The sequence below is a fragment of the Primulina eburnea genome, chromosome 12 (assembly GCF_022965805.1).
Source record: "Primulina eburnea isolate SZY01 chromosome 12, ASM2296580v1, whole genome shotgun sequence".
NCBI lineage: Eukaryota > Viridiplantae > Streptophyta > Magnoliopsida > Lamiales > Gesneriaceae > Primulina > Primulina eburnea.
Window position 1 is genome coordinate 10,043,661 of NC_133112.1, and position 66,399 is coordinate 10,110,059.

At 35.6% G+C, this 66,399-nt stretch overlaps 2 protein-coding genes and 2 long non-coding RNA genes across 7 annotated transcripts; 2 read left to right on the forward strand and 2 right to left on the reverse strand.

Moving 5' to 3' along the window:
- Positions 1-2,099: 2,099 nt before the first annotated feature.
- LOC140808174 (ranBP2-type zinc finger protein At1g67325-like) lies at positions 2,100-6,472 on the forward strand. Of its 4 annotated transcripts, XM_073165226.1 has the most exons (10): positions 2,105-2,270; positions 2,425-2,560; positions 3,707-3,822; positions 4,257-4,527; positions 4,663-4,730; positions 5,011-5,062; positions 5,148-5,254; positions 5,439-5,463; positions 5,580-5,731; positions 5,978-6,472. In XM_073165226.1, exons 1-10 carry the CDS (start codon positions 2,238-2,240, stop codon positions 5,978-5,980), a joined length of 963 nt encoding a protein of 320 aa, XP_073021327.1. In that variant the 5' UTR covers positions 2,105-2,237; the 3' UTR covers positions 5,981-6,472. The 4 variants fall into 4 exon arrangements, with proteins under 4 accessions (XP_073021325.1, XP_073021324.1, XP_073021327.1 ...); XM_073165224.1 differs by lacking the exon at positions 5,978-6,472 and having other exon boundaries at positions 2,100-2,246; positions 2,515-2,560; positions 5,580-5,965; XM_073165223.1 differs by lacking the exon at positions 5,978-6,472 and having other exon boundaries at positions 2,104-2,270; positions 5,580-5,968.
- Positions 6,473-7,564: 1,092 nt separating this feature from the next.
- LOC140807798 (squamosa promoter-binding-like protein 12) lies at positions 7,565-9,297 on the reverse strand. The gene is given in 5 exon segments (XM_073164761.1): positions 7,565-7,970; positions 8,040-8,258; positions 8,393-8,499; positions 8,617-9,095; positions 9,097-9,297. Coding segments are annotated over 5 exon segments (1,218 nt in total). The 5' UTR covers positions 9,277-9,297; the 3' UTR covers positions 7,565-7,737.
- Positions 9,298-38,177: 28,880 nt separating this feature from the next.
- On the forward strand, positions 38,178-38,975 carry LOC140808145 (uncharacterized). The gene is made up of 2 exons (XR_012112823.1): positions 38,178-38,293; positions 38,409-38,975. It is a non-coding gene; the product is annotated as an uncharacterized lncRNA (long non-coding RNA).
- Positions 38,976-42,597: 3,622 nt separating this feature from the next.
- Positions 42,598-45,414, reverse strand: LOC140807887 (uncharacterized). Its single transcript, XR_012112774.1, has 3 exons — positions 45,190-45,414; positions 43,632-44,858; positions 42,598-43,156 (listed from the first exon to the last, which is right to left on the reverse strand). It is a non-coding gene; the product is annotated as an uncharacterized lncRNA (long non-coding RNA).
- Between the last annotated feature and the right edge of the window lie 20,985 nt (positions 45,415-66,399).

The following is a 66,399-nucleotide window of genomic DNA, read 5'->3' on the forward strand; positions in this document are numbered from 1 at the left end:
TTCTTCGATTGTTGAAAAAACATAAAACTAAATATGTTAATTTTTAACTTAATGCGTAATAAACCGAAACCCAAAAAAAAAAAAAACTATATCATCGTACAACCAACTATCAGGTGTCTCCAAGTTAAGGAACATTTTCTTATTGTAAGATGAGATCAACCTAGATTTCGTCGTTATTTATGTCGCATGATCAATCTGAGCCTCACATCGTGCCCATGATCTACTAATGAATTGTCTTATTCTTTTCTCCAAGGACAATAAACACATATCTCTGAAAACGTTTTCATGCGCCTAATGAAGTCTCTCAACGGATCTTCCCCCTATTCTTCGTGTATAGTAAATAATGTCTCATCTCCACCAGCTGCTTCTGCACCTCTATCTCTCACTATAGTGTCCACCTCATCCTCTACATTCCCAGCCCTCTCAAACGGCCTCTCCATCTCAAACGGCTCTTCCCCCTCTTCTTCGTGAATTGTGAATAATGTCTTATCTTCACTAGCTACTTCTGCACATCTATCTCTCACTATCGTATCCGCCTCTTCCTTTACTCTATCAGCCCTCTCAAACAACCGCTCCCTCTCAAACTGGCTCTCTTCATGTACTCTAAACGATGTCTCGCCACCATCTAATAAACCAGATTTTTACAAAATTAAACATATACAATATAGACTTCAACAACATTGGTAAAATATTTTAAGCTAAACATATAGTTAATGATATCTATATTGGTAAAACTTACAACTCCGGGTCCACCGATTCATGTTTTCTTTTACGTTGAGGACCCAATACAGCTGCCACAAGATAAAGGCCGGCTTGTTTCATTTCTCAACATTCACTTGTTCACCTCCACCATTTCTGTCTTCATCTATATTATCCTTCAAATCACCCAAACATAGGCTCGATCTCCCACTAAAATGCCTAAGAGTATATCCATCTTCCTTAGGTATTGAGGGATAAACTTAGAGCAATTGAAGCCCGTGATCAAACAATATTCCAACAACGAAAAGCATAGAGGCCTCTGACGATACACCATCCAAAATACATCACTCCCACTATCATAGGCCTGTCGACTCATCAAAAATCACAAAATCTTATTCGAATTTATATAATCTTTTTCATATCTAATTAAATTATCGAATTGGGTTTTGCTAAACAAACTTCTCCAACTCGTTTTCATTAAAAAAATGAACGTATTTTATCACATATTTCAGTGTAATGAGACCCTAATGTCAGTTTGCACTCATAAAACTGATTTCTTTCAAGTTTGGTGGGTAAATAAATCTACTCAAAACTACAAGAAATTATTATTTCGCATGGAAAAAAATGAAAATTGTGGGTTGAGTTTTTCAATCTGGACAAACCCAGACACATAAACTCGACCCAACTAAAACTGCTGGGTCGAACCCCAACTAGACACATAAACTCGACCCAACTGAAATTGATATTAAAAACTGGGTTGTCTGTTCGTTCTAGGTTGAGCATGACGTAGACGACCCAATTTTTAGTATATTTGGGTCTAGCTCGACCCAGATTCATCAAAACACAACCAAAAATCACAAAATGCTAGGGCTTGCTCAATTTTTGATAATCTGGAAGTCGAGTTTTAGAACACGACCCAATTTCAAAATATAAATTTACTATAATAAGATCAAAAAATTAAAAGATTGGATGTTGTACTAATACATGATCTCTCACCGTCTTCTCTTCCAACTCAATCTCGAAAAATTTTCGCTTCATTTTGCTCGTTGTAAACCGTTCAAATTGGGGGTTCCTTTACATTCGACTCGAAAAGGAAGCTTCGTGGTAGTGAAGAATAACCACAAATAGCATTTTTTTTTTTCTGAAATGCAATGGATTTCAAGAATGGAAACAAACCGGGAGGACTCGAGAACAACTCAAGAAACTTATCGGTAGATTCGTGTATTTTTTTAAATGTTATTAAATGTTATAAAGAAATTAAATTTTAATTTTTTAATGAAATTCTATTTTAATTATTTTACAATTATTCTGTTATCATTAAACTGAATTTTAATATTTATGAACAAAATATTAAATACACACGCTATCGACTTTTGAATTAATATCTAAGGACTCGATTTCCTCATTTTCCCTATAAGCGTTGTTAATTTGCTTACCTCTCTCCCTTAACCTAACGTCCAGCACGCTCCCGGCTAAACCCTCAATACAAAGCAATAAGTTTTTCTCATTTTCTCTAATTCTTCAGATTTTATCTTGCAATGTCTCAGGTGATGCAATTTTTTCTCACTTTGGTTCTTTTTTTTTTTTTTTGAAATCGACTGGTTTAGTAAAATTTTGTTTAGTATAAACTGTTCGTTTACATCTATTTGTTTGTGGTAGTTTTTGCCACTGGTTCTGATTAGTTATTTTTGCGTTTCGAATTTGTTTTGATAAAATGGCAACAAGATTTGTGTTACGAAATTTGCCAATGGTCTCGTTTTAAGTATCGTTAATGTAATATCTAATAAAAATCCTTGTGTTTTTCTATGTTTACAGGTTGATAACAGAAATCCTTCTGCACCTAAGCGAGCCCGAACTGATGGTATAAGTAGAGCTTCTCCAATAGTGTCTCGTTTTCTCCTCGTACCCAGCTTTATTTTTGGCGCTATGTTGGAGTAGAATTTGGTGCAACAGTGTAGTAATAGCGTCAACTTTTTTTTTTTTTTGCTTTATTTTTTGTTTTTCTTTCATTTAGATTTAAAATATTGTGTTGATATTTTAAAATAATAAATTTTAATGTGTTGTTATTTTAATTAAAGTTTTAAAAATAATAATTTTAACATTTAGATTAGATTTAAAATAATGTGTTGATACTTTAATTTAATATAGAATTAATAAAGATAACATTATTATGTTAATAAATATGTTGTGATAAATAAGTTGTAGTAAATGAAATAAAAGGGAATATATCTAAATATTATTTTATGGTAGAGTTTAGTGTTGATGGGTTGGAGATGAATTATGCATTTGGCTTAGAGATTACACCATCTTGAAGTTAGTGTTGCACTAAAATAGTGTAACAGGTTGAAGATGGCCAAGCCCTTGACGTGTCATGATTTTTTAAAAGGTTATAGAGGCGGACCAAAAGTTGCCTGTGGAATTCCAATTAATGCATTTCCAATCTGTGATAGAGCACCTGAAGAAATTTGAACTGCCTTTATCATCTGTTTTGCATGTCATGCACGCACATAATATATTTATGCTCATAGCATTGAGTGATTGTCGTATGATGTCCGGAAATTTGGTTCTCTTGTTATTAGTTGGTGTTGTTGTGAAAGAGGAGAAGTCATTATTGGGATGATTTGTCTTGTAATGAAGTTTCACATGTTACGAATCTCCAAATGACTCCAATTGTATGTGGCATATTTGTTTTGAAAGTCGCAAACATTTGTGAGTTATCTTTTGAACAATTGTAGATTCTAATGGATTGATATATATGTATAAGCCAGCATAATTCACTTTCTGAATCTGTACTTTGGTGGTTAACATCTGCACTTTCCAAAATTTACTTTGGTTTTTTAAATGGTATTGATTTAAACCTATGTAAGATCACTGCCTTTAGGATATCGATGTATCGATTACAACTAAATTTTCTCAAATTTTACTCGTGTATATTTGCTAGTTGTATAGCTTGACAAAAATTCCTGGTATCATTGATTCTGTTTTCATTAGTCTGTTGCATTTTTAGGCAGCCGGAGGGAAGATGACTGGACCTGCCCTAGCTGTGGCAATGTGAATTTCTCGTTTAGAACAACTTGTAATATGCGGAACTGCACTCAGCCTCGGCCAGCTGATCACCATGCTGTAAGAATTGCATATCTAAAAGGAATCTGTGATCACAAGTTTGCATGATGAAGAGCTGGTTGTTTTAGTACCATAAATTTTAGACAAGGTTTTTCTTTTTGTCTGATGCAGTACTTCGTTCTTTGGCCATGGAATTTTGTTTTTTGATTATAAAAACGTCAACATCTTCATCTAAACCCCCTCTTTTTACCGAGAAAAGAAATGCTCATCAAGATTCACTACTCACCTCCTACCCCATGAAACAAGGGTATAAGTGAAATAACATGGACTGGTTTAGATATTGTATTCACGGCCACATAGTATCATAAACATAATAGCTGTTTAACTATGGCTTCAGTCTATGTATCTGTTGTTGCAGGGTCAAGTTTTACTCTTTTGAATTTAATTGCTTTCACTGTTTTTGTTTTCTTAACTAATGGAAGCATCTGCTTCAGAAATCTGCAGTCAATCCAATGCAAGCACCTCAGGTTTACTCATCTGCTCCACCCTATGTTGGCTCTGGCACGCCGTCAATGTATATGGGTCTATCACCTTATGGTTCTTCTATGTTCAATGGGCCATCTCTGCCTCCTTATGATGTTCCATTTTCTGGGGGCTCGGCTTATCATTACAATTATGGCAGTCATCTGTCTGGTGGCAGCCCATATCGGCCCTTGCATTTATCTGGTCCCCCTCCATACTCTAGTGGATCGTTGATGGGAAATGGTACTCTCTCTCTTCTTTTTAATCAGGATTCTTTTACCATATATGATAGTATCCTAATGTGATGCTTTGTTGCCGTTGTCCTTTATTTCCTTGTAAAGTAATGCGTTTAATGATTTGGTCCTAATTGTTCTCCAGGTGGTATGTATGGTGTGCCACCGGTGATGGACCGATATGGTTTGGCTTTGCCTATGAGCCCTGCCATGGTAATGTGTTTTTGAACCTTCTTTTTTTCATCTATCTATAAAAGTTATCAAGGGTTTTATTATGTGACACGCGTCTGATACCTTCGGGCATTGGTAGAAGTCTTCTATTAGTAGCTACATTATATCATTATCTCACATGATGGTCGATAAGAGGCATGCCCGATGGTTATTTGTTCTGGTTACATGTTTCCTCCCCGGGTAAAAAAATCCTGTAATAATATTTATACTTTTGTTTTGGAAACTAACCTGTCTTTTAACATGGCATAATAATCTGTTGTAGGGGCCTAGACCTGGGTTTTTCCATGAAGATAGATCTCAGAGGAAAGCTAGTGGTATGGGATGCTTCTTGTGAATCTTGAATCTTGTTTCTGAACCTATTTTGTTTTTATTGAATCACACGTGTTTTTATCATCTTAGATGGAACTCGTGATAGTGACTGGTCTTGCCCAAAATGTGGGAATGTCAATTTTTCATTTAGATTGGTTTGCAACATGAGGAAGTGCAACACACCTAAACCTGGACAGGTTGAGTTCCTACGTTCTGTCGTAATACTGCCCATGAACTATGTTTGTTGTATCACTCATTTACTTTTGAATTGCATATGCTGATGCTAGAATTAGTTGTCTTTTGCCAGGGTTGGATTTATATGATTTTTTTTTATTTGTGTTTCTATGCTTTCGAAAGTAATTTGGAAATTCCGTTATGCAGGGTGCCAAATATAACAAAAAATCAAGTATGTACAGCTAAACCTTCCCTTTGTTCAGTGAATCCAGAAATATGATTATAATAGTAATGGTAATAAATCATTTTCTATTGCCCTTATGATGTATTGGTTATATTGCGATTTAGAACCAGATATGCCTGAGGGAAGTTGGAAATGCGAAAAATGCGACAACATAAACTATCATTTCAGAAGCAAGTGTAACAGACAGAATTGTGGAGCTGATAAACCCTCCGATACAGTGAACTCCCCTCCGGAGGCAGCTGGCGCAGATGATCAGGTCTGTTGTGCGCTACGTCTAATTTGTAGGACTTCTCATTTAAAATTGCTTTTTTCATTTGGTACTCTCCAGACGTGTATGAAATTCAAAAACCTCTCGGTGGCAATTTACACGCAAGCACTACTTCTGTTGAAGCTGTTACTGAATTTTTCATCTCCTGTTTATTTCGATTGTTAAAGTGTTTACTTGTTTATTTTAGTTTGTTTGTGTCTTTTCGTCAATTAACTACAGTTGTCTACTTTCCAGTGAGTACTAGGCATGTTGAGAAGGTCCAGAGTTGTCGTCCAGCGTTACTCAGTATGGGTGTCTGAAAGTCAGTCATGTCATCTTCCTGTTGCAGCGGTCGTCAAGTTACTCCGCCTTTTCGTGTCAATTTATGTATTAACTAAGGTCTATATCCTTCAGAAGTCGCATCATGTGTCTGCAAGATTATCTTTGCTAGATTTACAATTGGTCGCCATTCTCTAGGAATGTGTACTTTGGTATTTCGTATTTAGCATACGAAGACATGCATTCAGCTATATTCTGTTGTCGATTCGGGTTATAATAGTCTCTGTGCTGTTGAGGAGTTCTTTGTTCTAGAAACAGGTCCTCAAGGTCTTCATAATTTTAACCAGGTCTTTCTTGTTGTGTGAAAGTTTTCTGGTCATTGTATCAATAGCTGGCACTTGTTTTCAACCCTCCACTCCATGATGTCTGCGACAAATGTTTTTTAGTTCTAAACTTTTGATCTTCGTGGTAGCTTTCTGGGCGTGTTTCCCCGGTCTTCATTCTGATGAGTGAGTCTATACATTTTGTGGATTGAGGTGACTGCACCTTATCACTTGTTTGATTCAAGAGTATAGTGAGAGTACCTCTGTTTCCATAAATAATTTTGTTGTCCAAGTATGAACTTACTTTGAGCAGCGTTGTCTTTTATGTCGTGGTAAAAAGATCAATACATACATGTGATTCAGTAAACTTGCTGGGTCAATGTATTTGTTGCTTTCATGCTGGTGTCCTAATGCAACGTGGGCTTCTTGCCTCCCTTCCCACTTTTTCATACGTAAATTTATTACTGGATGCATTTATCGCTTTGACCGGTAATACCTGCTCTGTTGCTTGTGGAAAAATCGAATTCTTGTGGTTTCTTCCTCTCCTTTGCTTTATTATTCAACTAATGTGCTAATACCGTCCATATGATTTCTCTTTGCCTTCTAAACCGTATTTATTTTTCCCAAAAGTAGATAACATGGTCTCTATTATTGTCCGATAAACAAAAATACCATTTTCCGATATGAACTAATTAAAGTTCACTGTTGGTGGCTGTCGCAATGCTCTGCATGTGAATTCAATTCGTCTTGGCTGTATTATATTAAAGCCTGATGGAACCAAACCACCAAAGTACTTGAAAGAGGAGGCCCCATTCGCTTGAAATTTACCCTACCGACATAAAATTTAATGTATATTTTGTCATTGTTTTTAAATTTATGGTATGGAACAAGAACTAGTGATTGAAACTGAAGACTGACTAGCGGGAATTTACCTGTTAATTTATTTTGCTCAAAAGGTTGTAAGATAGTGTGTTTTGAAAAGATGGAGCTTCGATGATATCTGGTGAAAAATAATTTGACGAGGTATTAATTTATTTCTTGAAGAAATGCGAGCTTTATTCAAAGTAAATAAAATATTATAATGTATTATCCATCATATCTCAAATTATTTATAAATTTATCTTTATTTATTGTTCTCGTCCTCTCGTCTAACTATCGGCCGAGGATTGGCAATCGAAGACCTTCTAGAAAGGAGCGGTGACTCGCACCTTTCTCTGCTTGTGATGGTAATGCAACACTATGAAAACTACAATTAAGAGACGTATGTTGGAATCAAACCTGCCAAAGAATATGAGTCACGCATTCGAGATAATGAAATAAGGAAAAATATCCCTAAAGTCCCAATTTGTTCACGACCAACACGGAAACAGTAATGTAAATTCTACCGAAAAGATAGATAGAAAGGATGATCCATCAGTTCAAAACATTCGAGTAGAAGTCGGCTTCATATGGAGATTTGAAATGGGGGATTTCCTGAAAGTAATTGTCGGCCGGCACACGGGGATGATGCAGTCCGGTCATCCAGAATTCTGAAGAAGAGAGAGTTATGGCTTCTGGTTCGCCAGAACCCCACGAATTGCTTGACAGAAGAGAGAGAGCATGGAGATATTCCGGTGCAGCATCTGTGTGGGAAGTGATCTTGGAACCTGAACCAGCTAAACTGCATAAATTATCTGAAACATCATTTTAGGATAGCCCTGATTTGGGAAACCAACCTGAGTTCAAAAACCCTGAAGTGGAATTCTTGGATGCCAAGAATCCATTGGTGGCATTACCGTGTGGCTCATCAGTGCCTCCGTCTCCAAGAGACTTCGAACCATATCCTTTAGTTATGTGCAACTCCGAGCTATTCCCCATGGAATTTGCAGGGATTCTAGGCTGAATAAATGGAGCATTGTTCAGTAGAAAACTTACCTGTTGCCTTCTTTCTGTGCCTGGAAATTGAAATCAAACAGAACCCTATAAATTGAGCAAATTTTGACAGAATCCATTCGCAGACCACAAAGTTTTCAACTTCTCTTACAATACAAGTTGATTAAACTTCAAAACATAAATTGAAGTACAATACCATATCGAACGGTTTCCTGATGTGGCTTGCGGCGCCTGGCGTTATGATCAGAGAGCCTTCTTCGACAACTGCGTTTCTTTTCATCAAATTCAGACAAACCATGGAACCTTCAAACAGAAACAAGAATTCTACACTCATTTAAAATATACTCACATTTGGTACAAGACGTGCAAGTAATGGACGAGAGTCAGGGATGTGAAAAACATATTGAAGTTATTGTACACCTGCTACACTGCTGGCAAAATCGACGCTCATGGCCTCCAACAAAAACCTTTGGGCATTTGGAATGGATTTCACAAACTCTGTGCTTTTGGTGATAATCTTTAGCCATCGAAAGATCGAGATTGCAGTCCTCAACTTGGCAACGTGGTATTGGAGAATTCTGACCAGAAGATCTAGTTTTCTTGGGTGTGGGTGTATTCCAGGATGGAGTAGGCATCGAAGATAAGGATGTCCTACAATTTCCTCCACCTCCACTGTTCTCAAAATAAGTCCGTTTACCGAGTTTCAGACCAATCAATGGTTCCACGGAATCAACAGAAACTCCCATAGGTGGAGAAATCCCACAAGCCTCCACTCCTTTCATTTCCATTTTCTGGCCCAAATTTCCATTAGAACACTCAAATTTCATGAACCTGAAGCTATCCTTAGTAGAAGAGTCGGTAGAAGCCGATGCGGAGCTCTTTGCTGAAGAACCATGACCTACCATCAGAGCCAGATGCACCACTATTCCCACCTCCCCATGAGAGATTGAATGATCCAGCATCGATTTCTCCATCATCAACAATCATCCAATCCGCTAACTGGAGCTTCTTGGGACTGTCAATTGGTTTCCAACAAAAAGCAGCCAAGTTTTCGCGGTCCCACTTTGTATTCCAATCCATCTCAGAACAGTAGCTCGTCAATCAGTTTAAACAATTATTCTTTCACATGGAGGCCATTTATATAAACTGACTCATGATTAGAGAATGAAAAACAGAGCACAATTAGAAGAAGTATAAATCCCTTTGGCTTTCAATGAGAAAGAAAGACATCAGTTATCACGACAACATATGTATGTTAAGCCCCCCATCCACTAAATCTAAAGAACAGTAACACAAAATAAAACAAATAAATCGCTAAAAAACAAGCTGTTTGTCTATAACATTAACATACTTAACAAAAAAGATATACCAATAAAATAAGAAATATATATATATAAATATATGGTCCCCACCTAGGGTTTGTTAGTTGAATCAGTAACCTAAAAATAGAAGGAAAAACTTTTTAGTTCCACCCAGAGTGTCTTTTCCGAACGATAATCAAAAGGAAACACCATTAAAGCACACTGCTGCCACAAAACCCAAAAGCTCAACTACGTGGAAACACCTCAGACACCACCTCCACCAAAAAGAGAAAACAAAAAATAAAATAATAACAAACAACCTAAAGAACGAATTTTTTTTCCTCTCTACAGAAAACCCTTCATTAATAACTGGTTTTATTCCCATCCCTCGAAAAAAAACAAAGTCATTTCCGTTCTCCATTATCATCACGGCAACAGGGGTTTATTTAATCGGCTGTACATGAATATATAAAGCCAGCAAACAGATTAAACGAAAAGGATAAGCGAAGTTTTACCCGATAAGGAATGGTATTGGATTGAAAAGAAAAAGAGAAGCGAAAATCAAAATTTGTTAAGACAAGGGGAAAGGAGAATGTTCAAATTGATTTGCTTCACCAAATGAAGAAAGTGAGAGTGAGTGAGTGAGTGAGTGAGTGAAAAATAATGCAAGTACGAGGATTTGTTTATATCGTGGGGACGGGAAATTTAGGATATAGACTTCGTCTTGGTTTTATTTTAAAGAGTAGGTCAAAAGACCATTTTGCTCTTCGGTAAAAACATTAAGTTCGAAAAAATATAATGAGATTTGATGAAAATTAATTAACTGTCGTCGACATAAGTGACCCTTTGAATGATCTAATAAGGTTATGATACGTTCCCCTGCTTTTTCTTCAAACTCGTTCCGAACGGAACTGACGTTTTTGTTGAAATAGATAACTAACGAGTCAATTTCTGGGTTGATTTTTATTGACTCCTACATTAAAAAAAAATTTAAAAAAATATTTTACGATTTTGTTCAATTATGACATTTACTTTATCTGTATACTCATGTAAGATGTATAGATAAAGTTTTTGAATATACTATATGTAAGGTCCAAAATAAGATAACGCAACTCAACTCCATGCAAATCTAGGAAAAATGAAAAATACTTATTTAAATTATTTTAATTGCATTAATTGAATGTGGTATGTATGTTTATATGTTTAAAATAGAGTTTTATATTAGAATGCATAAAACTGTGTTTTCAAGGTTATTCGCGACGCGATCGAGGAACGGAGACCATAAAAAGAAAAATATTTTTAATAAATGAATAATTTTAATTATTTAATATATGACATATTTTAAATGGTATTTTCGAAAATGGTGATTTTTGAGATGTTTTTACGCGTCGAGTCTTTTTTAAACCGGTATTCGATTTTTGACGAAAATATGGGCATTTTGAGAACTCTGTTAGTATTTTCGAAAACTTTCCTAACCAAAATATTTTAATTACTATCTAATGGGCCTATTATATCCATGTTATTGGTCTAAAACATATATTTTATTATTTATATCAAAACAAGCCCAAAAAAGCCTAACCTACAGACTCAAAACACACGCACACAAGCCTCAAAAGTACTAGGACTCTCTCCCCCACACACAGCCACACACACACAGAGCACCTTTTCAAGGGAAATCACGTGGACTTTGAAAAAAATTCAGCAAGCTTCCTCCCCCATCTCGCCGCCAACGTTCTTTGCATCTTAAATTATTTTTCGAGCGTAAAATAAGCAAAGGCGCGCCTTAATCTTCCTTCACTCATCGTTCATATCATATTATATGTATTGATACATGTTTGCATGAAAAATATGATGCACCATTTATTTTTTCGTTTTTATGGCATAAGATGAAAAAAAAACTAGAGTTTCATCTTTTAAAACTCTTGCTTACGATGCACAAAATGGCTGCAATGATAGGGCTATGGGAAAGGACGGTTTTCAACATGTTAAGTGTCCATAGATGCATGTTTAAGTGCTGGATAGTAGAGATGCAAGAGCTGAACGAAAATGAGATTTTTAAGAACTAGGGTTTGCGCTTTTGGTCCTAGGAAGAAGCATGATGTTAGCTGCTGTAAGGACGTGGTCATGGGTCCTAATAGGGTATAGTCATGGTCCTGGAGGGCTCGAGGGAAGGCTAGGGCTGAAACATGAATATGGGGGAGTCGCGCAAGGTTAGGTCATGGGGTTGAGGGATGTCCTCAAGCTCTGTCTAGTAAGGTCTCTAGGGGTCGCTCATGGTATTAGTATGGTCAGATAGGGTCTGGTTGGGTCAGCCAAGGGCAAAGGCCGAATGAAATTAGGGTTTTGGCAAGTTAGGGTTTTGGGAATTAGGGAAGAATTTTACAGTAGAGTTCTAGGCATGTTCAAGGGTTATAAATGTTTGATTTAGGTTTTATAGGGTATGATTAGGTGTTAATAAGCTATGGTTCAATTTTGGTAAGGTTTGGTTAAGTTTCGAGTCGATTCGGGTTAAAATCGAAACTTATGATTAAGCTATTAAAACAAATTGAGAAATTAGTCGAGGAGCGTAATTTTACGTCTAAGAAATGTTTATGGGTGTATGTTAATGTGTTATGTTAAGTTTGGATGGATTTGGGTCATCGTTTTAATGTCCAAGGATAAATTGAGAAAGTTAGGGTTTCAGGGACAAAACTATCATTTTACACCTGAAAAATGTTATACGTCATGGCATAGCTCTGAATGCTGTAATGAATTTTAAAATGTTTATTTTAAATTTTTATGGAATTTTATGATGAAACGTTAATTTTAAAAGACGTGTTGCATGTTTGGATACATAGAAAATATTTAAGGCCAAGGATCAGTTGATGGATGAGAGTGTCAATGATGTCCCCGTCGACTGGTATCATGGTTATACGTAGATAGATCTATCGAATTACAGCTAATAAGAAAGTCACAATTAACGATTTGAATTCAATAAAAAGATAAAATGTATATGTATATGATGAAAGGAAATGTTTATGATAAAATGTTTAAAGTTATGCATGTTCATGAAAAGCTATGTTATTAAAAGTATCTTTCACTGTTGTTTGTGAACGTATATATAATACTTGTTATCATGATTAAGGTTTGCCTAGTCCGTAGACTCACTAGATGCGATCGATGCAGGTGAGCATATTGTTGTTGATGATGGAGGACTTGATGGTTGAACTAGCTAGAGTGATGGTGCACATAACCCGAGGATCTTTGTTAGTTTTTACGCAGTTATATGATTAAGATTAATTTAAAGATTTTACGACGTTATACTTTGAGTGGTTTTTTGGGAGATTTAAGATTTGAAAGGATTGGTTACAAAGGTGATAAGTGTTTAGAAGGGGGTTGAATAAACACTCACTGATTATGTACTCTTTTCGAATAATGTGTTCAGTTTAGTTACAAACTGACACTCGGCATCTCGTCAGTCGATAACAATCAGTTTAACTGGAAAATAGTTGCGAAAGTAAACTGACTGAAAGATAGAATAACTGAAAGTAACTGAAATGAAAAACACAGGATATGTTTCTGGATGTTCGGAGAATAGAATAACTCCTACGTCATCCCTTCTATCACGAAGATAGGATTATCACTAAAAGACTTTGATCAAATACACACGTTGTATTGACTCACTTCAGTTTGGACTTAACACTGCCAAACTGAAACTCTTAGTACACAAAAGCGTTTACAGTGCGACTGAATACAACAAAACTCGAGTATAAATCTAACAAAGATTTCAAGGTGTTAACAAGCTCGTAAAGGTAGCCTTGATTGCTAGGTAGAATAGAATAGTAGTTCGCGTGTTGTTGTTCTCAGCTGATCTCTTCACCTATTTATAGGCTTCCCTCTCAACGGTAATATTAAATATCATTTGAATCTTTATATTCGTTGATAGCCACGTCGATATTCTCTGACAATCGTACACTGCAATCTCTAAAATGCGGCGTTCCACTACTAGTTCAGTCGGTTGTCGTTCTCAGCTGATGATGTGTACAGCTGAGAGATCAACTGAAAGATACTTAGCTGGAAAAATCACAACTGATTTGTTTCAACTGATCAGTTACCAACTGATCAGTCAGTTACATTTTTGCTTCAACTGATTACGTGTATAATATTTAGCTGGTACGCATTAATCTTCAGCTAGTGGCAATTAAGAGTTGTAATTATGTGATCAGTTAAGCTCAATGTATTTGATCAATTATTCAAATACGTTTCGAAGCCTAGTTTGTCAAATCACTGAAATTAAGTTTCCAACAATCTTATACTTTATTTTGAAAAATGTTAGTTTTATATTTGGTTGAGATTTACAATTTTATGTTTGGAATTGAGTTTTTTGGATTTTCAAATAAGTAGTTGGTGAGTTTATTTTAAATGGGTCAAGTTATATTCATATATACACATATATATAGCCGAAAGTTTACAAAAACAAAAAAAAATCTAGTACATTTTAAAGAAAAATGAGTAGTGGACGTTTCAGTTGGTAACAAAGCAATGTTCTTGTAAAGGGTTGTGCCGCTTCCAGTTCCCAAAAGCTCAGTCGTCAAACATCAAGTCTGTAAGTTTAATTGCTTTAAATGATTTTTATGATGGTAACTGCATGTTTACATGGTTTATATGCTTAAGTTACATGTTTAAAAGCTTTTTCAAGTTAATTGATCTTTATGCTTAAAGTTGATCAATAAAGGATTTTTATATGCTGCATGGTTAGAAACTTAGATTTAAATGCATGTTGGTTACGTTTAGAATTTGAAAAACATTCAGATATAATGCCTCCTAGACGCGCACCTAGTACTGATAGATAGGCCAATACTCATGAGAATCATAGAAATTGGGCATATAATATAAGCTTTGAGGATGTAAAGTAATGAATTGAATCAATTTAAGAATTATGGGATGTATATTGCATAAATTGATAATTAGGAGGGCTAAAGTGCAAAAATCGAGAGCTTGAGTGTGTAAATGCACAAGACCAATAATTCAAGGGCTAATCGGTGATTTTAAGAAGTTCAGGGACTTAATTGAGATAACCGAAAGTTTCGAGTGAAATTCTAGAATTTACAAAAATTCAGGGACTAAATTGCAAAGTTTGAGAATTTAAGGGGTTGTTTTGTGAATTCTAGAAAGTAAGGGCTGTTTCCGAAATTTCTAGAATTTGAGGGATCTAAACAATGAAGAGAAGTAAGGGCCTAAATTAATAAAATTTGAAATTTATTGGGCAAGATGCAATTTTCGAAATATTTAGGACTAAAATGCAAAGAATTCGAAACTTTAAGAGAGATGGGTAAAATTTTGCACTTTCGAGAATTACTACGGCAAAGAGTGATAATTTTCGAGAAGTTTGGGTAAATAATGTAAAAACAATTCTTTAAGTTTCGACATGATTGGATTTGAAGGTATATTTGTCGTAGAAGGATATTTATTTTAGGTGTAGCTACCTATGCAGTGCTAGATTCAGGGGCTACACACACTCATTTATATCTGATACAATCGTCAAGCGACTAAAGATTATACCCGAGGATTTGGAATTGGGCTTTAAAGTTTCCATTCCTTATGGTGATCAAATGGTCACTTCGAGCATTGTGAAGAATGTGGAGCTTCGTTTGCAAAAGATATGGTTCGGGCAGATCTTATCGTACTCCCGATGCCTGAATTCGACATCATTCTTGGCATGGATTGGCTATCTATGAATGGAGCTTTGATAGATTTTTGGCAGAATCAGTATCTATTCGACGGTCCAGCGGGAAATCTTTTGTCTTCGAGGCAGTAAGGAACAAGCAAATGTCGCACATCATCTCCTGTATCTGTGCGAGGAAGCTTATGAGACGTGACTGTCAAGCTTTTCTAGCATGTGTTATTTCAGAACCTATTCTTGTCAGTCAGAAGCTAGAGGATGTTGAGGCTGTTAGAGACTTTCCTAGTGTATTTCCTGAGGATGTTTCCAGGATTCCACCGAACTGAGAGGTGGAATTTTCTATTGAGTTGATGCCACGCACTGTGCAAATTTCTAATGCACAATATCGTCTATCACCCACTGATATGAAAGAGCTGAAGGACTAAATTCAAGAGTTGCTGGACAAAGGTTTTATTCGCCCGAGTTGTTCTCCATGGGGCGTACTGATATTATTTGTCCAGAAAAAAGATGAAAGTATGAGTCTCTGCATTGATTATAGAGAGATGAACATAGTCATCATCAAGAACAAGTATCCCTTGCCTAGAATCGAGGATTTATTTGATCAATTGCAAGGAGCATCAATTTTCTCAAAGATAGATATTCGTTCGGGATACCACCAGCTGAAGGTGAAGTAGTCCGATTTTCATAATACGACTTTTAGAATTCGATATGGGCACTACGAGTTTATGGTCATGCCATTTGGGTTTACCAATGTACCAGCGATTTTCATGGATCTCATTAATCGCATATTTCAGTCGTATCTGGAACAATTTATCATAGTTTTCATAGATGATATACTAATCTACTCGAGGAGCAAAGAAGCGAACAGTCAGTACTTGAGAACGACACTATAATTGTTGCAAGATAGAAAGTTATTCTCTAAGTTCAGAAAGTGAGAGTTTTGGCTCAAGAGAGTGGCATTCTTGGGCTACATTATTTCTAGAGATGGGGTCGAGGTCGATCCAAGCAAAGTTGAGGCAGTTAGAGAGTGGCAGTACCAAAGAGAGTAATCGAGATCCGTAGCTTCTTGGATCTAGCTGGATACTACCGGAATTTTATTCAAGGATTCTCTTCTATTTCGGCACCCTTGACCGCCTTGACAAAGAAGAATGCAAAGTTTATTTGAGGATCGGAATGCCAAGGGAGTTTTGACAAGATGAAGCAAGCTTTGACTTCAGCGCCAGTTTTATCGATGCCATCAGGGCAAGGAGACTATGTTCTCTATACGGACGCTTCGAAACTCGTTTTAGGCGCAATCCTGATGCAAACTAACCGAGTGATAGCTTATGCGTATAGACAATTGAAAGTTAATGAGAAAAATTACCTGACTCATGACCTCGAGCTCGCAGAAGTAGTATTTGCTCTCAAGATTTGGAGACATTATTTATATGGGGAGAAGTACAAGATTTTTAGTGATCATAAAAGTTTGAAGTACTTATTCACCCAAAAAGAGTTGAACATGAGCCAACGAAGATGGCTAGAGTTGGTGAAAGACTACGACTCTGATATTAGCTATCATCCGAGAAAAGTAATGTAATTGTGGATGCTTTGAGTAGAAAGACAATATTCATCGCGCAATTGACAGTTCAAAGACCATTTCAAGCGGAGATTCAGGTATTCGAACTCGCAGTGTATACTAAGAGCGAGGCTCATAATCTTTCTACTATGACAGTTCATTCGAATATGAGGGATAGAATCTGTGAAGGTCAGTCTTCTGATGAGCAGTTGTAAAAATGGAGACTGAGAGACGAGCCTAATGGTCAAAAGCTATATTCTGAGGAAGATGGCATAGTTCGGTACCAAGATCGACTATGGGTTCCTAGTGGCGATTCACTAAGAGAAGTTATTATGAAATAAGCTCACAATACCACATAATCCATTCATCCTAGAAGTACGAAGATGTATAAGGACCTGCAATCATTGTATTGGTGGCCTGGCATGAAGTGAGATATCTTAAGTTTTGTGTCCAAGTGTTTGATATGCTAGTAAGTTGAGGCAGAGCATCAGAGGCTAGCAGGGAAGCTTAAGCCACTTTCTATTCCCGAGTAGAAATGAGAAAACATTACTATGAATTTTTTAGTGGGATTGTCGAGGACTATCAAAGGATTCAATGTCATTTGGGTGATAGTTGATCATCTTATGAAATCAGCATACTTTCTACCTATTAAGACGACATTCACGATGACGCAATATGCAGAGCTATATATTCGAGAGATAGTCCGACTGTATGGGATTCCAGTGTCTATTGTTTCTGACCGAGGTTTTAGTTCACATCGTCTTTTTGGAAGAGTCTGCATGCAGCGATGGAACGAAGTTGTTGTTCAGTACAACGTTTCATCCTCAAACCGATGGTCAGTCTGAAAAGGTAATCCAAATTTTGGAGGATCTACTCCGATGTTGTGTGATCGACTTCAAAGGAAGTGGAGAACCGAAGTTACCTCTAATGGAGTTCACCTATAACAATAGCTACCAATCATCTATAGGAATGGCTCCTTACAAGGCACTTTATAGAAGGAAGTGTAGATCACCTATACATTGGGACGACGTTGGTGAAAGAGAATAATTTGGTCCGGATTTGTTCAAGAAAACAACGAAGCTAGTAGTCAAAATCCGAGATAGGATGAAGACAGCACAAAGCCGACCAAAGAGCTACGCCGATAAGCGACAAAGAGAACTAGAATTTGCAGTAGGCGACCACATATTTGTGAAAGTAGCACCTATGAAGGGTGTTATGAGATTTGGAAATAAAGGCAAACTCAATCCGAGGTTCATAGGACTGTTTGAATTTTTAGAAATGATTGGAACATTAGCTTATAGAGTGGCGTTGCCACCGACGCTAGCCGGAATGCATAATATTTTCCATATCTCGATGATGCGAAAGTACATGTCGAATCTTTCACATGTATTGAATTATGAGCCCTTATAGTTGAATCCAAATATGGCTTTTGAGGAAAGACCTATACAAATTCTGGATAGGCAAGAAAAAAAGGCTCCGAAACAAAGTTAATCAAATGGTCAAAGTCAATTGGCTAAATCATTCCGAGGAGAAAGCTACGTGAGAAACTGAGAGGGACATGAAGACTCGCTACCCGGAGTTATTTGGTAAGTTTAATTTCAAGGAAGAAATTTCATTTAATGGATGGAGGAATTGTAAGGTCCAAAATGCGTTAACATAATTCAACTACATGTAAATCTAGGAAAATAAAAAATGTTTATCAAATTTTTTTAATTGAATTAATTGAATGTGGTAGGCATGTTTACATGTTTAAAATAGAGTTTTATATTAGAATGCATAAAACTGTGTTTTAAAGGTTATTCGAGACACGATCGAGGAACGGAAACCGGAGACCATAAAAGGGAAAATATTTTTATTATATGATTATTTTTTATTATTTAATATATGACATATTTTAAATGGTATTTTTGAAAATGATGGTTTTTGAGATGCTTTTACATGCAGATTCATATTTTAAATCAGTATTCGATTTTTGACGAAAATAGAGATTTTTTGGGAACTCGGCTAATATTTTCGAAAACTTCCATAAACAAAATATTTTAATTATTATCTAATGAGCCTATTATACCCATGTTATTGGGTCTAAAACTTGTATCTTATTATTTATATCAAAACTAGCCAAAAACCATAACCTATACACTCAAAACACACACACAAAAGCATCAAAAGAACTAGGACTATCCCTCCCGCACACACAACACATTTTCAATGGCAATCACGTGGACTTCAAAGGAAATTCAGCAAGCTTCCTCCCTCGTCTCGCATCCAACATTCATCGCACCTCAAATTGTGTTTTGAGCGTAAAATATGCAAAGACACGTCTTAATCTTACTTCACTCATCGTTAATACCACATTTTATGTATTGATACATGTTTGCATGAAAAATGGGGCGACTTGGTTCATGATGGCTCGATGATAGTAGGAGAGAACTCGCGTGGCTAGGGAGTTGATCGCGCATGGGCTCTTGTGTGGGCTGGGGTTGGGAGTGCTGGTCTAGGAGGGTTCGACGCGGTTCCAGGAGGGCTAGGACCAGTCTGGTCAAGGGTGGCTCGTGGTTTGGGTGAGGCCAAGAACCTAGAGAGTATTGGGGTTCGGTTTTAGGCTAGGAAGGAAAAGTGGTTGAACCATGGTCCACGGGGGGGTCGGTTCATTGTTCAAGAGGGTAGTTTAGGTATAAACGTTTGATGTTTAAAGTTTGGGAATAAAATATTAAAATTAAGATTAGTTCGGGATTTAAACGCTTCACGATTTAGAAATTAAGGAATTAAATCTAAAAGCTCGAGTTTACATTAAATAAATATATTAGGAATCAAATTTAAGCTTAAATGATTATTTTGGATAATCTCGAGTCAAAAAAAGTGAGAAAAAGTCAAAATCGATAATTTTAGAGTCTAAGGGTAAAATGGTCATTTTACGTCTCGGGTAGTACGAAAGATCTGGTAGTTTCCCGAAGAATCATAACGCATACTAAATGATATTTTAAAATTTTTACGATGAAAATACGAGATTTTATGATTTATGATAAAGTTGTGCAATTTTTACTGTTAAATTGTTATTTTCCAAGTGTGGAAAGAACACTATATTTTATGATTAAAAGGAAAAGTAAAAATATTTTGAAGGTTGTGAATTGACTGTGACATAAAGGATATGATATATGATTTTTGAAAATATTGTGAGGGAGAAGGCCCCAAAGGAAGCTCAACTGTCGTATTTCCATTTACGTCGCTACATAGTGCTTGTCCCCATGCGCAATGGTGGGTGAGTTAATACTGATCAGTCAACCAGAGGATACAGCTAGTCACTTTTAAGGATCAAAGTTCATCCAAATTGATAAATAATTGAAAGCTTTACAATTTGATGATTTATGATTAAATTATGCTTACAAATTTATGCTAGCTTATTTTAAATAAAAGTATGATTTTAATGCATGTGCTTGTATATGTATTATTTGTTACTCATGTTTAGAACGTCATGAGTCATTAGACTCATTAGGTTTGAATGTTGCAGGTGAGGATGAGGTTGAGGTAGGCGCTGACGCTTGAGTGGTTTTTAGACCAGCAGTACACTATCGAGGAACACTTATTTTCCGCATTAGCTTGATAATCGAAGTTTTAAAACAAAGATTTTGATAATTATTTAATAGAGATTTTTATGCTTTATTTTGAAGTTAGTTTTGATCATGTTAAAAGGTGGAAGTTGGATTTTTATTAATTGACTATTTAGGGATTTTATGCACTTGAGATTTTAATTGTTAAATTAAGTTTGTGGTTATGAAAATGTTGAGTTAATTTAAATGTGAAGTTCGAATTTTATGCTTCAACAAGAAAAAAAATAATTTTAGGATTTTAAAGTTAAAAAGGTAGTGGACGTTTCAGTCTAAATTTGTAAATTTGTAGAGGTGTTCCCAAATTTTCATAACCAAAATTTGAATCAATGACCTGTTGACTTTGACTGTGATTTTTTTCAAAAAGTTTGACTTTGTATCATTATAATGCGTTATTTGCCCTCGTCACATCGATGATGTCTGATCATCAATCGAGATTATAATGGAATCACAATCATAAATTTTGTTTATTATTAGGCTGTAATGCCCGAGATTTTATTTCCTGTAATCTGAGATTAATCTGAAATAAATTCTTGATTAATTGATGTGATTATGGACGGAAGGAATTATACCGGGAAAGACGAGAACAGACGCGAAATATGTGCGAAGGAGACGCCATGCGCGAGTTGGTGCGCACACATACGCGGCTTTGGCAGAAGACCCCGCGCATCTGCGCGGCGTGAGGGCGCGCATATGCGCAAGTTGTCCAGCCCCGGGGAGTACTCAGCGCATATGCGCGACGTGGACGGGCGCACACGCGCGGGGTAGGCAGAGAGTTTGGCGCACATGCGCGGCGTGGGTGCGCGCATATGCGCGAGAGCTACCGAGATGCATGCGCCGAGACATTGTGTCTCGTGCATATGCGCCGACGATGGTCGCGCATATGCGCGAGACGTGCAGTACAAAGAAGCGAGCAACGTTTCTTGATACGCATGAAGTATATATATATATATATATATTATATATATATATGCATATACAAGAGTATATACAAGAAATTTTACCTTAGAATTGAGAAGGGAAGCAACGAGGAAAGCTTCACGTGAGATTGGAGATTTACGAGTGATCCGTCCGTCTGATTTTGAATCCGAGTATAGTACCATGTTCCTAGCGACGACAGCTTCAACAGGACGTAAGTTTTGTTACGTTTTGATACGATTTGAAATTATGATATTGTCAGAATGGAATACGAATCATATAAGGTGTTTCTAATACAGTATACATCGTATATTTGAAGTCAGAATGAAGAACATATTGTTTATGTAATTGTTATGATTTTCAGAGTTGAATTGACCGATATTTTATATCAGATTTGTATTGTTATCGAGTATGAGTTACAGGAATTGATATCTGTTGATTTATATTGTGTGGTATATTTATATGGTACCGTTATGCTGTTGAAACCGAATTCGATTAGGTTCTGGTTTCATCTGATATTGATTATGAGCCGTATTATTATATCTGTGATGTTGAAATTGACGGGGTTATCGAGGTTGTATTGTTATGCCGTCGAAACATCAGTTGATTGATATTGATCAGATTCGGTATTGATTTAGATTGTATTGTTGTACCGTATGTTGATTAACATTGATCAGATTATGTAGTGATTTGAGTATTGATCAGAACAGGTTTTGAACTGAGTTGTATACCGATATTATACCTATTCGATTGTCATTACCAGATATGGGTATGGACAGAGTTGAATTCGAGACTTCGTCTTCGTCAGACCGAGAGGATAAAGGTATAAGTCAATGTGGTATTGGGAGATCGACTCAAGTAGGATATATTTGGGTTTCCCTAAATCACATACTTATTGTTATTGTATGCATTGATTTGATTATTATATGTTGTTCTATTGATTTGTAGGAAGCATGTATTAGATGAGTATTAGATGAATAATCTTGTGACAGAAGTGCCTGATAGTGGTGGGATCGCCACGGGCACATTGCACGATGTCACAAGATAGTGATATTGTATTTTGAAAAATAAATTAGACCATGTTTCTTATAATTGATTAATTAGTCCCAAAGATGATTAAGAATTGAATTAGCGTCCGGATCTCCACAACAGCTTTGAGTATCGTGATGAAACTCTAACTAGTAGGAGTCCTAGTTATACAAAATACTAAGTAGGAGTTTTGACTCACTGTACTAGAGTGTCATGAGGAAACATCATCAAGTAGATTTTCTACTTGTTAAATCACCCAAGGAAAGTTCTAGAGGATTACATGAACTTAAATGGATTTTATAAGTCTATATATTAGACAAGATAAATAAATTGAAACGTCCACTACTCGTTTTTCTTTAAAATATACTAGAATTTTTTCTTTTCTATATTCGGCTGAAAACCACAATACACATATATATTTTAAAGTATTTTGCACCATTTAAAATAAATCAACCAAATATTTTTAAAATCCAAAATAAAAAAATCGTAAAAAATCAACAACCTAAACTAACATTATTTCAAAAACAAACTTAACTCTAACATCCTCTCAAAAACTTCTCGAAAAGATCATAAATCATAAAAATCTTTAAGTAATCATAATCATAAACTTAGTTTTATTTGCAAAAAACTATGTGCATCTTCAGTCCAGCAAGATCAACCATCAAGACCTCCATTAACATCAATCTCATGCTCACCTGCATCGATCATAACTAGTGAGTCTATTGACTCAGCAAACTTGAATCATGATAACAAGTAATACATATACATTCACAACTAATAATGAAAATACTTTTAAGAAAATAGCTTTTCTTGAATATGCATAAACTTAAACATTTTCTCTTCATCATATACTTTTTTCTTTTCATCATACGTATAAGTTTCCATTTTTATTGAATTCAGATCCTTAATTGTGACTTTTGTATTAGCTGTAGGTCGATGGATACATCTACGCATAAACACGGTACCAGGCGGCGAGGAAATCAACGACACTCTCACCCGTCAACTGAGCATTGGCCTTACATATCATCGTATTAGTCAAAATTAATTCACCTCCTTCAACCTTTCATATTCCCATCACTTATAAAAATTCATGCATACATAAATCATTTTTCCTTTAAACCAAGCATGCAACATATCTTTTACCATTAACGTTTCATCCTAAGAATCCACAAACATTTGAAATAAAAATTTTAGTATTTATTACAGCATTCAAGGCATTGCCAGGACGTCTAACATTTTTCATGTGTAAAATGATCGTTTTGTCCTTTTAACCCTAACTTTCACAATTTTTCCTTAGACCTTAAAACGACAACCCAAATAATTCCAAACTTAATATAACACCTTAAAATACACCCATAAATATTTATTAGACGTAAACTTAAGCTTCTCTACTAATTTTCCAATTTGTATTTAAACTTAGACGTACATCCCAGTTTTGACTCGTATGGACTCAAAACTTTGCCAAAATCTACCAAATTTGTATCAATGCTTAATAACACATAACTAAACCATATTCAACCCAATTAAAGCCCATCCAGACCCATTATCAAGCCTAGGACTCCTACTGAACTTCAGCACTTATTTTCGAAAACCCTAGGTTGTATTGCCATGAAAGCTTCGACCCTAGCTTTCAAGAAATTGACCAGCCCCTAGTTGAACACCCTAGGATCCTACTGGACCCCTATGGACGCTACTGGATAGAGCTTGAGAAGCCTAAAACCCGCATCCCCTCAAACCCGTCCTAAACGCATGCGCACGGTTCCCTCACATCATGCGATTGACCTTGCCCTTCGAGCCAACCCTCGTGCAACCATCTTAGGATCATCATGCAGCCCTCTTTGGTCTCCTAGTCATGCTCTAATAGTAGCTAGAATCCGTAACCAACAAGGACTCCTGGACGAAGACCCTTAGCCACTAGGACTCTAATTTTCGTGCAACTCCTTACCCCTCACGTCCAACCTTTATTGTGGGGCCCTTAACTCCTAATCGTTATTGCAATACAATCTAATTAGTTAATTAATTTCAGCGGAAATGAGTTTAAATTTTCTTTACAATGAGCCCAAATAATTCCAAACTTAATATAACACCTTAAAATTCACCCATAAATATTTATTAGATGTAAACTTAAGCTTCTCTACTAATTTTCCAATTTGTATTTAAACTTAGACGTACATCCCAGTTTTGACTCGTATGGACTCAAAACTTTGCCAAAATCTACCAAATTTGCTCCAATGCTTAATAACACCTAACTAAACCATATTCAACCCAATTCAAGCCCATCCAGACCCATTATCAAGCCTAGGACTCCTACTGAACTTTAGCACTTATTTTCGAAAACCCTAGGTTGTATTGCCATGAAAGCTTCGACCCTAGCCCTCAAGAAACTGACCAGCCCCTAGTTGACCACCCTAGGATCCTACTGGACCCCTATGGACGCTACTGGATAGAGCTTGAGAAGCCTAAAACCCGCATACCTCAAACCGTCCTAAACGCATGCGCATGGTTCCATCACATCATGCGATTGACCTTGCCCTTCGAGCCAACCCTCGTGCAACCATCTTAGGACCATCATGCAGCCCTCTTTGGTCTCCTAGTCATGCTCTAATAGTAGCTAGAATCCGTAACCAACAAGGACTCTTGGCCGAAGACCCTTAGCCACTAGGACTCTAATTTTCGTTCAACTCCTTACCCCTCACGTCCAACCCTTATTGTGGGGACCTTAACTCCTAATTGTTATTGCAATACAATCTGATTAGTTAATTAATTTCAGCGGAAAATAGTTTAAATTTTCTTTACAATGAGCCCAAAATGTGTCAACTGTAATTTTAATAATAAAAATAGTATATAATATAGTGTGGTCTAATCACATCACAAGATAAAATATGTCCACACAAAATCAACTACCATCTACAGACAAACAACTCATATCCTCGGAACATGCCCTGTATATAGATACATATACACACTGGGAAAAACATAAAACCTCAACTCAGATTTGACTCCTTCCAGAAGTACCCTCTCCAGTCTCCCGCTATCCTGGAGTACCTGTCCTTGCCCACAGACAAAGACAACAACATCCCTCTCTGGGGTGAGCAAAGCTCAGTCTGAAATAATCACAATATATACCACAAGTATCTAAACAAAGATATGTGATATGCAATGCATGTATGTCGTGGAGGTATCAGGTCAAATGCACATTCACTGAGCACATGTCAGAATCAAACGAATCGCTATCAAATCAATGCTCGAGCTGGCACACCGGCCTCAATCAGGGATACTCATATGATAACGTTGAAAAAGAGCTATCAAATCCCAAATCTCAATCAATCATCATGGCCACAAATGACTATGCTTTAAGGGTCACATAATGCCAAACATAGCATCGTGTTCACAAACCACAGAATCAAATCATATCAAGGTATTCAAGGATCATAGCTCAATGTGTATGTCATGTATGCCACATCAACTCAACAAATAAGGCCTATAGATATATATTTTCAATCAAACCAATCAAACATATATCATTAGATACAGATATCTGTCGTATGCTACCCGGTCGCAACATAACTCAATTCTTCGTTTTCAATTGATGTAGCTTGAAGATTTCAGTATAGAAACTCTATCTACATCAACAACATATTCACTTCAATCAATAACATCATTCAAAATCAACAATATAAGTTTCAAATATCTTTTGAAACTTTAAAATTTCATATCAAATTGAAATCATAACATAATTCAATTTCGACTTCAAAACTTAGTTTCTTGTCGGTTATTCTACCGCATATATAATCAGAATTAATAACAACTGACAAATAAATCTTCAATCTCAACCCAACGATTAAAATTCCCTAATTATAATAAATTGTGAATTCAAAATAACATCATTATAATCATCTCTTCTTCGTTAAAAGCATACATTATTCAACAATCTTCAATTTCTATATGATTTAACAATTTATCGGATTTATTCCAAAAATCGATGAATTTCAAATATCACAATAAATTTAAAATTTATACCTCAAATCGAAGACCTCGTGTCAACGATCTCAGAACTGAATTCGGTTCGTCGATTGGACAAACTGATAAGTCACAAGATTGAAAAGAAAATCAAGAACCCTTATTTCTCTCTTCTCCCCTTTCTTCTGTATCTTTCTAAAACTTTCTGTTGAATGATAAATTCATTCAACTAACTTCACATTTATCTTTCAATAATATAATATAATATATATTATTTAACACTTTAATACCGGTATATCCCTTCGAACCAGTCAAACGATTAATTTTTCCAAACTCAAAACATGAAAGTTTTAGTACTATGTATTAGCTTTCCAATGAAATTGGTCTCATTTCATTTGGACTAATACTCAGACAATTATGCTGAAAAACATAACATGTGTCACTAATTACCATTTTTCCATTAAAATTAATTCATTATTTTTAAACTTATTTACAAAAATGCCATCAAAATAAATTTAATATTTTTCAACTTATTTACAAAAATGGTATCAAAACTATTTTAAAAGTTGTTGAACTATTGTTTATTCTCGGGGTCTGACACTTATACACCTCACTTAAGCCTTTTAAACCCTCATAAATTCACCACTTTCGATGTCCCTACCATTGCAACCCCTTCATGCATCAATAGCAAGAGCTTTAAATCATAAAAACTAAAGTTCTTGGCATAATATGACATAAAAAAAGAATATAATGCAAGGGATCATATTTCTTTCATGCAAACATGCATCAAACATATAATGTGGTGTGATGGATGAGAAAAATAAAGATTAATGCGTGCCTTTGCGTATTTCACGCACGAAAAATGATTGGCGATGCGAGGGACGTGGAGAAGAGGCGAAGGAAGAATCCTTGCTGAAATTTTGAACTACTGTCATGAGTTTCCCCTTGAAAACGTGCTGGTGTGTGTGATTTTGTGCTAGTGGAAGAGTCCTTGTGCTTTGTGTGATGTGTGCGTGTGTTTCAAATGTTGAGTTAGGGTTTAGGGCCTTGTTTATAAAATAAAATACATGACACAAGTCTAGGCCCAATAACATGAATATAATAGACCCATTAAGCCCATTAGATTATAATTAAAATATTTTGTTTAGGTTGTTTTTCGAAAATATTAACCGAGCCTCCAAAAAGTTCAGATTCTCGTCAAAAATCGAATATCGTTTTAAAATACAACTTGACGCGTGAAAACACCTCAAAAGTTTCCATTTTCAAAAATACCATATAAAATTTACCGTGTATTAAACAATTAATATAATTATTTAATAAAAATATTTTCCTTCATATGGTCTCCGATGTCTGTTTTTCGATCGCGTCTCGAATAACTTTTAAAACACAATTTTATGCATTATAGTAGAAAATCATACTTTAACATGTAAACATGTCTACCACATTTAATTCAAGCAATTAAGACAATTTAATTAAAATAGGTAAGAAATTTGATAACTTACATGCATGTGGTTCACGCGGAACTTCAAATTTTCGGGACGTTACATAAATACTATATTTTCTTAAATAATAAAAAAAATAATAATAAATCAATCAAAAAAAGTTATTCTAGAAAAATTTTGGCTCACGCTTAATATATATATTCATAGCATTCAAGACTATAATTCGAGCTTAAAAGCACAAACTTTCACTAATGTATTATTCGATCTACTAGAGATCGGTTGTGCTAAGTAGTTACGTATCAGTTGAGTACATATAAACTATATTGAAACTAAGAGTTTCGGTTTGGCATTGTTAAGTCCAAAACTGAAATTTCAAAACATCCACAAATCTTGTGTCCCCTAATTTCAGTTTATATTCTATCTGTCATTCAATTCTTTCTGCACTTTCATTAGTTAACTGATTGATATTGACAAACAAGATTCCTGAATTTAGTTTATCACTAAACTAATTCATTATTCGAAGAAGTTGTGAAAACCGTTGAGTATTTATTCAACCCCTTCTAAACATTTCTTCACTCCCAATCAATCCTAACAATATGTGATCGAATTCTTGAAATATTCATTTGGTTCCACTGACCCAAGTTTTGTGGCACCCCTGACGATCAACAAGGTGAAGAATGGCTAATCAAAATATAAATGATTTTTTTTCTATTCTTAAATATTTTGAGGAACATAAATTAACTTTGCAGTGTATCATTTTGAGGGAGCAACACATAACTAATGGAGAGTCATTGATCACCAGTGGAAGAAAAGAAACAGTCCCAAAATATTGACTAAATTTATGCGGAATTTTGAGGAAAAAATACGCAACCCAATTAATAATCAACACACGAAAATGTGAATTCATGGAACTAGTTCAAGGTTCTTGAACCTTGGCACAATACAAAGTGGGATTTCACCATTTGCTTCACTATGCTCCTCATTACATGAAAGATGAGGCAAGAAAGACAGAGAAATTTTTCCAAGGCCTCAACCTTGATATTCTTTGGGCAACCTTATTTTTTGAAGCCTCAAATTATAGATCTGTTGTCAACCAAGCATTGCGCCTAGAGGTAGAGATCCAGCTGTTGAAACAAAAAGTTAAAAAATCAATAAGACACCTAACTCCATGGAAACTAGTAATCAGAAAAGAAGTCGTGGAAAAGAGGCCCAATTGGAACCACATGAGAAAACCTCGAGAAAAATGATTCAAGGAAACTCAAACATCAACTACAGTAGAAGAAATATGGGAAATGTGTGGTCCGTGGAAATGACCAACATCGTGTTGAAGACTGCCCGAACAAGAAGAAAAAATCCCCACTCGCACCTAAGATCAAAATTTCAGCTCGAGCATACGTCCTCAATGGGAAGGAATATGGTGTTAACCACGCAATGGAATATTGACAAGCGAGACACTCAAGGTTGACATAACTTCTATCAAGCTTGTACAACCGAAATAAGGTACTCTTAACAATGAATAAATATTTTATTAATTTTGTGTCATAATATTATGAATGAAGGTGATGAGAAAAAATAGACAGAAAGATTTGGGATTTTCCCATCACTTAAGAGAATCTTGGAACCTGATTCTTTTAAAGGTGGAGATTGTCACCCAAAAAATTTGAAGATGTTTTGTTAAAATTTAATTAATGAATTTAAATAAATAAATAAAATATTTATTCAAACAAAAGTTTGACATACATAAATAATTTTTCTGCACATTAATCTACTTAAGGGCCAGTTTGGTAGGTAGTATAAATGTAGGATTGATTAATAATATTTTGTTTGCTATAATTTTTAGATATGAGATTGACTATTTGTTTGACAATTTTACTGTTTGTGTGGGAGAATAAATCCATGCAATGGAGATTGATAGAAACAATCCGGCTACCCCAAAAAGTTTAATCACCAAAATACCCATGATTGTAATAAATATCCAACTTGCAAGTGGTCTTCTCTACGTCATTGTCCAAAATTCTTACGAAGAGTGGTGCCTTTGACCTCTGTTGAAGAAGTTAGAAATCGAAAGGTAACAACCAAATCCCCATTTCTAGCATAGATATGAAGTAATTTCAAGCTTTCTCGAAGGTAAAACTTGATAAATTTCTGCTTCGAAGCTATGTGTAATTATCGAGGTTGAAACTGTTGCATAACGCCTTGCGCCGTAGATGTATGAACAATTTATTGTTTTCTATTTTCGCTTTCTTCTGCAAATGTATTGTACAAACTGATTATTTAATGTGGTCGCTTGTTCGGTGTGTTCTTGTATTGTGCTAAGAATTTATTTTTTTAAAAAAATAAACCAAAAAATTGGAGCTCGTCTTACAGTGTAGTAGAAATTGGTTGGCTTTTTTTCTTGGGCTGTTGTGCAACAAATATCTTTTTTTGTAACTTGTAGAATTTTTGTGTAATGGTACTGATGTCTTTTGGCTTTTTTTCTTGGGCTGTTGTGCAACAAATATCTTTTTTTGTAACTTGTAGAATTTTTGTGTAATGGTACTGATGTCTTTGATATACAAGAGTTATAATTTATTAAAAAAAATTTCGGAGATTTGTTAACTCATATATTGGCTTGATCTAAATTTTTTTTATATTTGGTAAGTAAGAGTGCAAAATGGACCGTAGACGTCATAACATTAGAGTTTTCCTGCAGCTACACCAATTGATGATCCGTACAATTTTTATGGTATGTATTTTAACACGAAATCGCACGAGATTACTCGCCGAACGACGTCGTCAAGCATGTAGAACGTCAGCTTTGTACAGTATGACGGGAAGACTGAATGCACAAATGAACCATTTGAGAAGAATTATTGAAACCAGAGATGTTCAATGTGTGATAAATTTGAGGATGAATAGAAATTCATTTGCACAACTATGTTACTTGTTAACTTACGTCGGGGGGCTTGATCATTCTAGATACCTTAGGACTGAAGAAAAGGTGGCTATGTTTTTGTCCATTTTGGCGCATCATAAAAAAACCGAGTGATCGGACATTATTATGTAAGAAGTGGTCAAACAATCAACACAAATTTGGGGTCATCACTGAAGCTCCATCCTATACTGCTTGTGAAATCTTCCCCTATCGATGAAACCTACACCGACGAGACGTGGAAATGGTTCAAGGTAATATGAACATTTGGTCAATACTACTTATTAAAAATGTTATTTATAATGTTGTACGTACAATACATTTTAGTAGACATCCTGATACATATTACTCATAATTTTGTGACTTATTTTGCAGGGTTGTGTTGGTGCGTTGGATGGTACATATATAAATGTGAATGTGCCTCTTGTAGAGAAAGGAAAGTATAGAACCAGAAAAGGAACCATAGCCGTGAATGTTTTGGGAGTGTGCATGAAACATCCCGTGTTCTTGTGTTTAAAATGTACTAGGAATTTTTTTTTTTTAAATTCGGACCGCCCATGAAAATATTTTACTAAAATATTTTGCCCATGATCTAGAACATTCGCTAGCTAGCATTTTAAAATCAAGTGAATAGACATGAAGGATTAAATCATCGCATGAGTTACCAAACCTAAAAAGCAATATCCGTGAAACATATTCTCCTCTCCAAAACCACTCAAAAGCATAAATAAAGGGTTTTTAAAAATATTTTAACGTAACATTATAACCCATAATCATGAGTGCGGAAAATCGTAGAAGCGCTGGTCCTCGGGTTGTGTGCACCTTCAGTCCAGTCATCTCATGCGTCAAGTCCTCCCTCACCCTCACCTGCATCCATCACACCTAGTGAGTCTAAAGACTCAACACACCAAATCTTTGTAACGAGTAATAGATATAAAATCCCATGCAACAGTGAAAATACTTTTACGTAAAATAACCTTTTCGTGATATGCATGACATGAACCTTACCTTTACCTTTTCCTTGATCATAACATAACATGATAACATGACATAATAGCATGGCGTGATTCTTTTCATGATCATAACTTTATCTTTTCCTTGATTGAATTCAGATCATTAATTGTGACTTTCCTGACGTGACATGACATGACATGACATGACATGACGATGGTACCATCTACATGAAACCACAGTACTGGGCGGCGGGGACATCAGCGACACAGGATCGTCGACTGAGCCTTGGCCTATTCTTGATCATAACCCCAAATCCTCAAATCCTCATAGTCACAATTACTTCACTTTCATCAATATTTTCATGTTTTCATCACCTTATAAAATCATGCATGAATATATTTTCTTTTGAAACCAAGCATGCACCATGTATTTTAAATGTCAACTTAAATCATAAAATTTCATGGACATTTAAAATAAATCATAAATAAATCATGAACATCTCATAAGCATTTAACAATGATCATAATATCATAAAAACAGCATTTAGGGCACTGCCATGACCGTTACTAATTTTAGGTGTAAAAAGACCGTTTTACCCCTAATCGACAATTTCGTTTCTGACTTTTTTCTTGATTTCATGAGTCTAACATGTCCCAAATAAACACTTAAGCTTATAAGAATTTTCTCGTAATTTTATTTGGCATAAAAACTTAGACTTTTCAATTTATCTTTTATTAGTTATTTTAACGGTGTTTTAATCCCGAAAAATACCAAACTTTAATATAAAATTCCTAAATTCTAAATTTAGTCTTTTTATATTATTTTACCCCTTATGGATCACGACTCGACCCCCGTGAGTCGTTTTCCAAATTTTCTTCGTTTTAGAACTCAATTTGGCACCTAAACTTCGACCCCGAGCCATCTCTTAAATTTATCGAGTTACCCCCGAACCATATCGAGCCAACACTTGACCAACATCCTAAGTTAGGCTACTGGACACTAGGAACCCACGGCCCATGCCCCTGGACAAGAAACCGAAGCCCAAAAGATTTCAGTACTTGCTGGTCGAGACTTGGTGACACACTAGGACTCTTAATCTTAAGCTTAGGACCTTGCCACCCACGCAGCCCTTAAACCAACCCACGGTGCACTCTCCTAGGGACCTACGGTCAAGCCCTGACCCAGCCCAGCCCACTGGACCGAGCCTCTTCTCCCAGAAACCAGCGTCACCTTCGGAAGCAGGAAACGTTCTCGGGTAGGAGTCCCTCACGCAAGGGACTCTTCGCCGTCTCTCAGATCGCGTCCTAGCATGGATAGGACTCTCGCCCTAGTCTCCTACACACCCCTGGCTGGCCCCTGGACAAGAGCCAACCATGCCCCTAGCCCTGAACAATTGAAACCGAGCCACAACAAGTGACAACAGTTCACGGCTGCTTTTACTCTACTATGTTCTTCTCTCCTTTTTTTTTTTCTTTTGTGTTGCAGCCGAGAGGTGTGTGATGTGAGGGATTCAAACCCATGCTAAAACCCTTCTTTAGTCTTAACCTGACCATGGCAGCCCCTAAACCGAACAATAAAAGGTTTCATGCAACAGAAAAAAAACAGCAGCCGATGATCACCATGCAATAATACGGTTTTTCTGAAAAGAGCACACAGGATATTCATGCATCCATAATTTAAACAATTACTATGACATGATGGATGAGAAAATGAGATTAGGGTGTGCTTTTGCGTCGTTAACGCACGAAATATCGATGGCGATGAAGAACGGAGAGAACCGAGCTAATTTCCTTTGAACCTTGAAAGAAAAACTGAAGCTCCTCACGGCCGAGAGCTGCTGTTGTGCCGTGGAGGAGTTTTTGGTTTTCTGAAAATTCTTTTAGCGGCATGAACGTGTGTGAGAGTGAGTGGAGTGCTTAGCTTAGGGTTTAAATCTCTTTTTAATATGTTAATTAATTGTTAAAAAGGCTTAAGGCCAAATAAATTCTTAATTAAACCCACTGGTGCAAGCTAGGCTCTTAATCAATTTATAAAATGGTTTTCATAAAAATAGTTAGTGAATTAAATAGCCGGACTGCTCAAAAGGTCGCATTTTAATTGAAAATCCAACACCGATAAAAATTAGTCTCGGCGTATAAAATCACCTCAAAATTTCTTGTTTTCAAAAATATGAGAAAACCATCACCCTTATATTAAATAATTAAAATTAACTATTTAATAAAACATTTTACATTTTTCAGCCTTTGGTCTCCGTTCTTCGATCGTCACCTGAATATCCTTTTAAAAATACAGTTTAATGCAACCATGCAGAAAATCTATTTTAAACATGTCAAAATGCACCACATAAATAATTCATGCAATTAAAACATTTAATTAAAAATGCAAAAGAATTTAATAATTGCATGCATATGGTTCGCGTGGACTTTAAATTTTTGGGGCGTTACAATCTTCCCCCCTTAAATTGAATTTCGTCCTCGAAATTCGCTTATCCTTAATAACCCAAAGTTTAGATTTAGTTCTAATATTTCAAAAACCCAAGCTTCTGCTGCGCTTACTCTGATAAAACTTAAATTCTAAAATAACTATTCCCTTCTAAATCCTTATTTGCAAATGGCAACTTAAAAAGACCCATAATTACTTAATGCTATACTATTATACCCTCGAATTTCCATTTTTCTTAAAATTCCCATTAATAAAAGATGGATAACCAAACTTATCGTATATTATTTTCCTTATTTTATACCCAAAATGTTCATCAATTTATCATATTTCAATCTTAAAATCCCAAACGAATCCGTTGACGCTTAGATTTTCAAGCCTAATATTGATTTATTCTTAGAAACCCTTGATTAACATTCCGTATAACATTATAACCCAAGATGTCCCACGGTTCTAAATATTCTTAAAAGTCTAAATCCTAAAAATTCTTATCATTTAGACCATTTAATTATCGCTTAATTCCAAACTAGTCCCCAAATTTCTTAATAATTGCAAATTTATTTCTTAATTTCCTCAAAAATTACCCAATAGGTGCTTTATTTTGAAAATCCTACAATTAATCCCATAAGTTTTTGGCATTCTTAAGTTTCCTTCTACAGTTTCCCATAACATAATTTCAAAATTTTTAAACTTATTCACCCAAAAATCAATTCTCATAATCCATCTTACCTTTCATCAAACTAAAAATCACAATTTATACATTTTCTTACTTCCCGAGATAATCGCATTTTTCGAATAATTATTACTTATGAGTAATTCCCAAAATTAATTCAACTAATAACCATGAATCGTAATTTTTTTTCTTAGAAAATATACGTGTCCCAAAAATCATTCATAATGTTCATGATCAACTTATAGCCCAACAAAGTAGAACGTCAATACTAAAATCCAAAAATCACATAGTCCAATTCCACCACAAACCAACATGCGTTAACATAAAATAATTTTTTATTCCGCAACGTAACACGTATAAAAATCATGAAGCATATAATCTTTTAGCATAACAAAGTCATGCAACTATGCAGGATGAAAATCGTTTACCATGCAACCTTAAACACCAACGTCATTCACTTCAAAACGTGTATGCACATGTAGCTTAAACATATAGATCATGTAGACGTGTAGGTAACATCATAAAATCATATAAAGCATGTAAACTTACAACTTTGAGGCTTGACGACTGATCTTCCCGGCGCTGATGGTGGCACAACCCTTTACAGAACCATTGGCTCTGATACCAACTGAAACGTCCCGTGTTCTTGTGTTTAAAATGTACTAGGAATTTTTTTTTTTTAAATTCGGACCGCCCATGAAAATATTTTACTAAAATATTTTGCCCATGATCTAGAACATTCGCTAGCTAGCATTTTAAAATCAAGTGAATAGACATGAAGGATTAAATCATCGCATGAGTTACCAAACCTAAAAAGCAATATCCGTGAAACATATTCTCCTCTCCAAAACCACTCAAAAGCATAAATAAAGGGTTTTTAAAAATATTTTAACGTAACATTATAACCCATAATCATGAGTGCGGAAAATCGTAGAAGCGCTGGTCCTCGGGTTGTGTGCACCTTCAGTCCAGTCATCTCATGCGTCAAGTCCTCCCTCACCCTCACCTGCATCCATCACACCTAGTGAGTCTAAAGACTCAACACACCAAATCTTTGAAACGAGTAATAGATATAAAATCCCATGCAACAGTGAAAATACTTTTACGTAAAATAACCTTTTCGTGATATGCATGACATGAACCTTACCTTTACCTTTTCCTTGATCATAACATAACATGATAACATGACATAATAGCATGGCGTGATTCTTTTCATGATCATAACTTTATCTTTTCCTTGATTGAATTCAGATCATTAATTGTGACTTTCCTGACGTGACATGACATGACATGACATGACGATGGTACCATCTACATGAAACCACAGTACTGGGCGGCGGGGACATCAGCGACACAGGATCGTCAACTGAGCCTTGGCCTATTCTTGATCATAACCTCAAATCCTCAAATCCTCATAGTCACAATTACTTCACTTTCATCAATATTTTCATGTTTTCATCACCTTATAAAATCATGCATGAATATATTTTCTTTTGAAACCAAGCATGCACCATGTATTTTAAATGTCAACTTAAATCATAAAATTTCATGGACATTTAAAATAAATCATAAATAAATCATGAACATCTCATAAGCATTTAACAATGATCATAATATCATAAAAACAGCATTTAGGGCACTGCCATGACCGTTACTAATTTTAGGTGTAAAAAGACCGTTTTACCCCTAATCGACAATTTCGTTTCTGACTTTTTTCTTGATTTCATGAGTCTAACATGTCCCAAATAAACATTTAAGCTTATAAGAATTTTCTCGTAATTTTATTTGGCATAAAAACTTAGACTTTTCAATTTATCTTTTATTAGTTATTTTAACGGTGTTTTAATCCCGAAAAATACCAAACTTTAATATAAAATTCCTAAATTCTAAATTTAGTCTTTTTATATTATTTTACCCCTTATGGATCACGACTCGACCCCCGTGAGTCGTTTTCCAAATTTTCTTCGTTTTAGAACTCAATTTGGCACCTAAACTTCGACCCCGAGCCATCTCTTAAATTTATCGAGTTACCCCCGAACCATATCGAGCCAACACTTGACCAACATCCTAAGTTAGGCTACTGGACACTAGGAACCCACGGCCCATGCCCCTGGACAAGAAACCGAAGCCCAAAAGATTTCAGTACTTGCTGGTCGAGACTTGGTGACACACTAGGACTCTTAATCTTAAGCTTAGGACCTTGCCACCCACGCAGCCCTTAAACCAACCCACGGTGCACTCTCCTAGGGACCTACGGTCAAGCCCTGACCCAGCCCAGCCCACTGGACCGAGCCTCTTCTCCCAGAAACCAGCGTCACCTTCGGAAGCAGGAAACGTTCTCGGGTAGGAGTCCCTCACGCAAGGGACTCTTCGCCGTCTCTCAGATCGCGTCCTAGCATGGATAGGACTCTCGCCCTAGTCTCCTACACACCCCTGGCTGGCCCCTGGACAAGAGCCAACCATGCCCCTAGCCCTGAACAATTGAAACCGAGCCACAACAAGTGACAACAGTTCACGGCTGCTTTTACTCTACTATGTTCTTCTCTCCTTTTTTTTTTCTTTTGTGTTGCAGCCGAGAGGTGTGTGATGTGAGGGATTCAAACCCATGCTAAAACCCTTCTTTAGTCTTAACCTGACCATGGCAGCCCATAAACCGAACAATAAAAGGTTTCATGCAACAGAAAAAAAACAGCAGCCGATGATCACCATGCAATAATACGGTTTTTCTGAAAAGAGCACACGGGATATTCATGCATCCATAATTTAAACAATTACTATGACATGATGGATGAGAAAAGGAGATTAGGGTGTGCCTTTGCGTCGTTAACGCACGAAATATCGATGGCGATGAAGAACGGAGAGAACCGAGCTAATTTCCTTTGAACCTTGAAAGAAAAACTGAAGCTCCTCACGGCCGAGAGCTGCTGTTGTGCCGTGGAGGAGTTTTTGGTTTTCTGAAAATTCTTTTAGCGGCGTGAACGTGTGTGAGAGTGAGTGGAGTGCTTAGCTTAGGGTTTAAATCTCTTTTTAATATGTTAATTAATTGTTAAAAAGGCTTAAGGCCAAATAAACTCTTAATTAAGCCCACTGGTGCAAGCTAGGCTCTTAATCAATTTATAAAATGGTTTTCATAAAAATAGTTAGTGAATTAAATAGCCGGACTGCTCAAAAGGTCGCATTTTAATTGAAAATCCAACACCGATAAAAATTAGTCTCGGCGTATAAAATCACCTCAAAATTTCTTGTTTTCAAAAATATGAGAAAACCATCACCCTTATATTAAATAATTAAAATTAACTATTTAATAAAACATTTTACATTTTTCAGCCTTTGGTCTCCGTTCTTCGATCGTCACCTGAATATCCTTTTAAAAATACAGTTTAATGCAACCATGCAGAAAATCTATTTTAAACATGTCAAAATGCACCACATAAATAATTCATGCAATTAAAACATTTAATTAAAAATGCAAAAGAATTTAATAATTGCATGCATATGGTTCGCGTGGACTTTAAATTTTTGGGGCGTTACAGTGCAATCGATATATGAACTTCATTTACGCGCATTGTGGGTGGGAAGGATCAGCATCGGATTCTCGAGTTCTTCGTGACGCATTATCACGTGATGACGGAATTAAAGTTGAAAGAGGTTAAAATATTGTTTAATGTAGTCATATTATTTCACAGTTCTTTTTCCTTAGATTCGTGTTGCATTAATTATTTTATTTCAAATTTTTTAACAAAAAATATGCCTTTGATGGTAGGTTGTTACTATTTGTGCGACAATTGATATGCAAACGTCCAGGGATTCTTGACTCCATATAGAAGAGTACCATACCGTAGGGATGCTTGGGGCAATCGCCCAAATGCTCCATAGAATTATAAAGAATTCTTCACTTGGAGACACAACAAAGCTAGTAACGTGATTGAAAGAGCTTTTGGGTTGCTTATGAAAAGATGGGCTATTCTGCGCAGTCCTTCTTTCTACCCACTAAAAACTCATAACAGAATCATAATGGCTTGCATTTTGTTACACAAACTTCATCCGATCTCAAATGGCGGATAATCTTGTTGACGAGATTGAAGAAGAGAAATTAAGCACAACTACACAAAATGAGACTTAATTTATCAAGGATTTCAATTCCTCCGCTGTATGGGATATGTGGAGAGATAACTTTACAATGTCAATGTACCACAACTAGGACAAGTGTTTTGTGTTCTTGTTTTCGGATTGCAATCTTCATTTTCTTCGGTAGTTTCATACTAATGATGTTTGACAGAATAATTGATTTCTGAATTATGTATTGGATTAAGTGTTGTATTTTAAAATATGTTCTCAAAATTGTGTATCCATTTTTTGCAATTTAATGTAGCATATCCCATTCTAACTTATCACATTACTGTTTAACAGGTTAACATAGCAAACACATTCGAATCAATGGAGAGCACAAGTGTCAATTCGAAAGGTAAAAAAACAGACAAGTTGCGGCGTAGTTGGACAGCCCCTGAGAAGGAGGTTCTAATTGTTGCTTTGAAAGATATAATAATAAAAGGATATAAAACGGAGAACGGATTCCGTAATGGCTATTTATCATTATTGGAATCTGCATTGAGAAATTCTTTCAAAGATTCATATTTACGTGGCCATCCCCACATAACTTTCAAAATACACGTCTGGAAGAAACATTATGGATGTTTGACATCAATACTATCAAAAAATGGGATCGGTTGGAATGACACAGAGAACATGATCGATGCTACAAATGAGGCATGGGATGATAGTGAATGTAAAAAATTTAAGTGAAATGTTTAAATTTCATATGTCAAATGTTTAATCTATTAAAACGAAGATATTTCAGGTGGACAATAATGTTCGAGTTACGCGTTACAAGCGGTGACCACACTATAAAGATTGGTGCAAAATATTTGGCTATGATAGGGCAACATGTGATCGAGTGGAGACTTTTTCAGCTGTTGTTCACGATGTCTTCAATATGACTGAGCATGTACCCATTGACATGGAATTTGGCATGGAAGATTTTTACCGCCCACTTGAAGGAGATGGTGAACCAATGTCTGTAGCTCAGACGCTCCCTCACACCCAAGAGGGGTTTCAAAGGTGAGGTCAAAGAAACGCAAGCACTTAGACGAAATTGACAACCAAATTGTTGCTGCAATCAATAATTTAGATGACATCACAAAGGAGACAATGTCAAACCTCATAAAAGAAATGTCATCTGATTCGAAAATTGAAGATGCTATGGATAATGTGTTGGCCACATTAGGAACCATCCGGGAATTAAGTTCAGACGACAAAGTGCGTGTGGCGGAGCTACTAGTGGATAACCCCAAAAAACTAGCTTTGTTCTTGCGGCTTAATCTTGAAGGAAAGATAAGCTTAATTAATCGACTACTGAATCCATAAACTCACATGCTGTTGGAACTTTTCAAGTTCGCAATCTTGATTTTGATGTTAACAAAACTTGTTATTGTGTTTCTAACATATTTACTCAAGTGTGAAGTTGCAAACACAAGAAGCAAGCTGAAACTGAATTTTGCACAAACTGAATTTCTGGCGAGCTTCGGTGTTTTGATGATATCGCCCAGATGAATGATTCAAATGACAATCCGCCAATTGGACTGATTAGAAAAATCAATTTGGAACAAATCATATTACACGTCAGTTAGGCAAAATCGGATGTTATCATGGTCTAACTGATCGCTCAATTACCGAACTGATCACACGAAAATAGCAATCAGTTGTGTTTGAGCAGCTGCCGTATTTTGGTCATATCTCTCAGCTCGATTATCGAAACGAAGCGATTCAGTATGCGTTGGAAAGATAAGACAAAGATCTACAAATCATTCTGATAAGTAAAAGTATGAATCGAAGCTTACGATGCTGATAAATGACGATGAAGCTACTGGTTCTGCACAAACTGAAATCAGCTAGACTGATTTCAGCACAACAGCTGAAACTGAACCAACTGAACCAGCTGCTGACCAACCAACTGAACTGAACCAGCAGTTGACCAACTGAACTGAACCAGTTGCTGACCAGTTGAACTGAACGACCAGTTGAGTTGACTAGAGTTGACCAGTTGACCAGTCGGGAAAATGCCCAGCAAGCTGAATTTGACCGTTGCAATCTCGGAAACAGTACAGAAACTTTTCAAACGGTCATATTATCGTGTCTAACGTATATATCAGTATTGGAGCCTATAAATACAACATATTGAAGATCAAACAAGAGCTTTGGAAGTGGATTCAAAGCATGGGCAGTTAGCATGAATAAATCAGCTAGTTGAGAGCACAAGCCCTTGTGTGAGGATACATTTGAGATGTACACTGTAACTGATAAATTCTTTACACACGATCACTCACACATATACAAGAGAGTTAAAGTTCAAAGATTAGTTGAGTGAGTCTTGCACAAAGACAATAAACTTGTGTATGTAGTCTTTGCATATGAGACATTAAACAATATGCTGATTGTGAGGTGCTGCCCACAATCTTGAGTGCTAGTAGTTCTAGTTGGGTGCCGTCCTTCCGGAATGGGTTTGTACAAGTAGTTGTATAAATCAAAGTCTTCTAGTGGATCCTTCCCAAGAGGAAGAAGGGGTGATGTAGGAGTGTTTGAAATCTCCGAACATCCATAAACAAATTCATGTCTATTTGTTTATTGCATTTACTTATCATTTCCATAGTTTTAAAGATGCATTGTTGAAGCATTTTATGTCTTCTTCAAATACCAAAATATTGTATACCAAGTGTTTGATAAAATGCTTCAACTGAATATTTTTACTCATTCAACTTGCATATATTTTAAATGGTTTACAAAATATTTAATCGGTTTCTACGAAGGATTATTTCGAGTGTTTTCCGCTTGATTTCATATCAAACTTGATTTAATTCATCGATGTTCAATATTTCAAGAACCGAGCTATTGTAGCTCAACGATTACCCCCCTAACCGATCCTATCACATGCTATGTGGTACATGAACTTGATGGTTTTGTTTTTTTTTTTTTTTTGTAATGGCCCTAACTATTTTGTGTGTGGGTCTTCCCACTTTTGTATGATGATGTATAGGGTACCATATTTGGGCACATTATTATAAAACATGAGATGGATTTCAAAAACAAAGTTACATGCATGGTATGAATCGTTGTTGATGGCGTACGCATGTACAGCCAATCCGTGCATCCATTCACTCGACCAGTTGGCACTTTTGCTAGCTGTTGGCAATTGGTCCAGTGTTGGTGTATGGACATTTGCTGGTGCTATTGGTTTCCCTTGATATTTTCATATAACGGGCAAATTTTATTGTCATTTTTGTGTTTTTTTCATGTTTCCTCGTCGACGTAGATTCGTATCTGAATTTGCAGGTACAAAATGCCATCGTTTTTTGTAGAATCACTTCAACTTATTCCAAAATGCACTAGGATATGTCATTGTGGAGATTGGTAATGCTTTTTGATTCTCATAACAACTTATACATCCATACGAAATTAAAAGGAACCATAACAAGGAGGATAGAAATTGACATGCTTGTGATTGAAATAATTGAAAAGCACTTGTACTCTTTCCTCTTTAATTGTGGCATAAAACCAGGTCGGTGTTGCTCCAAGTATGGCATTTCATTTTTACTTTGTTGCCAGCTTGCAAATGCTGAATAATACATTCATGGGCAATGCACTGGAATTGTTGTGGAGATTTTAATTACCTACTGAACCACCCTATTATATTGGTTTTCTGAAGTGACCAAACACCTAAAGAATATCTCACTCAATATTCATATCGAACTTATATATGAGATTTTAACAAAGCACTATAACAAATAAACAAATAACATGGTTCAATTCGACGTAAGAGTAACTTTGGAGTTGGAATACTCAGTCGCCAAAAGTAAATTCATTGATTAGTTATACATCCACATTTAAAATTTCCTAGCTTCTCCACATGTTGTTGCAACATCCAAAAACAAAAGTTGATACAAACACCACAATGACATACGTCTACCGAACCAAACACCAATTACGATCGACCGAGTAAACCAAAATATCGATGCATACACGAGATAGTACATTTTTCAAGAGCAAAAGGGCAGCATACTTATGATATAATTGTACGAAGTTTCATGTCGAATGATCTGAGTCATCCAAGCTACTGAGTAGTACATATTCATCAGTTTCTTTCTGCCGTAAGGTTCTCTTGGAAGGATGGTCAGTGGGATGCTCGTTCGAACGTTTGTTGCATCTTTTGAAAGGTAGCATGTTAGTTTTGAAGTAGTCCTCCACTGACTTCTTGCAGGGATTGTTGTTGGTAGTGCTCATTTTTGGTAATTGTGAAACTTTGCTTGAAACAGGCTCCACTACCTTGCGCACATGAGTAGTTGCTCCTTCTTCATTAACTTGTTCATCATCCGAGATGATAATCACATCACTTTGTACTTGCTAGTTACACTTACTTCAGAAGAAGCTTTGTATGTGACAGACATTTTGGGTGGCTGTCTGCAGAATTAGCAAAAGTTGAGCAAGTAAACCGAGCTTGTATTTGTGGTGTGACCCATGAATGTGTGGTTATTTAAGCACAAAACATATTAAACATAGTTGACCAACCCAAGAATAAATGCTTGTCATTCAAAAAAGATAGAGGATCTATGGTCATAATGATTTCTTGTAGTGAACATGTGTACACAGTGTTCATTACAATTAATATGTGCAGGTAGATGCCACTCATGCTTCTTAACAGAAGACACATCTTCAACTACTACAACAACCTATATAAATTCCTCGTAAATAAGAAATGCAATTTCTGTACATAATAAAGAAATCTGAGAAGATCATTTACTAATAACGTCATACATCAAAGTAATGAAATCTGGTTTCGTTGCATTTACATTAACCAGTAACAATTTTGGGTTAAATAGATACATATTGAACATTAATGTAACGCAGATTTAAAATAAATCATATGAATGCTTACCTTATATAACAATTTATGAACCCCCTCCAAAGGTTAACTCGACCCTACCCCTGCAGGCAGTGCTCTCACAGGATCTCAGCCATTGATTTTACATGGTGATTAAATTTAGGCCTTTGATCACTTCATGGGGTGTATGTGTGTTTAAATCTGGGCCTTTGATCACCTCATGGGGACAGTGCCTCACAAGGTAGGGTGAAATGAACCCCCTCCAAAAATGTAGACTCCTCACCGAAGCACCATTGAAGAGAAACAGTTGTCAAATAATCGATATAAAACTACAGCATGTACAATATTTTGGATTAAACGAACCAATATGTCAAATGGGAGAACATTAAAAACATATTTGCAATGAAATTACTTACCCTTCACTACTATGTGAGGTTCAATGATACACGTATTCACTTCTGTTGTATATTTGACTGACACAATATACATGCTCAGATTCGCAAACAAAGAACTCAAGATAAATAAAAAATCAGAAAATTGTTCATAATGAAATAACGAACCATGAACAAAGCCAAATAAATAAGTCAACTAAAAACTTGTTCGTAGAACTTGCACCCGAGACATATGTTTCATATTTGAAAAGTTATGCAAGTACATGTCATAGAGTTGGACGCAACAAATTTAAGACACCAGTACTTATACAAAATGCAATAGATCATAATCTAAATATAAGAACTGTAATGAGGACGAAAAGAACGATGATCAACGCACATATGAACCCAAAGCAACAACAAACATGATCACGTGAAAACTGTGTGCTCTTCATGCCATTACTCGGTATCTCATATCTTGTACATGACATGCCATGGTCCATTTCAGAATATTGGTTGCTGGCATGTGCATCAGCTTCTTTCGGACGACGAGCATATGGCCCCGAGGATGAGTTCATTGACTCTTTCTTACAAAACATTGGGGTACTAGTATGACACGAATGATCTTCCAAATTAGTTGCATGGTTTTCAGATTTATACGACTGCTCCTTGGTGGGTGACACATTCTGTCCATGGTACTCAAGATACCAAGAGAAAATTTTCTGATGTTTGAGACATGCGGGACATATATAGTAATAGTGACCAGGACGAGTAGAGTAATCCCCAGATTTGCGTAATATCATTTCCCCGTTTCCACAATCGCACTGTGGTGGTGTCTTCAGTTCCATGATACGTACAGATCAGTACCTCAGATTTGAAACCTTCGTATGCAGATTCACAAATTCTATTTCTGTTGGATGAGTAATTCAAGTTACGTATTTGTACATCTTTCTTGTAAAGTTTGTTTCCAGAAATTTTTTGATCCGACAACAGAGTCGGAAAAAATTATGATTCAAAACACATTCTTTTAGCTCTTTCATAATAGCATTTAAATACTACAAATTTAGATGACTCAAAAATTAATGAGAGAAGAGCCATAACAGGATGCAAAACTAATAAATTTTAACAAAGACATACATAAAAAAATGCTTCCGTTGTGACTAAAGTGTTCAAATTGGTTTTTGTTAAACTCGGAAGTACAATATTACTTGAATAACAATTACGAAAATTACTCACAATACCTTCTTCTCACACGTAACTCTTACTTTATACCAATGGATCGAACGACGTTTGTGCAAATAAGTTCAAATCTCACATGTAAGAGAGAAAATTTGAACTCACAAAAATATGCTCTAGCATTTTCTTGCCTCTTCAGTTCACATCTTTCACGGATCTCAACTCATCTTTAAATCCTCCGAACGACCGAAAGGAATAGGGTTTCCAATTGGCGTCTGATTTTTGGGAGAACAAGCCGTAGGTTTGGGGACGAAAAACGATATTGGAAAATAAAATAAATATTAAGATCAAGGGTATTTTGGTCCTTAGTACACTTATCATGAATTTATCTATCTCTTAAATTTCACACCACACATAATATTACATAACTCTTAAATTAAATATCTTATCACATAAAACATTTATCAATCAAATTATTAATCATTCAATTATCACATCCTACAAACCAAGTAGACCCTTAATGTCTAAAAGAGTTGGAACGAAATAATCCCACACAAAAAAGTATGTATCTTAATTAAGTAAAAACAATATATATAATATTAAAAAAATTAAATATATAAAATATTAATTAATTCAAAATTGTATATTAATCACTAATTTAATGGACAATATATCTATTATAATGCATAGTTTGGTACACATGATAGGATAAACATGTGATAAATAATAAAAAGATAAGTTAAAGATAAATAAGATGTAGGATATTTTATAATTTCAAAGTTGTTGCTTGAGTTCATATTTTTTATCTATTCATGCGCCGATAGTGCTTGCATGATTTATTTATTTTTACCTAATTTTATATATTATATAATATGATAATTGATCCCTTGATTTTGTGAGTCAAATCAAATATTAATTTTTAAGGTTAATCGAGATATACTAATAATTTATTGAGATTTATAAAAATTATTTATATAATTATCTCGAATTCATTTATATAATTAACATCTTATATAATCTATAAAAATAAATAAAAATATTTATTTGATTTTAATTTCTACCTATTAGCATAGATTTATAAAATTCATTTATAAATGAAGGGTAATTAAGTCATTTGTAGTGTATTTTATCATTAAATTAAAATTATCACACCTAATAGAAGAGACATTTTATCTCTCTAGGCTATGTTTGGTAGCCATGATAAGGGAATGATTATTAAATAATCATTTCCTATCTTATGTTTGGTTCATTTTTTATCTAGTCTTCAAGCCCTTGATTATGATTGAAAACCCTCACTAATCATGTTATTTGTGTGATTAAATATCCCTCCTCAAAGGTGTGATAATGTATAACTCTTGAATAGTGATCATGATAAGATTGTATATTGACCATAATGTCTTTGAATTGTCTTCTTCAATATAATATGAAAATTAAATTAGTGAAAATTTAATAATTAATATAATATTTAAATTTTATTATATTTTTTATAAATTAATTTCATATATTTTAATTATTTTAAAAAAACAATAATACTGTAATTATTACTAAAATTTATTTAACAATAAAATTAATATTTAAAATATTATTACTATATTAATTATTAAAGTAAATGCATATTTACAAATTTATTTCTAATAAATATTTAAATTAATTTTAATAAATGTAAATTATAATTATAAATATTTAATTATCTATCCAATTATTTTAAGAATATATATTTAATTAGACTTGGGGCATTTTGATCATTATAATAAAATTTACAAAATTAATCCATCATTTTAAAATCATACCAAACACGATGTTATTTATTCCACTATATTATTAATCCATATATCTCACTTTTTCATCACTCTAATTATTACTCGTTTACTTATCCTATCACACGTACCAAACGGAGCCCTAAAAATTATTTATCAAGGGCTCATTATACTATCATAGGCTTTTAAAAATGTATCAAACATGGGATAAGGAGGATTATTTATCAATCCCTCCCTTATCCTATGTACCAAACTATGCCTAATTATATGAATTATCTTGGCTTTGAATCGACAACTAAGGTGAATAGTAAGATACTGATGTGAGGTTTCAACATTGAGGTTTTTCTACCGGTTCCTTCGATAATAGAGTTTGGCATATAGCATTGAATGTACAATGAAGTTATAAACTACTGATTTATTCATATAATACATCATATTGTGCATGTCACAAATTATTGATCATATTGTACTGAATATTTGAATAACTGGATTTATTTGTACTTGACTGATTACCGATTGGATATTAGTCATTGAATGACTTAATTAATCGAGCCCGAACATCCGTCTACATACCGAATTACTAGTCCACTGGAGAACATGACTTCGATAGAGAAATGCGAATCCATTGAACAAGAAGTTTTAAACCAGATATATGGTTCATCTAAGCAACGTGACTTCGATCTGGAAATGTTCGTTCACTTTGGTTCGTAAATGATCGATTGTACGGATTCTACTTGAGTATGTGGGGAAATGTGCTATACCGAATACTGGTGGGAGCCACTTATTTAGCGTACGCTATTCAGTTCAGAGTCCTGAACAGTCACTGCATGTCACTTGATAAGATATTTTTATAATGATATGTTACTACTGATAACATATAATCTCATATTGAATTATTGTACTGATAACTTTTCGTTTGACTTGCTATAAATATATAAGCCTAATATCATTCACTCACTAAGTCCCCAACGACTTAACATCTATTTTGTTTATATTTATTGTAAATTTCAGATACAAGATTTCAAGACTTCGAATAGAATAAAAATTGAGAATTGAATTGTTGGATTAGCATGACCGTGAGTTCTCTATTGAATTCATAATTTTGCTATATTATGTAAATTAAAGGAATGTACATGCTTCCTCTACTATAAGTAAAAACGATCTTTTTGTACAACTTGATAATATGATTTACTGTATTCCAAATCACACTACTAGCCATTTTTAAGAAACATCACGGTATATATTTTATATATCAGAATTCGCTAAATATATAATAAATAGAATAGTTTAGTTGTTAACTTAGATATTTAATTTAAATTAAGGTTATTTATACTTTAATATTAGTTATTAGTTGTAACTGAAATTTGTTTTAACAAATCTTAATTAAAGGAAAGAAATCTATTTGGTACTCTAATATTTTATTTTATCTTGGAAAAAATATTAATCAAGAACGCTTAGAAGGAATATTATAAAACTGCTCGGTAATGATAATGTTATAATTTGAGAACTCACATAACAACCGGAGATTTGAAAAGGTAAAAACTCCTAGTGAGAATTCTATAGCGTTCTTTATAAATCCATATATATATATATATATATATATATCTATCAGATAAAAAAAATACATGAGAACAAGAATTTGCACATACAACACATAATACAATCAAGATTTGAAAAAAAAAAGTAAAAAATTTCGGCCATCCCATTCCGTGTACTAGACAAGTCTCGGTCATACCACTCACACACCACCACGACATCCTCCACACAGCCACTGTCGGCCGTCCCTTTATTTCTCTCAATGCCTATATTTTGTGGTTTCTCTGGTGCAATCAATCGTGGACTTGATTTGGAGTTTAAAGAAAAGGCGAATCAAGTTGATTGTTCATTGAGAGATACAAGAAGATTTATCTCCATTTATCATCTGAAATAGTTAGAGTCAAGCGTTTAAACGCTAAAAAGTAAATCAACAATGCCTTCAATTATTTGATTTAGAATCATATGACACCCAAACATATTTTGAATGTCAAAAACAAAAAATTTTAAATTCTCATTGTGTTTTGAATATGAGAAAACGAAACATTATCACTTCCATTTTTGTTACTTGAGTCCTCGTCTTCGTTTCAACTACTTACTTCCATTATCTGAACGCGACAGGACATGGTTGCACCAGTTTCTATGAAGCCCTTCACTTATTCTTCTTCATATATATACCATCATATTGGGCTGCTTAAGGTGTGCAAAACCCATTTCACGGTTAGCCTTTCCATTGCTGGGATGATTTTATTTAATTTTGTGTCCAAAATATATAATGCAAACGTGGTAACCATTCGTATGAGCTCATATCGTGTACATGATCACGTGTATAGTTTTTCAACCTGATCATAACATATGACACAACTTGTACTAGTCGAAGCCAATATGCGGCACTCAAACAAGTTTGGATTAACCCCTCTGGAAGTACCAATCCCGTGTTTTCATCGTAAGCACTCATCCAACATCAAAATATCCTTCATACTTTTCATAAATCCCTTCATGCTATGAAAGTCACTTATGCTTCAAAAAGTAAAATTCATGTCAGTTATTTAATAAAATAAACATATCATACTTTCATACTTGAAATAAATCTTTTCATGAATGTGCATAAAAACTCGAAAAATAATGATCTTGCAAAAGTTGTATAAAATTGAATCCAAACACACCATGAAAAAGAACGTAGTCATACTCACGAGAAATTTAGGGTCCGCTCATAGCAAGCGTCACTAATCCAGACGCAGGTTTTGAAATTACCCTGAGCCTGAAATCACAAATATGATCGTTAGGATGTGCTAGGAGGGTCTCCTGGCGTAGCTCCTCCGACGCTCAAGTCAGAGACTGAGGATATATGAGGGGAGCAGCTAAGGGTGCTGCTGAAAACAATATATTGAATTTTTAATCATACGCTCAAACCTGGTATTTATAGGAGAATACATGTGCCCTTGATGGGCCTGTCTTCCATTTGGGCTTGAGATGGGCCAAGAGTAGTGGGCCCATCCATTGGATATCACAAGTCTCCCCCTCTCGAGTCGAACTAAATCGCAGGTTTGAAGTTCGATTAATTGTGTTGTCCTCCTCCCTGCTCTGGCCACCTCCATATTTCATTATCACTTCTCCCATACAGAACTTCCTCTGCAACTCTTATACGCTCTCCCCCGCCCCCGCCTCGCCTGCGCGTTAACCCTAGCGCCGTCTCACAATCACCTCGCCGTTACCTTCACGCGCAGTGCCGGCCACCACCTCGCCCACGCTGCGCTCACCCACCGCGTCGCCCCAGCCCCCTCGCCTCGCCCTAGCCCCATCGCCGCGCCCCTCGCCTCGCCTTAGCCCAATCGCCTCGCCCAAGCCAAGCTTGCCCCTCACCTCGCCTCCGCCCCATCGCAGAGCGTTCCAGCGCATAGCCACGATCGCCCGAGCTCACGCCCGCCCGAACGCCCCGCTCGCCCCTGTCACGCTCGCCCGAGCGCCCCACTCGCCACGTTCGCTCGAGCACCCACGCACAGCCAAGCTCGTCCGAGCACCCGCGCACAGCCATGCTTGCCCGAGCTCACGGCCGCCCGAGAGCCCCGCTCGCACGAGAGCCCCACTCGCCACATTCGCCCGTGCGCCCACGCACAGCCACGCTCGCCCGAGCACCCACGCACAGCCACGCTCGCCCGTGCCACGCTCACCCGAGCGCCCGAGCACAGCCACGCTCGCCCGAGAGCCTCGCTCGCCCCTGTCACGCTCGCCCGAGCGCCCCACTCGCCACGCTCGGCCGAGCGCACACGCACAAGCGCCCCTGCCTCTCACACCCAGCCTGCATCCCTTGGTTCCTGAAGAGCTTTTGGTGGCGTTGCCCCCAAGCCCCCGCGACTTGACCGAGCAGGTCGATCTCCGCGACCTGACCGGGCAGGTCGATCCCCGTAATTTTCGCAACGGCAAATATTATTCGTTATAGACGAACCAAATAAATTTTTCTAAAACCTTCTACCTTTGTCGCCCTCATCGTCAAGGTCCTCTACTAAGCTTTTGAAGGAAAATAATTTCCACTTCCCCGCGCCCTTAACTCCTCTGCTAAAATAGTTCTTAGCACGAAAAGATAAAAACTTCAACCTCCTCATCGTCATCCTCTAACTCATCTGCTAGGCGACGTCTTAGCAGGAAAATAAAAATTCTCCACACTCACCCTCTAACTCCTCTGCTAGGCGACGCCTTAACAGGAAAATAAAAATTTCACCTCGTCACCCGCTAGCTTCTCTGCTAGGCGATGTCTTAGCAGGAAAATAAAGATTCTTCACCCTCACCCTCTAACTCCTCTGGAAGACGACGTCTTAGCAGGAAAATAAAGATTTTCCACCCTCATCCTTTAACTCCTCTGCTAGGCGACGCCTTAGCAGGAAAATAAAGATTCTCCACCCTCACCCTCTAACTCCTCTGCTAGGCGACGCCTTAGCAGGAAAATAAAAATTCTCCACCCTCATCCTCTAACTCCTCTGCTAGCGACGCCTTAGCAGGAAAATAAAAATTTCACCTCGTCACTCGCTAACTTTAATGATATGTCAAAAATTGAATAAAACTTGTCTTACTCAGTGGGAAATGAGATATTCAGACTACAAGAATCGAATTCTAGCATTAGATCAATCAAAATGCGTCAAAATTTCTGGAATGCGGGGAGTATTTTTCAAATGGGAGAGGGAGGAGTGGGAGGATGGAAGTTGCTGAATGTCGAGGGAAGGTGGAGGGTTTTTCTTTATGTATTTGGCCCGCTAGAAAATAGGCTCGTGCCCATGGGTCGGACATTGAGCTCATGGGTCTTCTATTAAAGAAAATGGGTTTTTCGATCTTCGAAATCTCATAAAATGAAACCATTTTTTTCTTCAAATATTTTAAATTAAAAAAAAGTTACTCTTGTTTATAATTTATTCAAGACTCGTACTTTCCTTTTATAACAGCTTTCCTTATTTAACTAGTTTCGATTCGATTCCATTCCATTCCATTCCATTTGCACTTGTCATATTGATATTCCCTACCTTACAAATTTTTAATTAGTTCTGACATAAAATTTTCATAAGAGCACAAAACAACTATTAAACTAATTTATTTTCTAGTGGGCCGTTGGAGATTGCAAAGATACCTGTCATTGTGGCAGATCTTATCTAATTGATCGGAAAACTATAGAACATCTTTGCCTTGGATTGTAGCACAGATTGGAGTTACTTTTTCACTTCATTGAATTTGCCTACAATAACGACTATATATCATGGTAGTACTAGGATGAATTCATGTGACGTACGCTATGGTTGAAAGATTTGTTTGCCTTTGTATTATGATCAAGTAGAGGGAAAATCTGTCATCCAATAAAAATGAGGACAAGAATCAATGAGTGGCTTAAAGCCGATTTTGAATATGGTGATAAGTTACATATGAAAGTTTTTTCTACGAAAATGTCATGTAAATTGATGAGAAAGGAAATTTAAATCCAAGATATCTAGCACCATTCAAATTTTTTTGTCACCACTCCCAAAATTTTCAAGTGAACGTATCGAGAAATCGATTGACGACCAAGTTAAGATGATAGTCTAAATTGGTAATGGATAAGTATACAGTTTGAAGTATGGCAAAAACTTGTGTGAGACGGTCTCACGGATAGTATTTGTGAGACGGATCTCTTATTTGGGTCACCAATGAAAAAGTATTACTTTTTATGCTAAGAGTATTACTTTTTATTGTGAATATGAGTAGGTTGATCCGTCTCACAGATTATGATCCGTGAAACGGTCTCACATGATACCCACTCTTGAAGTATATAATAAGAAACAAGGAAAAGATAAATAGTTAGAGCACTGTTATAGTTGGTGTCCTGGGAGCTAAGTTGTGGCTTACACTTTGTTTGCTCTAATGTAAAACAATATTTATTTTAATAATATTTTATGGTTTTATCCAATTATGACATTTACTTTATCTGTATACTCATACAAGTAGCATAGATAAATTTCTTGAATATATAATAGGTACAATAATGATTGCCTCTCAACATAAGATCATGAATTTTGTTGGGAAGTATACCATATATTGTAAACATGTTCTTAGTAGAATTAGCCGCCTAAAACAAGGATAAATGTCGATGGAGCTTGAGACTAGTATATGTGATGCAAACTCCATGTTTTATCGGCAAGAGCATGGAGATGTTCATTCATACAGATGAGTGTCATTTGATGATTCATTGAACAACCCTTCATCGGACTGTCCAAATTGTTATTACTTATCGAGTGAAATAGTCCGTTGTTATAGTTGTACACCATTAGTCATTTGACTCGAGAAAATGTAGAAATTCTACGTACTAGCATGTACTTTGATCCGTTTATAAACTTAATTTAGTGTCATCAAATGACGAGGTTGGGTATAGTTTTGAAATACGTAGGAGCAAATGCATTATAGTCGGAGATTCACCATTTGTCTACGGATGAAGATATCTTATGTGATATGATGAGTAAATAGTGCTAGGAAAATAAAAAAATCTCTTGCCAGAGTAAGACATGTACATTTGAAAAGACGTTTCCTCAGTTGCACATTCCATGTTACTATTAGTACTCAAAGATGCATGATATCGTTGTCGAAATCATATGCAACCCTCGATATACCAATGCTTGTAGATTTGATCATTATATATGAGTTGAAGAGAAAATACTTTACGGTATCCATAACTTAATGTTCATGCCGACACTATCAGTGATATCTAGAGGATAATGAGATGATGATACTTGACGTTCTTACCATGATCTGACAAAATGCTTATAAATGTGTTTATCAGTTGATTCCATAATATGGAAGAAATGAAAGTTACCTTAATTGCTCATTGAAGAATGAGAGTAAAAATGCCTGTTTTCATGAAGGAGATCACAAAACTGGCAGCTGCCAAATATGGACATTGAATGTATTGATCTTTGAAATTTACAATTTTCATTATATGAACAAGATTTGTATCATTGATACATTGGCACGCTCAGATAGTCGATCGGGTTTATAATGAGTTAACAATTATTTATTTAATAAATTTGAAATTTACTAATTAAATAATAATACTAGTAGTAGTAATTACTGATATGCACAAATTTTCATAAAATATTTTGGAGAGATCTAAAATTAATTAAATTATGAGTTAATTAAAGAAATAATATAATGGTTATTTAATTTTAATTAATGTGTCTATGCATATATTAATTGTGCATGTGTAGATGTTTTAATATATGTATACATATATTTTATATTGAGATATAAAAATGTGTATATAAGATAAATATATCATGCATTATTAAAAATTGATTAATATATGATATAATAATTAAATGAGAATTTTAATTAATAAAAATTAAAAGTCTTTATGATACTAAAATTAGGAGTCCAAGTAACATAAAACTTGTGTATTTAAATAAGTATGTTATCAAAGATTTATAACACATAAGAGTTAATGCTCAACACAAAATCATTTCCTCTCCCTTCAGTTATTTTTGGTCATCGTCGGTATTTGAGAAAAAAACATTCGGCCGCGAGTTCTTCCTTGTGTCGTACCCTGTCGCCACTGCACCAACTCTAGATTTCTAAAATTCTGGTGTCATATTCTCAAAGAAGAAATTGTTTGCTATTTCTAGTACAATCCAAACAAGGAACATAGTATCCGATCATGGGCCAAATTTGACGATCAAAGGCGGGAGATCCATTCGAATGGATATAGAAGGAAGGTCATACCCGCTAATCCCGGACTGATTTGGTTTCCATCGTAACATACGTGAAAATAATAATTCGAAACACATTATGGATGTTTAAATACATATTGAAGGTAAATATATTTTTCTTATGAAATTTATTTCCCAAGATTACTTTTTCCTTGTTGATATGACTTTGAATATTTAATTATAATTTTGCCTTTCTAGATAATGTGATAATTATGTTAAGATTTTTGTGCTATGGTATCTTTGTTTAAAAATAATTTGTTTCTAATAAACTTTTACTTTCCATATTGTGTAGGTTTCCTTGTTGATAAACCTTAGGGCTATAAATAAGAGGATCCATCTCATGCAAAGAAGGGGTGATTTAAGCAGAAGAACATACATACTCTTGCACCTTTGCACGTCATAAACTTTAGAGAAAACAATTTACAAATTTGCTACTAATTGAAGAGTGTTGAATCTACGTGTTGACGTGATTGTTGGAGATCTCTGTAGACAACAACTCTGATAGAGTTGGCTGAAGATTTGTTTTTGTTGCTCCAGTTTTGGCATCGTGTTTTTCTTTCTTAAAATACTGTTTTGGTGTGGTTATTTTTTTAGGAAGCATTTTTTTCTCAACGTGCGGAGGAAATTGTTTTTTTATTAAAATCATTGGCGTTGGTTTTTGTGTAAACTCATTGGTTTTCTAGTGATTATTTTTGCCCTGAGGCACCACGTAAGTATTTATACTTGTGAAAAATTTATTCCATTCCATTGTATTTACTTAAAGTTAATTTGTGTTACAAACTTATATATTCTACTGCATGTTGTCTGAAATATTTTAACATTTCATATAACACTTAGTTCTAATAAACACAATTTTACGGTCATATACTGTCTTACACGTTTTACTGTGAAACAAAATATATCCCAACCTACCAAGTGGTATCAAAGCCTACTCTTGATATACTAAGTGTTGATTCTGGTTATTTTGTTAGACAGATAATGGAAATGTCACTAGCAAATGCAACACTTCAACCACCAGTGTTAGATGGTTCTAACTACAGCCTATGAAGAGTCAAAATCAGATTTTATACAAAATTCATAGATGAAAGGGCATGGCAGTGTGTTATCAGTAGTTGGACTCCATCGAAGAGGGTAGACGAAGATGGAGATAGCATGATGAAACAAGAAAGTGACTGGACTGTCGATGAAGTGCAGGTTTCGAATTACAACTCAAAGGCGTTGAATGCAATCATTACCTCAGTCGACATGAATGTGTTCAGTTTGATTATAGACTGTATTTCTGCTAAGAATGAATGAGATAATCTATAAATACATTGTGAAGGTTCGAAAAGTGTCCGACGAACTAGACTGGGGATGCTATCTTCCAAATTTGAAAACTTGAGGATGGAAGAAACATAAACTATTCTTGATTATGATTGTCACTTAAGGGAAATTGCTAATCAAGTGGTCAGTCTCGGGGACCCCATCTCGAATGAGCGTCTAGTTAGCAAGTTACTCCGATCTTTTCCCGAAAGATTCAACATAAAAAGATGTGCAATTGATGAGGCTAATGATACAACTGAGATAGCTTTGGAGGATTTGATAAGTTCACTTCGTACCTTCGAAACGAACATGGACATACAGATAGTTATGCATTTCAAGTTTTTAATGATTCGTTGAATAATCTTCTTCAACTATCCGAAGAGGTTAATGAATCGGACCTTTGTGAGGATTCTATTTCCTACATCGCAAAGAAATTTGGGTATTATTTGAAGAGAATCATAGACGAGAAGAAGGCTAGACAACCATCAAAGTTTTCTAGCCTACTAGCCCCTAAAAAAACATAGAAGTTTCCTACCCAAGGCCAATTTCGACCAAGAAATGAAGTGAAACGTCTGCTACTCGTTTTTCTTTAAAGTATACTAGAATTTTTTTCTTTCTTAAGCTTTTGTCCGAAAGCATACACATACATATAAATATTTTGCATCATTTAAAAATAAACCAACCAACTTAATATTTGAAAAATCCAAAAAACACAATTCGAAACATAAAATCGTATAGGTCAATCAAAGCAAAATTTAGCATTCTTCAAATAAAGCATAAACATCTTAATCCCTCAAAAATCTCTCAAAAGCCTCACAACTCATAAAATCTTTAAAGTAAACTTAAATCATAAACGTAATGCGAAAAACTTGCTAAGGTCCTCGGGTTATGTGCACCATCAGTCCAGCTAGTTCTATCAGCAAGTCCTCCATCAAAATCATGCTCACATACATCGATCAAACCTAGTAAGTCTAATACTCGGCAAACCTTAATCATGATAAAAAGTAGTACATATACAATCACATGCATCAATAAAATATTTTTACTAAAAATAACTTTTCATGAATATGAATAACTTTAAACATTTCCTTTCCTCATATACGTATACGTTTTCATTTTATTGAATTCATATTGTTAATTGTGACTTCGTTTCAGCTATAGGTTGATGGATCTATCTATGTATAACCATAGTAAAGGTGGCGGGGATACCCGCGATAATCTCACCCGTCAACTGAGCCTTGACCTTACATATCATCATATCATGTCGATGGAAATACGATCATCGGGCTTCTTCTGGGACCTTCTCCCGTAAATTGGCTCTTTCTGGGTCTTTTTCCCTCACGATATCCCTAATAATACTCATTTATGTCACAATCAAGTCACCTCCTTCAACCTTTCATTATTTCGTCACTTATAAAAATTTGTGCATATCTGTGTGTGTGTGTGTCATTTTTCTTTTAAATAAAGCATGCAACACTTCTTTTAGTGTTAACGTTTCATCATAAAATTCCATAAAAATTTAAAATAAACATTTTTACATTAATTATAGCATTCGGGGTACTACCAGGATGTCTAACATTTTTCATGTGTAAAATGACTGTTTTGACCCTGAAACCTTAACTTTCCCAATTTATCCTTAAACCTTAAAACGACGACCCAAATCCATCCAAATTTAAAATATCACCTTAAAACACACCCATAAATATTTCTTAGACGTAAACTTAAACTCATCGACTAATTTTTCCTTTTCATTTTTCAACTTAAACGTGCATCCTGGTTTTAACCCAAATTAACTCGAAACTTTATCAAAATTGAATCATAACTTAATAACACCTAATCATACCTTATACAACCCAAATCAAGTCAATTAATCCCTTGAACTAGCCTACGACACCTACTGAACCTTTTTGTGCATGATTCAAATACCCTATCTTGCTTGACCCTTAAGCCCCTTCGTTGCTAGCCCTAGGCCAACCGAACCAGCCCCCATGCAACCACCCTAGGACCCTAATCGAACCCTTAGTAAGCTACTTGACCAGGCCCTACAGCCCTTGTACGCCTCACCTTTCATCCTGTAGCCCCACTTGGTGCGCGCCTCATGAGTGCACGGTCCCAGCCCATCACTTGTACCAGACCTTTTAATCCCCTCTAGGACCACCATGAAACCCTCTTAGGACCCCTGGACACAGCCCATTACCACTACCAAGCCGCCCCCTTCAAGCAACCTCAAGCCAACTCTAGAAACCCAAACTTTTGTTCATTTTTTATGTTCTTTGATTTCGCTGAATTCCTTTCAAAAATCTGATAAATTCTGTTCGGTAAATCTGATTCTTTGATACACTATTACAATTCTATTTGGATGTGGGACGACGATTGTAGGTCTGTCCGGCCCCTATCAATGGGTATAAAACTGTATTCTGGCCCTCATCAGTGGGTATAAAACTGTGTTCTGTCTGGCCCACTATCAGTGGGTATAAAACTGTGTTCTGGCCTCGTCCCTTAGAAGAGTAACATATTGAGGACAATTTAACCATGGAAAATGAGAAGAGTAAGAGTGTTGTGTTTGTTCTGATTTATTCTGAATTGTCTAAAAACCTTTGTCTCATATTTCAAATTTGATTTGGTTCTGTTATGATAAGTCAACGTAATAAGTCTTGAAATTATGTTAAAAGATTCTTTAAAATTATCTCTATATGTATCTGTGAAAATCGATCGGTCCCCACTTGCTGACTGTTTCCCAAAGTACTCACCCCTTACATCTCTCCCCAGATAAGAATGAGGATGAATTGAATGAGGAGGAGCAGGCGACGTTCTGAGGCTGGTGATTGTACCAAAAGATCTAGAATCAAGACTTTGTATTTATTTCTCTTCCGCAATTCTGATGTAATTTTTATTCTGTTATCATTGTAAAAACAATATTTTGTTTTATGAAAAAGACTGGTTTTTGGCTAAATGTTACGAGGCTTAATTGTTTTCATGTAATTGATAAACAATGTCGGATGTCACCGACGCCTCGGTCTCGGGGCGTGACAAGTCGAAAAGAGGATAAAAGACTAGTCACTTTCAAGGATCAAATTTCACCTAAAAGGATAAATGAAGCAAAGCTTTACGATTTTAAGATATATGGGTTATTTATGCTTAAAATTATTTTAAATAAAAGTATGATTTTAATGCATGTGCTTGTATATATCTTATTTGTTTCTCCTGTTTAGAACGTGCTGAGTCATTAGACTCACTAGGTTTGAATGATGCAGGTGATGATATTGTGGGATGCGCTGACGCTTAAGTGGATCGAGTACAACAGTACGCTCCCGAGGGACATTTATTTCCGCATTAGCTTGATAGTTAAAAGATTTAAAGATTTTTGTTAAGAATTTTATTAGAGATTTTATGCTTTATTTTGAAGTTCATTTGGATCATGTTAAAGGTAGAAGTTGAATTTTGGTAATGAATGATTTTAGGGATTTTATGCACTTGAGAGGTTAATAGTTAAAATTATTTTGATTTATGGAAATGTTAAGTTATTTTTAAATTATTGGTTTTTGAATTTATGGATATAAAGAGAAAAAAAATTAATAGAATTTCAAATTCAAAAAGTGAGGGTCGGTTCAGAAGTATTGAATTCTTGAGTCAAAAATCTACTTGAATGGACTTACTCATTTCAATGTTTAGCATAATCCTTGTCATTAATAATTTACAATCAATATATTTTGCACAAGGAAAAAAAAGCATATTAATAGTTTGTCAATCAATTAATTCGAAGAACATCAAATTTAAAGACTATTTTAAAAAAGCAATTAAAATTTCAAAACCTGATATTTTAAATTCAGCGATTCACAAGTTATCATATTATTGTGAGACTACATAATTTGAAGTCATTCAAGTTCATTTTAATACATATTCAAAGTTGCAACAAAAAAATAAATAATCCAAAGAATAAAAAAAAAATTGTGTTCAAAATGTTGGTAGTGATTCTCCTTGAAACCTTCATTTGAAATGAAATATGAAGATAAATAAAGATATATTAGTAATTTGAATCCGAAGCAAGAGAATTTTTTTTATCCTTAAGACAAATTTGTCCTTCATTTAGTGTTCACGTGATATAAAAAGCATCTATCAATATACAATAACTTCCAACTTGTGATAATGGTTGAAAGAAATATTTTATTCCTTTATTATTTTGTTAAATTGATAATATCAATTTAAGATTTTGTCTTTCTAGACTAAAAAGATCTTATTTGATTTATTTCTAGATTATCAAATCTTGCTTGATTTATTTCTAAATGATAATATATTGGTTTACTAATTTCTATATGATAAGATCTTGATTGATATATGTATAGATATTATATGATTTGTTTTAATATGATTTTTATCTCCAAGATATTTTATCTTTGTTTAAAAGAGTTTTATATCTAATGAAATCTTGTTTCCATATTTTTTAGGACTCTTTTATGGAAGTGTTTCTAGGTCAAGCATTGGATATATATACATAGAGGATGGACGGCCGCAACAGAGTTTTGAGGAGAGAGTTGGAGAGTTGAAACTTTTCGTGTGAGTCCTTTGCTGTGACTCTTTCGTGAGGTCGGCAGAAGAGCACATACATAGAAGAAAAATACAAAAGCCGAACCTATATTTTGTTGAGGCGTTTTTGTGTGATTGTGTGATCACTTTGTTGTGGAGAGGATCTGCTGGAGGTTTTTCGGGAGTGCACATACAGAGTTCAGATTGTGCAAAGTTTGTGTGATTGATTCACTGTTATACCGTGTTGCCGATTGGTGTTGCCAACACTCAATAACAACACTGACGCAGAGTATTGATCGAAGAGTGTCGTCGTTTGGTTTTAAGCAACACGCTTTTTATTTTATGCATCTAGTTTTTATTGGTTTGTTTTGATGCATTTTTAATTCCTTGGAGTGTCAAGGAATTTGATTTTGTTTTCTCACTAGTATTGTTGTTTTTGGTGTAAACGATTTACATAATTTTTCTAGTGAATTTTTTGCCATGAGGCACCGCACAAGTATTCGTACTTGTGCATAATTTAAATCTGGTGTTAATTTATTAAAGTTATATTTGTGTGTTAAATAATTAATTTCCGCTGCCGTGTTGTGTACAGTGTTGACAACACCGGACACAACACTAACTTCTGATACACACATTATAATGTTTTTATTTTAATTTCCTGTACAACAATTCCTTACAAGTGGTATCAGAGCCAACGCTTGATACACTAAGTGATTGATTCTGGTTGATTGTTGTTTTTTTTCCAGGAAATTTAACAGAATCCCGATGGACATATTATCCAAGAACACTGCTGTTTTGAAGGAGAAACGCTGGCTGCAAGTCAACCCGCACGGTGTTGCCGCTGGTGTTGCAGCACCAGGCCGCAACACCACTTCAAAAACCTTGTGTCTCAATGCTAAATCTCACGGTGACTCAGGTAATCATGAAATCCAGGATACTGATTCTGATGAACTCACATTTGAATGTGTGCAGGCTATGTATGAGGAGCTATACGAAGATTGGATCAAAAGAAATAAAATAAATTCAATCCTCTCTAAGGATAATGCTGATCTGAAAGAATCTGTGTCTCGACTTGAAGTTGTGCTTAGCAAGAAGGATCTTGAATTGTGCAAAGTCAAGGAGGAGATTGAGAAGGCATCAAAGACTCTTGCAAAATTCACCTCAAGTTCGTCAAAACTTGACTCGATGCTAACTATGAGAAAGGACAACAGAACTGGTCTTGGATATGTTGAAAGCACATATGAACATGGTGAAACTTCCTATTCTAAATCAAAATCAACCATGTTTGTAAAGGCAAGCGAAGACCGCTCTGTCCCCTTAACAGTGAAACCTCCCATGAAGACTCTGTCAATCTCAAAGCAAGCCTCGGCACAAATGCTGAAACAAAACAGAGCTTCCTCTTCTCATTTGAAAGTTGACCCACCAGTGAAGATGCCACAAACCAAGAAGCAACTGTCAACTTGTAAATCAAAGCAAAGAAAACGACATTTTATTTGCCACTACTGTCATAAACCAGGTCACATCAAACCTTTCTGTTTTAAACTGAGAAATGACTATATGAACTAGCATGCAAATCGGGTGTTGCCCACCGTGTTGTCCAACACCAGGCGCAACACCGCAGTCAAGAAATCTTCCACAAGGAAAGTTTGGGTACCTAAAACTGTTATTCGATGCAATATCATTTATGCTTCTTTAAAAACAAACATTGCAGGTGCATGGTACTTCGACAGTGGGTGCTCACGCCACATGACCGGATCTAAAGAACACCTCACAGATTATGTTGAAATAAAAAGTGGGCGTGTAACCTATGGTGGTGGTTCTAAAGGAAGAATTGTAGGCAAAGGAACCCTGAATGTTGATGGGCTTCCTGAACTTCACAATGTTCTACATGTTGAAGAACTTAACTCAAACTTAATAAGCATAAGTCAACTTTGTGATGATGATTTACATGTTAAGTTCAATAAAAATAATTGTGAAGTTTTTAATGATGCCAATGTTTGTGTAATGTCAGGTACTCGTTCAGCTGACAATTGTTATCAATTGGGAGAAGGTGATGATTGCCGAAGTGCCAAGGTGAGTGATTTAGACATATGGCATCAAAAACTGGGACACGTGAGTATCAATACCTTGAAGAATCTGCGTAAGTTTGATGCTGTGAGAGGTATGCCCAATTTAAATTTAGGTGTTGTGTATGTCTGTGGTCCATGCCAGAAGAGTAAACAAACCCGTGTTGCGCACCTGGTGTCGCAACACTTTGGGACAACACAGTGCCTTGAACTTTTGCATATGGATATACTGGGTCCAATGGATGTTGAGAGTTTGGGTGGTAAGAAATATTCGTTTGTTTGTGTTGATGATTTTTCTCATTTTACTTGGGTAAGTTTTCTTAGAGAAAAATCAGATACATTTGATGCTTTTAAGAAGTTGCATGCTAGGATAAAAAATCTGTATGATATGAGGGTGGTTAAAATAAGAACCGATCATGGTGAGGAGTTCGAAAATTCTCATTTTGTTTCTTTGTGTCATAAGAAAGGTATCATTCATGAATATTCATTTCCGAAGACCACTCGAAAATTCGGCATAGCTGAAAGGAAAAATCGAACCCTCCTAGAAATGGCTCGGGTCATGCTTAGTTCTAAGAATGTGTCAAAATGTTTTTGGGCCGAAGCTTTAAATACGGCATGTCACATTTCCAACCGTGTTTATTTAAGGAGTGGTTCTACAATGACCTCATATGAGACTATCATGGGAAGAAAACCAAACCTTAAATATTTTCATATTTTTGGATGTGTAGGTTATGTGTTGAATGATAGAGATCATCTAGCTAAATTTGATTCAAAAAGTGTTAAATGTCTCATTCTTGGATACTCTACTAATGGTCGTGCTTATCGTGTATTTAATCTGAGAACTAGGACTACAATGGAATCAATTAAAGTTGTGTTTGATGATCTTGCAGATCTAACAGTTAAAACACCGAAGGCTGATGTAAAAGAATGGCTGGATATAAGTGAGGCACTGACCAAAAACAGTGTTGAGTCTGGTGTTGAGACGAGTGAGGCAACACCAAGCACAACACCGCCTCTGAACCGAACAGAAACTGTGGATAATGATAACGATTATAATGATGATGTGGTGATCAATTGTGAAAGAGAAATTCCCAGCAAGATTCAGAAGAATCATCCATCATCACAAATCATTGGTGAATTACATGATGGTGTGCAAACAAGAAACAAAGAAAAGGTGAACTACCGCAAAATGATTGGTTTAATATGCATGAGGTCCACGTTTTCCAAGGTAAGTCACTCGTGTTTTGTGTCTCAAATTGAACCCAACAATAATAATGATGGTACATTGTGTCAACTCAAGTGTTATAGACATTTCTAAGAATCCTATTCAACACAATCGAACAAAACACATAGATATAAGACGTCACCTTATTCGAGATTTGGTTGAAAAAGGCATTCGATTGGAATTTGTTAGGACTGAGAATCAACTGACTGATATATTCACGAAACCTTTGGATTTTGAGAGATTTTCCAATCTTCGGAAATCTCTCAGCATGTGTGTACTTTAAACATTTGTTCAGTGTTGTCCATGGTGTTGCCAACACCAGAGACAACATCCGTTTGTACATGACTATTTTTAGGATGTTAGGCATACTGCATAATCATCCTATTTATTTGTGTAATGACTGAACATTTAAGGCAAATTTCTGAAAGGTACCCTCTGAGTGTTCATACTTCCAATCGTATGTTGAGAAATAGTTTTTGCTCAAATCCATGGCATTGAGTAGTTAAGGACATTCATGAAAATCGTGATCTTGTCTAAAGTGAAAAGATGACTTGGAAAATGTGAGCAAAAGGAGAAAAACAGAAAAGAGGTAAATAAAAAAATTGTTTAGAAGAAAATGGAAAAAGCTACCTAGAGGAGTCCATTGAAGACCGTTCTTCTAGTGTGGGAGCTACCACTTCTAAGTAAAAAGTAATGGAAAAAGCTACCTAGGGGAGTCCTTTGAAGACCGTTCTTCTAGTGTGGGAGCTACCATTTCTGATTCAAAAGAATTTTATGGAAGTTTGAATAAAACTCAGTGGTGTTGCCAACACCAAGTTCAGACACAACACAATTTATACACTGTCTGACATTTCGATATCTCATCATATTGGAGGCATATTTAGGACATGCATATTGATTTTTGTTTCGTGAATTCATCATGTGCAGTGACATATCAGTATTGACTCATGACGGTTGATGAAAACCTTGATTACCTAAATTTTGAATTTATGTGACAACTTGTGTCAGTGGGTTATAATCGACGTGGGTTTTCACAGGATATTCTTTTGAAATCGTCGTAACACGAGTTTGAATCAATTTTTCTATTTGTTTTTGGGATAGAACCGTAATTAGTGTTTTGGGTAAATTTCGAACATATTACCTTCACCGTGCAAATTCTCTGAAGCTGAAGGATTGAATCGATTTTCTTTTCTAAGAGTAAATATGTTTTGTTGTTGTTAAATGTATGATAATTACTCTTGCTTTTTCTCATTTACCCTCACAATCTTTCTTACTCTCTTGATTTCTTTGTGGTTTTTTTTTCTGTGCTTAACTCCTGATATATCTTATAATTTTCTCTCACGTTCTACACATAGCTGAGTATAATATGCTTTTGGAAGTTGGCTTACATTCTGGCCAAAAAAGGGGAGTATGAGGACCAAAAATGCAAAACAATGATGCTGAAGCATCTGGAGTTGCTGAGATTGAATGAATACTTATTCTCTGTCTTTAATGTTGTTTTTGGGTTGCTCTTATTTTTTATGTTTTCAGGTGTTCTAGTGATGGTGTTGACAACACTGTCAACAACATCAGTGCTCTTACATGTTTAATTCAGGGGGAGAAGGCAGGGGAAGCTTAATGACGGTGATGCTTACCAAGATTATCATTTTTGGATGTTTTCTCCAGAAAGGCAAAAAAAGGGAGATTGAAAGGAATATTTTATTCCTTTATTATTTTGTTAAATTGATAATATCAATTTAAGATTTTGTCTTTCTAGATTAAAAAGATCTTATTTGATTTATTTCTAGATTATCAAATCTTGGTTGATTTATTTCTAAATGATAATATATTGGTTTACTAATTTCTATATGATAAGATCTTGATTGATATATGTATATATATTATATGATTTGTTTTAATATGATTTTTATCTCCAAGATATTTTATCTTTGTTTAAAAGAGTTTTATATCTAATGAAATCTTGTTTCCATATTTTTTAGGACTCTTTTATGGATGTGTTTCTAGGTCAAGCATTGGATATATATACATAGAGGATGGACGGCCGCAACAGAGTTTTGAGGAGAGAGTTGGAGAGTTGAAGCTTTTCGTGTGAGTCCTTTGCTGTGACTCTTTCGTGAGGTCGGCAGAAGAGCACATACATAGAAGAAAAATACAAAAGCCGAACCTATATTTTGTTGAGGCGTTTTTGTGTGATTGTGTGATCACTTTGTTGTGGAGAGGATCTGCTGGAGGTTTTTCGGGAGTGCACATACAGAGTTCAGATTGTGCAAAGTTTGCGTGATTGATTCACTGTTATACCGTGTTGCCGATTGGTGTTGCCAACACTCAAGAACAAAACTAACGCAGAGTGTTGATCGAAGAGTGTCGTCGTTTGGTTTTAAGCAACACGCCTTTTATTTTATGCATCTAGTTTTTATTGGTTTGTTTTGATGCATTTTTAATTCCTTGGAGTGTCAAGGAATTTGATTTTGTTTTCTCACTAGTATTGTTGTTTTTTGTGTAAACGATTTATGTTGGAAACTTAATTCCGGCGTTTGACAAAAGACTCAACTGAATTCAGCAACTAAAAGCTACCAACTGATCGACTTAACTGAACCAAGCTTAACTGATATTTCAGTAGATATTCTCGCCAACTGATTTATTATCAGCTGAT

Coding starts and splice junctions, on each gene's coding strand:
- LOC140808174 (XM_073165223.1), top strand. CDS start 2,238: ATGTCTCAGGTGATGCAATTTTTTCTCACTTTG. Junction 2,561..3,706: donor TAAGCGAGCCCGAACTGATG/GTATAAGTAGAG, acceptor TTGCATTTTTAG/GCAGCCGGAGGGAAGATGAC. Junction 5,063..5,147: donor ATCTCAGAGGAAAGCTAGTG/GTATGGGATGCT, acceptor TTATCATCTTAG/ATGGAACTCGTGATAGTGAC.